This window comes from Oncorhynchus mykiss, chromosome 10, assembly GCF_057628025.1.
Source record: "Oncorhynchus mykiss isolate SJ-2025 chromosome 10, ASM5762802v1, whole genome shotgun sequence".
NCBI classification, from domain to species: domain Eukaryota; kingdom Metazoa; phylum Chordata; class Actinopteri; order Salmoniformes; family Salmonidae; genus Oncorhynchus; species Oncorhynchus mykiss.
Window position 1 is genome coordinate 13,947,790 of NC_143031.1, and position 60,948 is coordinate 14,008,737.

The following is a 60,948-nucleotide window of genomic DNA, read 5'->3' on the forward strand; positions in this document are numbered from 1 at the left end:
AAATATGTGTATGTGACCAATACAATTTGATTTGATGTACAGGCCAGACAGCTTCCAAAGGGGATTAACCCCCCTACCCCTTATAGCCCCTACCCCCCCGGGCCAAGCCCCTACCCCATTACCACCAGACAGGAATTTCATGGATGCAGGGGGCGTGTGGAGAGAAAGTCCTTCCCAGCTGGGGCGTACCCAGATGAGCAGAGGACAAAGAGAGAGAGACCCTCCCCTGTTCTGGCCACCTCCCTGAATCTAAGGCAGGGTAGAGCAGGGCTACTGGTTGTTTCTATGGAGAAGTACATACCGTATCACTGAGGCACAACCTTAGCGGTTGTTGTTGCTGCACAAATCAGTGTTTTTAATGGAGGAGAGAGAGGGGATACATTCCCAGTGTGCTGATGTAAAGCTGAGGCATGTCACAGGAGACTGCTGAAAAACATCAACTTGAATGAAGATGGGAGCACATGGTTTTACATTCTGAAATAGGCTATCTTCATAAGTATTGTATTGTGAGGCTTCATAACCTGGCCTCGTGGTAGGGATTGATTCAACTAGTGACCTGCAGCGTTGGTCATTATACCCTGATGAATACAGCTTGTCTGTCCAAACATTGGTTATTCAACTATTGTATCTGAGCTCCTAGAGTGTGAGGCTTTCCTTTTCTTTTTCAAGGGCATGATTATAACCTTATCATTAAACACTAACTACACACAGTGCTGATAGAAGTGCACATTTGTGTGAAACAGAACTTGCATTAGCTAGATGTTTCAGCCAGAGCTATGTTTGGCATTCGCTTGCATAAGAGGACACAACAGAGGGATGCTCCCAGGCATAATTGGGCTGACATTAGGTGTCAGTCTGATATGTCACCACCACAAGATTGGGGCAACACAGACAGAACACAACAACAGACTCCTTCCATGTTTCGCTGAGTCAGATCAGGGCTGCAGCACTGCAGTCCCACAGCTGTCCACATGGGGACCCTGGCTGCCACAAGAGCTATAGTACCTTTTTTAAAAACCTTTATTTAACTAGGCAAGTCAGTTAAGAACAAATTCTTATTTTCAATGATGGCCTAGGAACAGTGGGTTAACTGCCTTGTTCAGGGGCAGAACGACACAATTTTACCTTGTCAGCTCGGGGATTCCATCTTGCAACCTTTCGGTTACTAGTCCAACGCTCTAACCACTAGGCTACCTGCCGCCCCAGCTACATCGGCCCATGATGTCACACCACAGGTTCCTGTGATTCCTGGATGGAAATGTCCCCTTTATTTATTACGCATCAAGAGACAATCTGCCCTCACAGCACAAACGGACAGAGAGCGAGGACTCTTCACTGCGGTGAATCTTTGTTGCGTGGAGTGTAGTGACCTCTTTTTTGCTTGGCCTGTCCCTTTACTTGTGTACCATCCAGACTGTGCTTAGTTTGGTTGTGTATCTGGGAATGACCGGGACAGCTATGACTAAACAGTAATCATCCTCATTCAACCAAATGGACTTTCTCATCTCTGAGACAGAGGGATCACTATATAGCAGGGCAGGACACAGTGTCTCTGTCCCAAACAGTAATCATCCTCATTCAACCAAATGGACTCTGTCATCTCTGAGACAGAGGGATTACAGTATAGCAGGCCAGGAGACAGTGTCTCTGTCCCAAACAGTAATCATCCTCACTCAACCTAATGGACTTTCTCATCTCTGAGACAGAGGGATTACAGTATAGCAGGGCAGGACACAGTGTCTCTGTCCCAAACAGTAATCATCCTCATTCAACCAAATGGACTCTGTCATCTCTGAGACAGAGGGATTACAGTATAGCAGGGCAGGAGACAGTGTCTCTGTTCCAAACAGTAATCATCCTCACTCAACCTAATGGACTCTGTCATCTCTGAGAGAGAGGGATTGCAGTATAGCAGGGCAGGAGACAGTGTCTCTGTCCCAAACAGTAATCATCCTCACTCAACCTAATGGACTTTCTCATCTCTGAGACAGAGGGATTACAGTATAGCAGGGCAGGACACAGTGTCTCTTTCCCAAACAGTAATCATCCTCATTCAACCAAATGGACTCTGTCATCTCTGAGACAGAGGGATTGCAGTATAGCAGGGCAGGAGACAGTGTCTCTGTCCCAAACAGTAATCATCCTCACTCAACCTAATGGACTCTGTCATCTCTGAGACAGAGGGATTACAGTATAGCAGTGCAGGAGACAGTGTCTCTGTCCCAAACAGTAATCATCCTCACTCAACCTAATGGACTCTGTCATCTCTGAGACAGAGGGATTACAGTATAGCAGTGCAGGACACAGTGTCTCTGTCCCAAATGGTAGCTTATTCCCTTTGTAGTGCACTACTTTTTGAGCCCTAAAGGCTCTGGTCAAAATTAGTGCACTACAAAGGGGATGGCCCCTGGTCAAAAGTAGTGTACTACAGTGGGAATAGGGGGCCATTTGGAATAGTGAATCATCGCTTTGTTGCCCACAAGCTTAGCTGAGGTCAGTTCCAAATTGAGACATTCAGAAGCTATATATATGACAGAACCCACAAACCTCAATTCAACCATGGTCTAAAGGACAAATCAAATTGTATTCATCACATGCACCGAATACAACAGGTTTAGACCTTACAGTGAAATGCTTCCTTACAAACCCTTAACCAATAATGATTTAATATGTTTTAAGAAAAAAAGTGTTAAGTAAAAAACAGATAATAAAAGTAATAAATAATGAAACAGCAGCAGTAAAATAACAATAGTGAGTCTGTATACAGGGGGTACCGGTACAGAGTCAATGTGGGGGGGGGGGGGGGGGGCACCGGTTAGTTGAGGTGATATGTACATGTACGTAGAGTTAAAGTGACTATGCATGGATAATAAACAGAGAGTAGCAGTAGCGTAAAAGAGGGGTCTGGGTAGCCCTTTGATTAGCTGTTCAGGAGTCTTATGGCCTGGGGGTAGAAGCTGTTAAGAAGCCTTTTGGTCCTAGACTTGGCGCTCCAGTACCGTTTGCCCTGCGGTAGCAGAGAGAACAGTCCATGGCTAGGGTGGCTGGAGTCTTTGACAACAGTCATAAACTGTATTATTCAGAGACAGGATGGATTCTATTATAACTCACATCACCAAATGGAATGTCTCTCAGGTGATCCAGAGCCACAGTCCAATCTAATCAAACGCAATCAAATGTATAATGCAGCCTGCATCATTCAGATACCTCTGCATCCCAAACCAGTTTCATTGGTCGAAAAGGGGATTTTATTCCTGAATTTTTTTGTCTATATTTGTTGTTTTATAAAGTACAGGTGGATACTGTATAAGTTCCCCATTTTTTTGATAACTTTCCACAAGCCTGTTGAGAGGCAACACACACACACACACAATTGTAACAGTACAACATTACCATCATGCCACTTATGGATGAGAAATGGAAGATTGTTTACATGATGTGATGTACAGTTTAAGCTTTCTTCATTTAAGTGGATGACAACAAATCATTGAAGAAAGATTATTAGATAGGCAATTGATAGTCAAGCCCAAACAAGAGGGAGGAACATTTGATTGAATCTTTTGAAATGAATTGGATTGTCTTTTGTGCTGTATTGAGGTGTTTAGGGTGTCAGGCTGCAGCTCCATCTGATCCACTCAGACTCTTCCTTACATAATTCATGGATGCACTTACCATGTGGTTGGCACAAACCCTAGACTCTCAGGAAGGCAAGTTTCTCAAGGACCCCTTTAATATGTACAGAATAGCATTTGTCAAATTGTAGTTGCCATGACACACTTTCATCTGTATGCCCCTCTGAATATAGGTTGTGAGAGTCGTTTCTGAGTGCCAACTGTGCATGTTTTGTGGTAATATTCGATTCAGATCACCATTATTAAAACTGTCAGGTACTGTGAGGTGCAGTTGATTACTGCAGACATCTGTAGCATGCACGCAAGAGGAGAATTTACCTTCTCATCACCTAGATTTTGTAGGACTTCCTTGCCTTTGGTAGTTTTTATCTCTATGCCAGAATATTTCTTGTCGTAACAAGTGTCACTTTCTTTACATTGAGAGCTCTGATTTATAGGGTTCCTCGCCTCCTGCGCGGTCTCCCGTTTAGCAGTCCTAGGGGTTTGGTTCCCCCTCTGACCGACACTCAGAGCATCGAAATCAATTGTTTTGCTCTCGTATGCTCCCTCGACGTTGCAGAACATACCTCCGTATTTTTGCCGGGGTACCTGATCGGCCGTTTCGGGATTTGCGAGATACACTGGTAAGTCATCATTCTCCTCCTTGTCCCAATTCCGTTTACGCTCTCCCATAGTGGTAGTAATGAGAGGAAAGAGGGCGAAAGTAGTCCTGCAACTGTTCTAGTGTGTAGTTGCGCCGTGCAAGGCAGATGAAGTAAACTAGAGTTTCAAGACCAGAGGTGGCAGTGTTGCCCTGGGTCGGATGACAACAAAGTGATACCTACGCAGCACAAGCCCTTTTTACGCAATCCAGCTGTTCAGTCACACGTTTTAGAGTTTCATCATTTCACAGCATAAAATGTAATTGTAAAACATGGCTTAACACGAATGCACCGACCATATTGAATGTTTCAATTATTAAAAAACTGCACCTGAAATTATGGTGTTAGAGGCTAACTGTCATATCATCTAAATAGGCCTAAAAAGTATTATTGTTTTGTAAGGGATAAACAAATGTATACATGTAAACTTTATTGTGGCTCTCTATGCACGTGTTTCGGCCACGCCCATCTTCGGCGCTGTCCTTTCAGTGACACACATGTTGTGAAAGTACCTGTGGTTGTCCTCGTCGCCAGGGGCGAAAAAATTACATTTGTTTTGAGGGGGTGCCTGTTTTGCACGTTATTTTGGCATTAATCCATGTCTCATAACAGTTTGCAAACAATGTAATATATATATATATATATATATATATATATATATATATATATATATTTGTTCAGCACTTTTGAAATGTACACCCACAGAATTCATTGAGTTAATAAAGCTGCATACAAACATGGCCTCTTTTTTGTTTTCTTGAGTAAGGCAGCTCCAAAATGCAGGGTGTTTCAGCCTAGCTCAGCACGTTCTATAATAGTGAGACAAGCCAACAGAAAATACAGTGTTGGCTCAGTGTTCTGTCACTCATGGGGACACTACGTCATCGCACAGTCTAAGAGTAGAGCTGGAAAATTGAAGCCCCTTGGGTGCTGTCAAAGAGTTACATTAGAAGTTTTATTTATTTTTACCTTAATTTAACTAGGCAAGTCAGTTAAGAACAAATTCTTATTTTCAATGACGGCCTTTGAACAGTGGGTTAACCCACTGTTCAGAAGTGACCATCCAAGAAGGCTCGTCATTGGCCACAGATAAAATGACGTCAAATCACATTAAATCTACAGTAGCTTTGATTGGACTGATCATGTCAAAATTATACTTTCAAAATCTTAGCTAGCAGTCATCATCATGAATAAAGTTGACAATCTACTGGCAAATCCTTTTTAATCGTTGTCATATGAAGAGAAATTATAGATAAATTGTATCGGTGCTCATCGGCCATTGGACATAAACATTACACAACAAGTTGGAAATCGCAAATTCAACAATGAGTGGTTTGGAAGGAATCAGTGGCTAACTGCAAGCATTGCAAATCAATCATTAGTCTGCTATTCAATGGAGTGGCTGAGTGGTCCCAAGTCTTAGATCAAGAGTCTCTTTTCCTAGTTTAAAATAAACATTCAACATTGTCCATGCTGTCAATGAAGCAAGATTTTTGCGTGCTCAAAACAACTGTTAACTTGGAACTGCAAAATATGACTTCAGTGAGTTCAAGACAACTGGGAAATTGGGAAAATGAGCTACGACTGGCATAATACATTTTGAACTTTCATCCAAATCGGAATTGTAAATCGGGAACTCTGACCTCTTTCTAGAGCTACGACCTGAAGATCACTGACGTCATCATGAGTCAACCTTTTATCAGAGTTCCCAGTTGTCTTGAAAGCACCATAAATCCAGAGAATGCCAGACTTTGATGACAAAGTTTGATGACAAAATTTGCCCACCAAGGCCTGCCTCGCCACCTTCCTGTTCAAGTGTGCACAGCAGAACAAGATGAGTCCAAAAATGTCTTGTATGCTGCTGCATTAATTATGTAATATGCCAGGGAGATATGTATACTGTAGCTAAGAAAGTAATACTAATAATACTAAGTGTATGTTGTGTAGTAAGCTGTTAGTAGCCCATGTGCCTCACATGAATAATTTGGTCTATTTTCACCTCTTCATTTCTCCTACTGTTCTGACTTGGTGGTGCACCTATAACCTGTTTTTGAGAAATGAGCTTTCATTGTCTGCTTATATGCCCCCTTTATTCATCCTATGGTTCTGACTTGGTTCTGTACATGGAGAACACTTTAAGAATGGCCCATTATCTGAATTATGTGGCTGTACATTTCAAAAGTGCTGAACAAATAGTTATATTGACTATGTCCGTCTTAGCTCGCTCATTAATGGTCTTAATTGAAATGACGGATTGCCTCTTATCCACTTGTCGTCCCCTTATGCCATAGTCAGTATATCTCAATTGTCAGTAGAAACCACATTTGTTTAAGCAAGTCAGCCATATCAGCTATGTTTTTTTTAAAGGCAGTAAATGAGGCTGAAGGAACTGTTTCTCTGCCAGACAAGGTTCCGCTGATAGCCAGGTGTAGCAGTGGTAAGGTGTTGGGACAGCTTTATGTAGGTCCTAACAGTTTGGTCACCGTTATAGTATAATTCATGTATTGTTTAGTGTTGTGTAGTGGGTTTGCTGGCATGCATCCCACATTTTTTTAATGTAATTTTTGCCCCACCAAGATTTACATGCTAAAATCACCACTGCTCGTCTCTCATATCTACTGGACAGTGGTAATGGCAGTTTAAACACACAATTTCCCTCGTATCACTCAGAAAAGCTATATCTTTAAGCACGTGTCTGAGCCTGCAGACGACAGCATCACTGTTCTCTGACACTGGCCTGATTAGCAGAATTATACAGGCGGGTCCAGTCAGCAGGAAGAAAGACGTTCACGTCTAAAAGTGCTAGAGACAAGCAGCCAGCAACTGAGGGATGAAACCTCATTCGACTGGCTAAGGAGAACCACGCAAATGTTTTAAAGGCCCAATGCAGACGTTTTTACATCAATATTACATTTATTATTGGGTAACAATTAAGTACCTTACTGTAATAGATTCCCATTATAATGGGAAAAGAGCTTTTTAGTAACCTCTACGGGATTGCTTAGTGTTTCGCTTCTTCTCAGCTGCATCCGACACATTAACAACTGTGACAAAGGTTTTGATCCCTTGTGGATGTGCTGGGTGTCTGAGAGATTATAGTCTATCCATGAATGTGCACTAAAATGAAGTGTATCTTGAGAGGTACTTACTTGTAACTAATGTGTGCTCATACAGTACATTGCCCATCCTGACAACCTGGCCCTCATTTTAAACCATGTGGAAGTGAAAAGCAAGTGGGAGAATAAACACACTAGTACACCACAGAGTACATGTAATACGTGTAATATAAGTACAATGTGCTGTAGGTGTTACACAGGATTTGGCTAGTTATAGTGAAGTTTATCTTGAGGGGCACTTACTTGTAATTATAGTGTACCGATAGCCAGTGGTGGAAAAAGTACCCAATTGTCATATTTGAGTAAAGGTAAAGATACCTTAATAGAAAATGACTAAAATAAAAGTGTAAGTCACCCAGTAAAATACTCATTGAGTAAAAGTCTGAAAGTACTTGGTTTTATTAAGTATAAATCATTTCAAATTCTTTATATTAAGCAAACTAGACGCCACAAATAAAAAACATGAAACATATTATGGATAACCTCAGGCACGCTCAGACATCATTTACAAACAAAGCATTTGTGTTTAGTGTGTCCGTCAGACAAGAGGCAGTTGGGGATGACCAGGGATGTTCTCTTGATAAGTGTGAATTGGACCATTTTCCTGTCCTGCTAAGCATTCGAAATGTAATGAGTACTTAGTGGCTTATTCCTCATCTGGGATGACACTTGTATTAGACCTGTTTTTGTAAACTCAACCAAGTTAACCCAGATGGTACGCTTTATTTTGGGGGCAAGTTCTAGCAACAACATTGGTAGGAGATATATTTTGAACAGTGCACATTCATGGTTAAGTAATTCAAGCCTATTCAGCATAGGCTATTATCTCTCAGACACCCAGCGCATTCACAACACAACCTTTGTCACAGTTAATGAATGAGATACAGCTGAGAAGTAACAACAAAAATAAGTTGGTGAATTTTGTGGAAACCTACCCATTTGTAACAAGCATTCGTTGTTACTTCTGTAATTACAAACTGCAATTGCTATCAGTTACATGTTATTACACTGTAACTATGAGTTATTACAGTTAATTACAATACTTGCTACAGTATAATTACACATGTAACTATTACTGCAATCAATCAAACTACTGACTTATCTTTGCCAGAATAGGGTACCTGGTCATTTGATGAATCATCTTCATATTTCAGATAGGCCTAGTTTGGATGGCTACTGGATATACAGTATGTCTAAAGATAAGCCGCTGTAACATCACACCGCCTTCAATATTATGGGAAGAAGATGTAACATATTCTGGCAAATTTATTACAATATTTATGAGAAAGAACAGGGCTACTCGGCTGGCATCTAGCACAACTAACATGCTTTCCAGGCAGGCTGCCCTCCAGAGTGATGACATGGTGCAGACAGAACATGCTTTCCAGGCAGGCTGCCCTCCAGAGTGATGACATGGTGCAGACAGAACATGCTTTCCAGGCAGGCTGCCCTCCAGAGTGATGACATGGTGCAGACAGAACATGCTTTCCAGGCAGGCTGTCCTCCAGAGTGATGACATGGTGCAGACAGAACATGCTTTCCAGGCAGGCTGTCCTCCAGAGTGATGACATGGTGCAGACAGAACATGCTTTCCAGGCAGGCTGCCCTCCAGAGTGATGACATGGTGCAGACAGAACATGCTTTCCAGGCAGGCTGTCCTCCAGAGTGATGACATGGTGCAGACAGAACATGCTTTCCAGGCAGGCTGCCCTCCAGAGTGATGACATGGTGCAGACAGAACATGATTTGGGTGGGCATTCTATGTTCCTTTTTCTATGTTTTTGTATTTCTTTGTTTTGACCAGGTATGGTTCTCAGTCAGGGACAGCTGTCTATCGTTGTCTCTGATTGGGAACCATACTTAGGTAGCTTTTTCCCACATGGTTTTTGTGGGTAGTTATTTTTTGTTTAGTGTTTTCTGCACCTGACAGGACTGTTTCGGTTTCGTTTATTCTCTTTGTTATTTTGTTATAGTGTTCAGTTTCAATAAAAAGCATGAAAACTTACCACGCTGCGCTTTGGTCCGATTCCTCTTCTTCAGACAACGAAAACCGTTACAGTTTTCACAATTCCTGACATTTAATCCTAGTAAAAAATCCCTGTTTTAGGTCAGTTAAGATCATCACTTTATTTTAAGAATGTGAAATGTCAGAATAATAGTAGAGAGAATGATTTATTTCAGCTTTTATTTATTTAATCACATTCCCAGTGGGCCAGAAGTTTACATACACTCAATTAGTATTTGGTAGCATTGCCTTTAAATTGTTTAACTTGAGTCAAACGTTTCGGGTAGCCTTCCACAAGCTTCCCACAATAAGTTGGGTGACTTTTGGCCCATTCCTCCTGACAGAGCTGGTGTAACTGAGTCAGGTTTGTAGGCCTCCTTGCTCGCACACGCTTTTTCAGTTCTACCCACAAATGTTCTATAGGATTGAGGTCAGGGCTTTGTGAAGGCCACTCCAATACCATGACTTTGTCCTTAAGCCATTTTGCCACAACTTTGGAAGTATGCTTGGGGTCATTGTCCATTTGGAAGACCCATTTGCAACCAAGCTTTAACTTCCTTACTGATTGATGTCTTGAGATGTTGCTTCAATATATCCACATAATTCTATTTAGTTCTATTTTTATTTCATCAGACCAGAGGACATTTATCCAAAAAGTACAATCTTTGTCCCCATGGGTAGTTGTAAACCGTAGTCTGGCTTTTTTTGTGGCGGTTTTGGAGCAGTGACTTCTTCCTTGCTGAGCGGCCTTTCAGGTTATGTCGATATAGTACTCGTCCCATGGTGTTTATACTTGCGTACTATTGTTTGTACACATGAACGTGGTAACTTCAGGCGTTTGGAAATTGCTCCCAAGGATGAACCAGACTTGTTGAGGTCTACAATTCTTTTTCTGAGGTCTTGGCTGATTTCTTTTGATTTTCCCATGATGTCAAGCGAAGAGGCACTTTTGAAGGTAGGCCTTGAAATACATCCACAGGTACACCTCCAATTGACTCAAATGATGTCAAATAGCCTATCAGAATTTCTGGTATTTCTGGAATTTTCAAAGCTGTTTAAAGGCACAGTCAACTTAGTGTATGTAAACTTCTGACCCACTGGAATGGTGATACAGTGAATTATAAGTGAAATAATCTGTATGTAAACAATTGTTGGAAAAATGACTTGTGTCATGCTCAAAGTAGATGTCCTAACCGACTTGCCAAAACTATAGTTCGTTGACAAGAAATTTGTGAAGTGGTTGAAAAACGAGTTTTAATGACTCCAACCTAAGTGTATGTAAACTTCCGACTTCAATTGTATGTGCGTTGCACACTAACGCCCTGGGACACATCGCAAGTTCAGGTTGTGCGCGCACATACCAACTGAGTCACAAAAATACCATCTGCGATGCATGCGCTTTGTGATTCGCAGACCAGGCGGCTTCAGCGAGCATAGTCTCCAGCTGGATACTTCTCAAGAATTTTGCTAGAACTGTCTGGGAGTGGTCTGAGTGGGAGGGGAAAACTCAAAACTCGCTGTTATTGGCAGAGAGGTATAGAACTCTCTTTGTTATCGGTCTATTAACCAATTTACCGCATGGTGATGTGACCATGGGAAGCTGAAACTTCCGTCCATGCAAACCTGCTGATTAGAAGGTCCTGTGTAGATAGTATTTACATCCAGGAACTATCAGGAAATAACACTGATAAAAAAACACAGCTAGTTTCATCAGCTGTTGTACAATATGATATAAAAAACAGGCTTTTTTTTTTTTTGATTGCACTGTGCCTTTAACAAACAAACAGCTCCTTCTCATAAAGTCTGTTTGGGTGCCGTCAATTGGAATTGACCTACTTAGAAATAAACTTGGTTTAATGTCCAGCCTCATCAGGCTTATTATCTGACACTAAGCAGTCAAACAAATAAGGCCTGGCTGCTCTTCAAGGGACGGACCACTCTCTCATGTCCTAATAGTTACAGTGTAAACACACTTGGATTTTAGGATCAAAAGATGATCCACTGAATGAAGCCCAGTTGAGTGGTTCCCATGGCATATCAAGTTATCTGACTACCGAGCAGCAACCAATGTAACCAGCGACATTCAACCACATTCATGACATGAGAATGCTAAACAACACAAGACAACAGATGAAATGCTTTACAGCCTTGGATCATGTCCATCCTTTCAAATGAATGCCACATGTTTCTTCTTATTCAACTTGCAAATGTTCCCCAGCTCAGTTGCAAATTTGCCCACAATTGTTGGAAGTCTATTTTCAAACATTCTTCAAGGAAAATGACAAAATCCGCTGGCTATCACAGTAAGTCTAGCTAAAAGATGACATTTAGCACATCGACGTGTAAGAATGACAGTGTATTGCTCTCACATGCATGTGACTAAGGAATGAAGCTTATAGAGATGCCAAATATACAATTATCCTCCTATTTTGATTGCACTCTTCTCTCATACTGCCTGAGAGGCTGATTTCTAGGCCTGACTGGTGCACCAAGTATAAGCTATTAGGTCATTTTGTTTCTGGGAGGTATAGTATGATGTTAGTTATAGTATAGTTAATGTGATCTCATGGCTGCAGTGCAAGCAGATCAAAATAAATGGTACTGGACATTACAGGCACATCAGAATGAATTATAAAAAATGGTTCTGATTATGTGCAGTACACATAACCCTGAAGCATATAGGATGCTGAAGCCCCATTGCAATGGATATTTTATTTTACCTGGAAAGTTAGTTAAGAACAAATTCTTATTTACCATGATGGCCTACCCCGGCCAAACCCTGACGACGCTGGACCAATAGTACGCTGCCCTACCGAATTCCCAATCACGGCCGGATGTGATGCAGCCTGGATTCTAACCAGGTTTATATTGTACTTTTAAGCTTTAAACTAAACCTTGTGACGCGCAGAATTCCGTTTGGATTCAAGGACACGGTGATTATGCCTACAGGATGCTATTCTATACTTAATTTTGTTTTTAAGCATGAACACTGACCCACATCGGAGCACAGGGAGCATTATCAGACATACTATTAAAAAAAAATCAATGGAGGACTTTGAAATGAATGCCCCTAAAAAGACAACAGGTCTCAGTCAGGCATGATACAACAATCCCTTATAATGCCTAGACACAATACACAGTCTATCCTCTTCATGCCTCTTGGCACATAAGGCCTCAGAAACCGTCACACTTAGAAAACATATAAGTAACAAATTATCATTCCTGCAGGATAAAATGGTTGATTATTTTTCGCAAACAAATCCATTAAAAAAGGGCCCCCCCTTTACAGAAATTTATCAAAGTGTCTATCCATCAGCTTCTTCCATCCTATCTAAGCCACAGCTCCTCCCTCACCTGGTGAATTGGTTGGGGTGGGGAAGACTGATGGATTTGCTGACACACCGTTATAACCTGGGTGGAGAACAACAAATACAGGCCATTGATTTATATTTATTTATATGATGCTGCAGTTAGATCAGGCCAGCTGCCCAGCTGCATCCATTTGTAATGGGAGAGCCTCCCGAGCTGCTGGGACAGAAATCCAGTTAGTAATAGTAATGACATACTGTAAGAGACTCCCAGACGCTGTCACTGGACAGTCTGGTCTGGAGATGGCTTTTCTATGAAACACATCCTTGTTGATTCATAGCATGAGCTGTAGCTCAGAAGACATTTGTGTCAGAGTACGAGTGCTGATTGAAAAGGTTATATTTTCCCAAGTGAGCAGCTGACAAAAACGTGTTTACACACAGCAATATGTCACCTAAGATGTTGTTTTGATTAGACCACAACTGTGCAGAATTAAGCCATGCTATTTTCTCTACTGTCACTCTTCATTTTATCTCGAAAATAAAGTACATTTGTAGACAGGCATTTTAGAAAAACAGATTGTTTAACTGTACCAGCTCTGTCTCCTTGGGAATGACCTTTCTGTCATTAGAGTACATGGTGAAAGGTGGATGGATTGAGAGATGAAAGCCTACTCATGGCAGATACCCACTGGCAGAGGTGTACCAGAGTTCTCAATGGGTCCATTCTATTCTGACAGAGCTTGGGACAGAGAGGATAAGTGAAAAGACAGACTCTTAGCCTGGATTGACTTTGTTCTAAAACATCTCCTTTTTCTATTAGTCAGAGAACAGGGACCTTTAGCTCTGCCTGGGTGAAATGCCAAAAAGCACTTACTGTAGGATTCCCAAAATGTAGAAGAGCTTTCAGCGACCAGGTCAACTGGGTTCCATAACACAAACATGCAGTATTATGTCAATGGATTACCTATTGGACAAAGAAAATGGTCAGAATACAAAAAGAACATCATTCAAACCAGTGTATGATAGGTAATGTACAGCAAAAAAGAAAACATAATTCATGTCCCTAACTTGCTGGTACAGATGTAGCATCTTAATTTGAGCCAGTTTGTTACAGCAGGACAATAATCCTGCAGCAACAAGGAATGTGAATTATTATGTGGATTATAATTAATTCACATGTTTAAGAGGGTTGATACATTTTTCATTGGCAAAATTGTCTGAATTTTCAAAGTGGAAATTACAAACTTTTGAAGCCTTTCAAAAACTGAAATACACTACAAGTTTGCATTGCCTGCTGCGCAGGAAAATTCTCAGCAACAAAAGAGTGATCAAATTACGATCCTACATAGGTAGGTAATGGCTACAGTATGAGTACTGTTTTGGATGTCGTTTCCAATTGATGGCCAAGTAGAACATCACACACAGTAATATCCCTTAACAACCATGACCAGACCCTATTTCCCTTCCCCACCTCACACAGTAATATCCCTTAACCACGACCAGACCCTATTTCCCTTCCCCACCTCACACAGTAATATCCATAAACAACCATGACCAGACCCTATTTCCCTTCCCCACCTCACACAGTCATATCCCATAACAACCATGACCTAACCCTATTTCCCTTCCCCACCTCAGTCAGCAGAGCACAGTGTGATTCCATTAGTTCCATTAGTGGAGCTGTAGCAACTGAGACGTGCTGTAACAACAGGTTCTGGAGCAACTGAGACGTGCTGTAACAACAGGCTCTGGAGCAACTGAGACGTGCTGTAACAACAGGTTCTGGAGGAACTGAGACACGCTGTAACAACAGGTTCTGGAGCAACTGAGACGTGCTGTAACAACAGGCTCTGGAGCAACTGAGACGTGCTGTAACAACAGGTTCTGGAGCAACTGAAACACGCTGTAACAACAGGTTCTGGAGGAACTGAGACACGCTGTAACAACAGGTTCTGGAGCAACTGAGACGTGCTGTAACAACAGGTTCTGGAGCAACTGAGACGTGCTGTAACAACAGGTTCTGGAGGAACTGAGACGTGCTGTAACAACAGGTTCTGGAGCAACTGAGAGACGCTGTAACAACAGGTTCTGGAGCAATTGAGACGTGCTGTAACAACAGGTTCTGGAGCAACTGAGACGTGCTGTAACAACAGGTTCTGGAGCAACTGAGACGTGCTATAACAACAGGCTCTGGAGCAACTGAGACGTGCTGTAACAACAGGTTCTGGAGCAACTGAAACACGCTGTAACAACAGGTTCTGGAGCAACTGAAACACGCTGTAACAACAGGTTCTGGAGCAACTGAGAGACGCTGTAACAACAGGTTCTGGAGCAACTGAGACGCTGTAACAACTGGTCCTGGAGCAACTGAGACGTGCTGTAACAACAGGTTCTGGAGGAACTGAGACGTGCTGTAACAACAGGTTCTGGAGGAACTGAGACACGCTGTAACAACAGGTTCTGGAGCAACTGAGACACTCTGTAACAACAGGTTTTGGAGCAACTGAGACGTGCTGTAACAACAGGTTCTGGAGCAACTGAGACGTGCTGTAACAACAGGTTCTGGAGCAACTGAAACACGCTGTAACAACAGGTTCTGGAGCAACTGAGAGACGCTGTAACAACAGGTTCTGGAGCAATTGAGACGTGCTGTAACAACAGGTTCTGGAGCAACTGAGACGTGCTGTAACAACAGGTTCTGGAGCAACTGAGACGTGCTGTAACAACAGGTTCTGGAGCAACTGAGACGTGCTGTAACAACAGGTTCTGGAGCAACTGAGACGTGCTGTAACAACAGGTTCTGGAGCAACTGAAACACGCTGTAACAACAGGTTTTGGAGGAACGGAGACACGCTGTAACAACAGGTTCTGGAGCAACTGAGACGTGCTGTAACAACAGGCTCTGGAGCAACTGAGACGTGCTGTAACAACAGGTTCTGGAGCAACTGAAACACGCTGTAACAACAGGTTCTGGAGCAACTGAAACACGCTGTAACAACAGGTTCTGGAGCAACTGAGAGACGCTGTAACAACAGGTTCTGGAGCAACTGAGACGTGCTGTAACAACAGGTTCTGGAGGAACTGAGACGTGCTGTAACAACAGGTTCTGGAGGAACTGAGACACGCTGTAACAACAGGTTCTGGAGCAACTGAGACACTCTGTAACAACAGGTTTTGGAGCAACTGAGACGCTGTAACAACAGGTTCTGGAGCAACTGAGACGTGCTGTAACAACAGGTTCTGGAGCAACTGAAACACGCTGTAACAACAGGTTTTGGAGGAACTGAGACACGTTGTAACAACAGGTTCTGGAGCAACTGAGACGTGCTGTAATAACAGGTTCTGGAGCAACTGAGAGACGCTGTAACAACAGGTTCTGGAGCAACTGAGATGCTGTAACAACTGGTTCTGGAGCAACTGAGACGTGCTGTAACAACAGGTTCTGGAGGAACTGAGACGTGCTGTAACAACAGGTTCTGGAGCAACTGAGACGTGCTGTAACAACAGGTTCTGGAGGAACTGAGACGTGCTGTAACAACAGGTTCTGGAGTAACTGAGACGTGCTGTAACAACAGGTTCTGGAGGAACTGAGACGTGCTGTAACAACTGGTTCTGGAGCAACTGAGACGTGCTGTAACAACAGGTTCTGGAGGAACTGAGACGTGCTGTAACAACAGGTTCTGGAGCAACTGAGACACGCTGTAACAACAGGTTCTGGAGGAACTGAGACACGCTGTAACAACAGGTTCTGGAGGAACTGAGACACGCTGTAACAACAGGTTCTGGAGCAACTGAGACACTCTGTAACAACAGGTTCTGGAGGAACTGAGACACGCTGTAACAACAGGTTCTGGAGGAACTGAGACACGCTGTAACAACAGGTTCTGGAGGAACTGAGACGTGCTGTAACAACAGGTTCTGGAGCAACTGAGACACGCTGTAACAACAGGTTCTGGAGGAACTGAGACACGCTGTAACAACAGGTTCTGGAGGAACTGAGACACGCTGTAACAACAGGTTCTGGAAAAGTCCGTCACAACCACAAATGAGATTTGGAAATAAGATGTCACAAAAATACTGACACTTAAAACTGCAAGCCATGAACTTTTATTTTCATCATTATCCCTTTTTGTTTTGTTTAATATACTTGAAAGAAGAGGAGGGGGTTAAATTCTCGTTGGAAGACAGGAGGGTAAAGATATACAAATCAATGTCCTCGGTGAAAAGAAATGTACAACTTTACATAATCATACTAACTGATCAAAAACATAATCATTAAAAATAACTTACAAATTGATGGGGAAAGCGCATTTAAGGCAATCGCTAGTTGGCTGAGTTTGTTCCAAAATAGTGTTAATCATTCTCCTACAGTGTAATGTAAGAGAAGTGGGACATGTACAGGTATGTAATGGGATGCTTTGGGTTCCTAGGCCGCTAAATAGGGCCGGGTGGGGGAGCTAGCGTGGGTGGGTGAGGGTTTGGACAGGGACATGTAGTTAATATTGCAAGACCAGGACATAGTCAGGGTGAAAGGAGAGAAGCAGAACCAGCAGGTAGACATTTCGTCAACTTTCTCCTATTTCAGTTGGGAGATGGGGATGGTGGGTTAGGAAGGTTAGAACCAACCCCTGTGGTGTCCATGGTGCTGAAAGAGGTGTTAGTCAAATACAGTAGAGCAAAAAGGCATGTCATTGCTGAAAGAGGTACAGTATTCCTTTTCGTTTTACAGTATTCCTGATCGATTTGCTGAGAAGACAATGACCAGAATCAGCCAAAGCTGTTAAGGATGCAGGTAGGTAGCTGGGACGTAGTGTTTACTGTTCATTTAAAGGGAGTGGTAATCGTCATTCAGTATAAACCATGAAACTCCTGCTGGTAGGCTACAATTGACCATCTTGAAAGAGTACAAAAGAGAGGGAATGTGAAAGGAAAAAGAGTGGAGGAGAATATCGATATTCCAATTATTTTAAGTTCAGTACAATTGAGGAAGTAAAGTTCATTTGCAGCTGTCACCACAATAAACAGTGTTTCATACGTTGGAGTATTTAGAAACGGCTGAGTAGTTCTACTGTTCAAGCTGCAGAGGAGAAAGAGGTCATATTCACAGAAAGAAGAAAAGAGACTACAGAAATCATCAAGACACATGTACATATCAACAAATCTATATATTACACAGCCATATAGAGGGTCTTCTTTTTTCTCTGTGGAAATCTTGGTACATGGGGATCGACTGGGACTTTTGGTTTATTAAAAAAGGAAAGGAAGTAGAACCAGAGACCTAATTCCATTCTGTCTGCTGGTTTAAAAAATGACAGTTAAAGTCTACAAACAGAAACCTTGGTCTTCTGTTGAAAAGGATATCTGGTGGGTCAGTGTGTGAGCACATAGTGGATCCTCTCTCCCGTACTTCTCTATCTCTGCCATCACCTGAGCTGGGTGTCCCATGTCCTGTGTCTCCTGGTCACAGAACAGGCAGTCAGTAACCATCAGATCAGTCAGTCACAATCAGAACAGTCAGTCACAATTTGAACATTCAGTCACAAGTAGAACAGTCCATCCCAATCAGAACAGTCAGTCAGTCACCATCAGATCAGACAGTCACCATCAGAACAGTCAGTCAGTCACCATCAGAACAGTCAGTCAGTCCCAATCAGAACAGTCACCATCAGAACAGTCAGTCTGTCACCATCAGAACAGTCAGTCAGTCACCATCAGATCAGTCATTCAGTCACCATCAGATCAGTCAGTCACCACACTCACAGGCCCTGATCATGTCTCGTCACTCCTGTGAAGGGGTGCATTCACACATAAGAGCGTCCGATCAGGTTTATAAGAGAGAGAGGAGAGGGAGAGAGTTGGAAGGACTGTGGTCTGGTGAGGCCTGTTGATGTAGCCTACAGCAGTCATTCCTGTCCTCTTCTGTGTGTAGTCGGGGGGTACTCTGGGGGTAGTCAAGGGGGGTAGTCTGGGGGTAGGCTGGGGTAGTCAAGGGTACTCTGGAGGTAGGCTAGGGTAGTCGGGGGGTACTCTGGGGGGTAGTCTGGGGTTAGTCTGGGGGGTACTCTGGGGGTAGTCGGGGGGTACTCTGGGGGTAGCCGGTATGTAGCCAGGGTGTAGTCTTGGAGTAGATGGATGGTGTAGCGTTCCCCTGCATGGCAGAGATAAGATCTCCTAGACTTTGGTTTCCTTTGTCTTTAAAAGTGGGTTGATGTGTGTGTGTGCATGCGTGTGTGTGTGTGTGTTTCCAGTATGTTCGTGTACAGTGTATATGACTGTTTACACGTGTGTGTGAGTGTGTGTGTTTTCCGACTGAGGGTTCTGTTCCAGTTATCCCACTGAGTTGAAGTTCCATGGTCCAAGGATCAGTCCAGTGCAGTGCAGCATTATGTATATCCCCAGAGTGAGGTCCCAAATCAAACAGGTGTGAATTCCCAGCCATGTCCAACACACAACAGTTCCATATCCACTCACTGTTACAATATGAGTCACAAAGTCGACTCTCTTCTCCCCAAAATAAAAGCCACTGCAGTCACAAACACAATCTCCAGGTTTCCACGCTGTCTGCAAACAGAGAAGAAAGAGACAACGATAGAAGAGTATGAGATCAATTCAACAATGGTTGTGTGTACATTACAGCATTATCCATACGGAGGACTAAGAAGAAAGAGACAACGATAGAAGAGTATGAGATCAATCCAACAATGGTTGTGTGTACATTACAGCATTATCCATACGGAGGACTAAGAAGAAAGAGACAACGATAGAAGAGTATGAGATCAATCCAACAATGGTTGTGTGTACATTACAGCATTATCCATACGGAGGACTAAGAAGCGGCCGAGCAGCCGGCAGACCAAACAAAGCTTACATGCCAAGAACACAACGTCCCAGTCTGACAAAGGTTAGCACTAAATAATGCTCTTCTTCATAACTGTGAAGGAAAAATGGGTTGGCTTCAATGAAAAGGAAAAGTATTAGTTACATATAGCATGATTCCCTAAACAATGGAACTTCATGAATCACAACTGTGGAAAGACACGTTGGCTACACTACAAAGACGATTTCACTTATGACGATCACAGGTCCTGATGGTCGCTAGGGAGACGAAGAACAACAGGGGAAACAGATGAGTGTAGAAAGGAAGATGAGAAAATTCTCTTGAGTTTATTGACCAGGCCAGACTCACCTCTGCTGCAGGAGATGTCACAGACATCAAGGCCAAAGGATAAAGGCAAGAGAAAAGAATAAGAACAGAAACAAAAACTACAGAGAGTGAGAGAGAGAGTGAGTGAGACAGCGAGAGAAAGAGAGAGAAAAAGAGAGAGCGAGAGAGAAAAAAAGAGAGAGAAAAAGAGAGGAGAGAGTCAGAAAAACAGAAGACATGTTAGTTACAAGCAGAAACAGAGGATGGTTAAGAAACACTGTTCTACTAGGTGGGGAACTATCAATGAATCAATGAATTGAACTTTATTTAAATACAGAGAAATCTAGTCCTGATATGGCTAGCCTCTATGGTGTCAAACAGACCATAGCCATTACAGAACTACAGCAAAAAGCCATTCTGAGTCATGTACAACTTGGTTCATATACAACTTTTAATTTATATTTAACCTTTATTTAACTAGGCAAGTCAGTTAAGAACAAATTCTTATTCTCAATGACAGCCTGCCCCAGCCAAACCCTAACAACACTGGGCCAATTGTGCGTTGGTATGGGACTCCCAATCACAGCCGGATGTGATACCTGGAATCGAACCAGAGTCTGTAGTGACGCCTTTAGCACTGAGAGACCACTGCACTACTCGGGAGCCACTCAGGACTTTAACTCTAACAGGGCCGAGGTCCTGACTATATGCGCTGACCTGACCAAACCGCACATCCCCCTCTGTATCGTGCAACAATGGAAGCAGAACTACTGGCCACGCCTCATTATGTTTGGTTCATTAACTAGTCAGTGATGTGGAGTTCAGTGGGACAAAGGTCTGCCTGATGCTTGACTGTAAGGATACTATAAGGAGAAGACAGACTGAATGTCAGTCAAGTGGAAAGCCTTAGGGATAACAACACATTATATTTCATATTTTAACAGGCCCCTTCAGGTCACAGAAGCATCACAGGGGCTGAGTTCCTATTTCCTATATAGTGCACTACTTTTAACTAAGGTCCATAGGACTAGATAGGAAATAGGATGGCATTTGGGACACAGTCATAGTCAGTTTATAGCCAACAGGGAGGAGAGAGAAAAACCTGTGTGAAGGTAAATAACTTGGCCATCTTACCTTCTCCTCCAGATCCTTAATTTGTCTCCTCTGAATGTCTGTCTTATCCTCCAGGTCTCGGATTCTCTGAAAACATTGTTGTTCCCTTAGTGAGTATATCCAATCTATTCAACAGTAACATTGCATGCTACAGCTGAATTAACTTTATGCCAAGCCAACACAAATATGCTCCATAAATCTATATTTTACATACACTTTTGAATCACTGCTGGAAATATAAATAAACTTCACAACAAACGTTAAGAAAACATATATGTATTGTACAGTTAGGTAAACATCAGTATTACAGTTTTGGTGTATCAGTACAAATGATTTAGATGCATTTGGGGTTTCATTGGAGCATCTGCCTATGGCATGGTTTATTGAAACATTAAATGCTTTCTGTAAAACCATGGGTGAGACAGGTATGCTGACAGCTCTGCCCTTGGAGTAGCCTGGTAAGGGGTTCAGCAGCTGCTTGTGTGTGAGAGGCTGCCACACGATGCTGCTACCCTCTGGAGTGGATCAGCCAGTGTAAACTGTAAATCAATGGAACATCGCCCTCTACAGTAGCATTTAGGAACTGCAGCAGCTGCATCATCTTTGTTCCACGTTATAGTAAATTACAATTCGGGTTGAACAATCTCTTGTTCATTCCAGAAAACATATGCTGTTCTGTTAAATGTTGTAACTGCTTAGAGTAACAATATAAAGTTGATGTCAGGTGTAAGTGTTGCATACTAAGTATTGAACTGATGTTAGGACTGAGGATCTGTGAAAGCTATCCTTCTGTTCTTTCTAGACATACTGTATTTTATTGATCTTTCTTTCAGAAATTAGACATTAGAATACCTTGGTGTAACCACCATAGAATTAGACATTAGAATACCTTGGTGTAACCACCATAGAATTAGACATTAGAATACCTTGGTGTAACCAACAGGTATCGACCCTGGGTTGTCTGTGTGACTAAGACATGTGTCCACTAACACAAAGCTTCAGGTCTAAAGTCTCAGACAAGGCGACTCATAGAGAAAACATAGTTTCAGCTGCAATTCCAACAGACAGTCCTCATCTGTTGAGTCATGTCTCATGTTGAGTCATCAAAGGGAGTGTACTTATAATACATTTTAATGGATAAAGGTTTGATTTCCACTGGGGCCACCCATGAAAATGTACATGTATGAATACACTGTAAGTGGCTTTGGACAAAAGCGTCAGCTGAATGGAATATATTGTGTGACTGTATATTGTACCTGATGGGCCTGGTGGAGCAGCTCCATCCTCTCAGCCAGAACCTGACAGTCGAACTCTCTGCTCTTCCTCAGCATCTGTCTGCGTAGCTTCTCCACAGACGTACGTAGCTCGTCCTTCTGCATGTCACTCAGAGGCTCGCCGTACCCGATCACCTTGTCCTGCTGCAGCGCGTTGTAGAGAGTAGCTTCCAGCTCCTGGATTTGCTGTGGGTGGAGGTTGAGGGGGTAGTTAGCCAAAGTGACGATAATATAATGTATGTAGATAGCCATCATCTACAAGTCAGTACTGGCTAGGGGAGAGGTGTATGCATTGCACACAATAATCGATGTTACACTTACAGTATGTTCAAAGTTCACTTGAAATGGAACACGTTTGTGGCCAATGAAAAAGCAATTGTGTATTTAAAGGCAGGAGGTTGAATGAGGGGGAATGCAACAGTTACCGTGTAGGCCTGATCCAGGGCTGACTTCCTGTAGTCCAGCTCCTCCTCCAGATAGCCTTTCTGCTTACAGAACATCTCCTGTGGGGGACAGTGCTCTCGGGTCAGTGTTTTGATCTCAATACTGTGACTAGGTTTTGGCCTTCCTAGGTTTTGGCCTTTCTAGGGAGTTTTTCCTAGCCACCGTGCTTCTACACCTGTATTGCTTGCTGTTTGGGGTTTTAGGCTGGGTTTCTGTACAGCACTTTGAGATATCAGCTGATGTACGAAGGGCTATATAAATACATTTGATTTGATTTTGACTGAAGAAGTCAGTACCATCCTCAACAGTTCCTAACATCACATCAACAGGTAGTGAGTGATACAGGTAGTGTTGTCTTTACACCTTATAGTCATTTGAGCATCTCTTCCACACAAACATGATATATTACACAACATGTGCCAAGCTTATAATACTGTAGGCAATATTCAGAGACACACTCGTCTGCTTCTGCGAGATAACAACATACAACAAACGTCCTGCTTATGTCACAGTTACAAACCTGGAATAGTGGAAACAGCCTCAGCGATATTGACAAGACTGGGAGGAAACCAGGAACACAGGAGAGTAAATATCTTGTGCACATACACTCTTCATTTACGTCATTGAGCAGAGGCTCTTATCCAGAGCGACATACAGAAGCAATTAGTGTCAAGTGCCTTGCCCAAGGGCACATCGGCAGATTTTTCACCTAGTTGGCTCGGGGATTCGAACCAGCGACCTTTCAGTTAGTTACTGGCCCAACTCTCTTAACCACTAGGCTACCTGCCGCCCATAAACCATATAAGCAGCAATATGACATTTTAATTCCATGAAACGCAGTAAAAACTACTCAAGTCAAGCCGAGCTAGCGTGATGTGACAGTGAGTGAGGGATGTGAATGGAGAAGGAACTCACCATCTCGAGCTCCAGGTCAATCATCTTCTGGTGCAGCGCTGCCTCTGTTCCCTCAATCTGTTGTATCCACTAGGGGGAGACAAGGACAGCACAATGCACAACAATGACTTTGATAAGTAACAATGCTATATGAATGGCTATGACATTGCTTACAAGTAACTTTGAACTAAGCAACAATATTTGTTTTGTATTGGCATACCTTTTCAGCAAGAGAGAGGACAGTGCTAGCTTGAATAATGGCCACTTGCTCCTCATTTCGCAAGTTCTGTATAAATAAAATAAAAATAAGGTAAAACAATCTTTATTTTTAATAATTTGGCAAAGAAGGAGTGATTGGATAACATTGGCAAAACATCAGTAACAACATATTATAGAGCCCATTCCAACAGACTTACCCCATTATCACCCAGAATGTCTAGGAGCTTGATCAGGTCAGGTACACAGACATCCTGGGAAAGGATTGAAATAAACAATCAGCATCCTATTTCGCCTGACATTGTTTAGCAGGAAGACAAAATATCACGTATTATAAAAAAAAAAGAACCGACTTTGCTGAAAAAATACTTTGCTGAGGAAAAATGTACTTGGTACGATTGTGATGTGTTGTTGTCTCACCTAGCTATCTTAAGATGAAGGCACTAACTGTAAGTAGCTCTTGATAAGAGCGTCTGCTAAATGACTAAAATGTCAAATGTTACAACGCAATCAGATATTATTGAGATGGGTTATACCTTCACTCCTTCCTTCATACAGTAGATCTGTAGGGCGCTGACACCCTCGGAGAACGGATGCATGCGGAGATGATTAAACGGAGGGGACTTTCGCTCACGCTCCTACAGGAGGAAAATTACATTTATTTAATCAGTTAAAAGCATTGGTTAAAAGGATGGAACCGACGAGGTGAAAAATCTGTCGATGTGCCCTTGAGCAAGGCACTTCACCCTAATTTGCTCCAGGGGCGCCATACTACAATGACTGACCCTGTAAAACAACACATTTCCCTGCATATATCTGTTGTATGTGACAATAAAACATATATACGGTACCAGTTAAAAGTTTGGACACCCCTACTCATTAAAGGGTTTTTCTTTATTTTGAAAAGAAGAAAACAAATGCTCAGCATATGTGGGAACTCCTTCAAGACTGTTGGAAAAGCATTCCTCGTGAAGCTGTTATACAGAATGCCAAGAGTGTGCAGAACTGTCATCAAGGCAAAGGGTGGCTACTTTGAAGAATCTCAAAAATAACATGATTTGATTTGGTTAATACTTTTTTGGTTACTACATGATTCCATATGTGTTATTTCATAGTTTTGATGTCTTCACTATTATTTTACAATGTAGAAAATAGCAAAAATAAAGACAAATCCTGGAATGAGTAGGTATGTCCACACTTTTGACTGGTACTGTATATATATTTTTATGATTGGACAAAGAAGACTGTGGAGGGATTCAGTGCAGGGGTATTTTCTGTTGTTCTATTCTTTATCCAGTAGATGGAAGCACCATCCTTTTGGGGGCTTATTGCAGTATCTGCACTGCAGCACAGAATGCACAAAGCCCTGTGTTCTGAGCCTGTCTCAGCCTGGCCATGAAAAAAAACTGCAATTGATTAGCATGTTGGCAGAAGCAGCAAGCAGTGCTGGGCTGGGCTGTAGGTCTTGGGGCAGGAATTATCATGCTCTGCACGGCCAGGGCCTAGATGTGCTCGGAACAGAGAAAATAGCCTGCCAAGTGTTTGTGTGTGTGTGTGTGTGTGTGTGTGTGTGTGTGTGTGTGTGTGTTGGGGCTGAGAAACACTGAGCTGAGAGACTGTAACACTAAATACAAAGGTTCCCCAAACAAGCCTGAAGTAAAGTGTTTAATGTGTCCCTCTCTGTTCTTGTCAATTTAGTAAAACATCTATTGATGGGAATATTACAAACCCATTATATATATTTATCTAGTCCATTACTGATCTTAGACAATTTTATTTAAGTAAACAGCTGTGATTCCATTCAAATGTACAGTAGCATCATTAACCTGTCATAACCAGGCCCACCTCTAGTTCCAGTATTCTGAATTCCAAGAGCTCATTCTGGTCCTTGGAGTCTTGCAGCTCCTGTTGCTGTCGACCACATTTTGCATCTAACTTCTCCACCTGCAGAAGACCAGATGTATAGCATGAAGGTCAGAGCCTGCCAGTTGCATGGACTTCCATACCTCTGCAATATCAAGTGGTGCATAGTGAATGTTCAGATCCAAAATGGCTACCATGCATCACCCTTCTCAGAAGTGGACATTAGTGGAGGGCGAGGTGAGTTGACTTTACTGCAGAAAGTAAAGTGCTTCCATGTGATGATGAATGGTGTAAATGCAATACTATTATAACATCAATGATATCATAGAAGGACAGACCTTTTCCAGCAGCTCCTGATTCCTCCTGAAGAACAGCTGTTTCTCCTCTACCCACTTGGAGTCCTGCCAGAAGAGAACCCAGTTTCAATGAGGGAAACATTGTCTTCTGTTACTTATAACCATGGAATTAGAGTGAGTGTACCAATGAATTTACCAGTCTATTTCTCTGGTTACAACGTACTGATGAGGCTTGTCTTATGAAATATCTAACATCTATATATAATAACAATATATTATAACATTATATAATGTATATATGCTCCCGTAGATCGATATAATACATTGAGTGTACAAAACATTAGAAACATCTTCCTAATATTAAGTTGCACCCCCACCCTTTCGCCCTCAGAACAGCCTCAATTCGTCAGGGCATGGACTATACAAGGTGTCAAAAGCGTTCCACAGGAATGCTGGTTCATGTTGAGTCTAATGCCTCCCACAGTTGTGTCAAGTTGGCTGAATGCCCTTTGGGTGGTGGACCATTCTTGGTACACACAGGAAACTGTGTGTACCAAGGATGCAGCGTTGCAGTTCTTGACACGACTGGGACATTGTGTATAGCCTTTCTCTATGTCGTAGGACCCATCCCAAATGACAGCCATGTCCTTTTATAGCGTTCTACGCTGACCAAACAGAGCCCTGGACCCTGGTCAAGAGTAGTACACGATATAGGAAACAAGGGTTCCATTTGGGAAGCAGCCCATGTCTTAGTGTTGGTCTGTATTGGGGGTAATGTCATTGGTCTGTATTGGGAGTAATGTCATTGGTCTGTATTGGCAGTAATGTCATTGGTCTGTATTGGGAATAATGTCATTGGTCTGTATTGGGAGTAATGTCATTGGTCTGTATTGGGGGTAATGTCATTGGTCTGTATTGGGGGTAATGTCATTGGTCTGTATTGGGAGTAATGTCATTGGTCTGTATTGGGAGTAATGTCATTGGTCTGTATTGGGGTAATGTCATTGGTCTGTATTGGGGGTAATGTCATTGGTCTGTATTGGGAGTAATGTCATTGGTCTGTATTGGGAGTAATGTCATTGGTCTGTATTGGGGGTAATGTCATTGGTCTGTATTGGGGGTAATGTCATTTACCTGTCCTTTGTGGGCGAGCTCCTTCTCCAGGTCTTCTATCTTGGCCTTGTACCTGAGAATGTCTGCATGTAGCTGCTCCTGAGCCTGGGACACACAACATTATTCACATTAACATCATCCACTGGATACAGCTGAATGTGACTGGTTGGTGTTGTTTTAGAACGCATGAGCAGTGCTGTAGTTGTATTGGGGTATATGTTCTTAATATTTTGTACACTTAGTCTAGAATGCATATGCAGTCTTATCAGCATTTTACTGAATACAGAAACCAATCTGGCATGACCCCATCCCTATTGTCGCAGAGGATGGCCAAATACAATCTTATGTGGGTGATATTTTACTGAACATTAAAGCCACTGTTCACCCCAGCTCATTTTTAATTGTCTTTGTTTTGTTGATGAAACGGAGGAGAGGAGCATCCAGCATCGTGGTAAAATAATAATCTGCAGTAGATAGTCTGCTGTTCTGGCGCTCGAGGGGAAAACAGTGTTCGCTGTTTGAAGTACCTACTTTGTTGTTGTAATATCACAACCGGACGAGGCAGTTTCACCAAGACCACATTCCAGCTTTAATGGCACTGATATTTAACTGAATATTAATGGCAGTGATATTTATGTAAAAAAATATATTTAATTTAGCCTTTATTTAACTAGGCAAGTTAGTTAAGAACAAATTCTTATTTACAATGACAGCCTACACAGGTAACATTAATGGCTGTGATATTTAAGTTAACATTAATGGCAGTGGTATTTAAGGTAACATTAATGACAGTGATATTTAAGGTAACATTAATGACAGTGATATTTAAGGTAACATTAATGGCAGTGATATTTAAGGTAACATTAATGGCAGTGATATTTAAGTTAACATTAATGGCAGTGATATTTAAGGTAACATTAATGGCAGTGATATTTAAGTTAACATTAATGGCAGTGATATTTAAGGTAACATTAATGGCAGTGATATTTAAGTTAACATTAATGGCAGTGATATTTAAGGTAACATTAATGGCAGTGATATTTAAGTTAACATTAATGACAGTGATATTTAAGGTAACATTAATGGCAGTGATATTTAAGGTAACATTAATGGCAGTGATATTTAAGGTAACATTAATGGCAGTGACATTTAAGTTAACACTAATGGCAGTGATATTTAAGTTAACATTAATGACAGTGATATTTAAGGTAACATTAATGACAGTGATATTTAAGGTAACATTAATGGCAGTGATATTTAAGGTAACATTAATGGCAGTGACATTTAAGTTAACACTAATGGCAGTGATATTTAAGTTAACATTAATGACAGTGATATTTAAGGTAACATTAATGACAGTGATATTTAAGGTAACATTAATGGCAGTGATATTTAAGTTAACATTAATGGCAGTGGCACTGTACCTTAGCTTCTATCTCAGCGTCCAGAAGGCCCCCTTGATGTTCCTGCAGCAGGGCGTATGCCCTCTGTAAGGCCTGGTACTCTCTGGTCAGCTGCCTGAAGCGCAGCTCCGACTCCTCATTGACCAGTCCCTGTGACCATGAACAGACACCAGGGTTAGAGAGAAGACATTGGGAGGAAAGCCAGGAAGTGTCACACCTGCTCCCATAGAGAGATTAGAAACACATTGGTTCAGGGAAAGTAGATGCTGATGTGCTGCTGGTGCTTGTGCAAAGGTTATTGATCACTTATCATAAATAAAGTTCCTTCCCCACCCAGGGACTGTGTCGACTGCCTGTGACGTGAACAGGTCTCACCTCATCCAGGTCTTCATCAGGAGTGGCTGGAGTGCGGTCCATGCGAAACGAAGCCACGGAGGACGTCTCTGAGTCCATGGATTCCTCATCGTATCCAAAGAAGGTGTCCACTACAATGTGTCTCTGTGTAGAGAGAGATCACAGGATTGTGGGGAAGTAAATATTTCCCAAGGCAGATGAATGTATTATTGTACTGATGTTTTTTATTGTGTTGTCACGGCAAGAAAAAACTCTACCTTTATTGGTCTGTTGTTTCGTTTATGCCTCTTCTTCCGCAATAGTTTTTCCCTATCCTGAAACATATCAAGCATGTCAGAACAGTTAGAGCTATCCGGGAATCCTTGGGACCTCGCTACCATAAACCCTTAACCCCTACCCTAAACCTAACTCTAACTATTCCCCTTACCTAACCTTAACCCTAACCTTAACCCTTACCTTTCTAAATGTAAACTTCAATGGGGTGACGTCAGAGTGTCCCAAGGACACCATTTAGACTTTTCCATTTATGAACTACCAACAAACAAACATACAACCATGGATACATTTCCTGAGATCAGCCAATTGTACCTGTCAAAGAGCAAAAGAGTCAGATACTGTGTGTCCACCAGTTCTCCAGATACTGTGTGTCCACCAGTTCTCCAGATACTGTGTGTCCACCAGTTCTCCAGATACTGTGTGTCCACCAGTTCTCCAGATACTGTGTGTCAACCAGTTCTCCAGATACTGTGTGTCCACCAGTTCTCCAGATACTGGGTGTCAACCAGTTCTCCAGATACTGTGTGTCCACCAGTTCTCCAGATACTGTGTGTCAACCAGTTCTCCAGATACTGTGTCCACCAGTTCTCCAGATACTGTGTGTCCACCAGTTCTCCAGATACTGTGTGTCCACCAGTTCTCCAGATACTGTGTGTCCACCAGTTCTCCAGATACTGTGTGTCAACCAGTTCTCCAGATACTGGGTGTCAACCAGTTCTCCAGATACTGTGTGTCCACCAGTTCTCCAGATACTGTGTGTCAACCAGTTCTCCAGATACTGTGTCCACCAGTTCTCCAGATAATGTGTGTCAACCAGTTCTCCAGATACTGTGTGTCAACCAGTTCTCCAGATACTGTGTCCACCAGTTCTCCAGATAATGTGTCAACTAGTTCTCCAGATACTGTGTGTCAACCAGTTCTCCAGATACTGTGTCCACCAGTTCTCCAGATACTGTGTGTCAACCAGTTCTCCAGATACTGTGTGTCAACCAGTTCTCCAGATACTGTATCCACTAGTTCTCCAGATACTGTGTGTCCACAAGTTCTCTTGTGTTTTGTTTAGTCAGTAAGTCAATTGTCTCTTGTGACATACTATTAACACAAAGTAAATGCTAGATGGTCAGTGTACACAAGATTTGGTTCTGGGCTCCACAGAGATTAGTAAGTAAATCAACACCTTGGATCATTTTAGAAGTGGATGCCTATTTGTAAAATGTACTCTTTGACTAAATGTATTTGTATGTTATTTACATTGTAAATAAAACCTTGAATATCCCAAAATAAACTTTGGGTTTGTGCCCTCCCTTTGGGTTGTGACGTGGCGAAGGTCTTTGTGGGCTATACTCGGCCTTGTCTCAGGATGGTAAGTTGGTGGTTGAAGATATTCCTCTAGTGGTGTGGGGGCTGTGCTTTGGCAAAGTGGGTGGGGTTATATCCTGCCTGTTTGGCCCTGTCAGGGGTTGTCATCGGATGGGGCCACAGTGTCTCCTGACCCCTCCTGTCTCAACCTCCAGTGTTTATGCTGCAGTAGTTTATGTGTCGGGGGCTAGGGTCAGTCTGTTATATCTGGAGTATTTCTCCTGTCTTATCCAGTGTCCTGTGTGAATGTAAGTATGCTCTCTCTAATTCTCTCTCTCTCTCTCTCTCTCTTTCTTTCTTTCTTTCTTTCTTTCTTTCTTTCTTTCTTTCTTTATTTCTTTCTTTCTTTCTTTCTTTCTTTCTCTCGGAGGGCCTGAGCCGTAGGACCATGCCTCAGGACTACCTGGCATGATGACTCCTTGCTGTCCCCAGTCCACCTGGCCGTGCTGCTGCTCCAGTTTCAACTGTTCTACCTGCGGCTATGGAACCCTGACCTGTTCACCGGACGTGCTACCTGTCCCATACCTGCTGTTTTCAACTCTCTAGAGACAGCAGGAGCGGTAGAGATACTCTCAATGATTGGCTATGAAAAGCCAACTGACATTTACTCGTGAGGTGATGTTGCACCCTCGACAACAACTGTGATTATTATTATTTGACTCTGCTGGTCATTTATGAACATTTGAACATCTTGGCCATGTTCTGTTATAATCTCCACCTGGCACAGCCAGAAGAGGACTGGCCACGCCTCATTGCCTGGTTCCTCTTTAGGTTTATTCCAAGGTTTTGGCCTTTCTAGGGAGTTTTTCCTAGCCACCATGCTTCTACATCTGCATTGCTTGCTGTTTGGGGTTTTAGGCTGGGTTTCTGTACAGCACTTTGATATATAAGCTGATGTAAGAAGGGCTATATAAATACATTTGATTTGATTTGATTAAAAAAATATATACATTGGGGAATTCAAATTTGTAAAAGGAGAACTCACTCTTGTCAGCTCGTCGATCATGCTTTGTTGCTCCAGCACCTGCAGCTTGAGGAACTCAATCTCCTGGTCATCATGCGCCTGGTCCAGATCATTCAGAGACTTACAGTTGGCTTTCTTCAGTGGCAGGTGGGAGCTGATCTTCTCCTTCTACAGAAACAGAAAAGACCTTTGTGAGTGGAGCGAGTTGTAGTTGAGTTAAACAACCCTCTATATATATTATCCACAAGACTAATGCAGACTGTACTTTGATAAGGACTGTAATCATAGCCAATGTGTTGCAGACAGTCTTCATAAACACTGAGCTATTGTGGCATGCTTGTATTATTATTATTATTATTGTCATTTACAAAATAGCCCCCAACACTCTACTTGGCAAACTGGATGTAGTCTATCACAGTGCCATCTGTTTTGTCACCAAAGCCCCATATACGACCCACCACTGCGACCTGTACGCACTCGTTGGCTGGCCCTCGCTACATATCTGTCGCCAAACCCACTGGCTCCAGGTCATCTATAAGTCCTTGCTAGGTAAAGCCCCATCTTATTCCAGCTCACTGGTCACAATAGAAACACCCACCCATAGCACGCGCTCCAGCAGGTATATTGCACTGGTCATCCCCAAAGCCAACACTTACTTTGGCCGCCTTTCCTTCCAGTTCTCTGCTGCCAATGACTGGAACTAATTGCAAAAATCTCTGAAGCTGGAGTCTTATATCTCCCTCTCTAGCTTTAAGCATCAGCTATCAGAGCAGCTTACCGATCACTGTACCTGTACACAGCCAATCTGTAAATAGCACACCCAACTACCTCATCCCCATATTATTACTTACCCTCTTGCTCTTTTGCACCCCAGTATCTCTACTTGCACATCATCATCTGCACATCTATCACTCCAGTTTTAATGCTAAATTGTAATTATTTTTGCCTCTAGTGCCTATTTATTGCCTACCTCCCTACTCTTCTACATTTACACACACTGTACATAGATTTTTCTATTTACCTTTTCTTTTGTTTTATTGACTGTACGTTTGTTTGTGTAACTCTGTGTTGTTGTTTTTGTCGCATTGCTTTGCTTTATCTTGGCCAGGTCGCAGTTTTAAATGAGAACTCAACTGGCCTACCTGGTTAAATAAAGGTAAAATGTAAAACATTTTACTAAACTATTGGAGCCCTAATTGTGTTGAGATCTGTGCGATGATTCCACTCACCATATAAATAGAATTACTAGAATGGGGATTCCCAATTTAAGACAATGGTCTGTAGTTCTATTTCTATGCCACTCACCATCTCCAGGTTCTCCTTGGCCAGGCCTTTGAGTTTCTCTTCCATGCGCTGCAGGGTCTGGCTGAGGTCATCATTCCTCTTATTCAGCACCTTGTTCTTTTCCAGCATGGGCTTACACTGCTTCTCAGACTCCCGCACACGCTTCAGCTGAGAGGATGAGAGAGAGAGAAAAGAGAAAGAGATAGAGAAAATAGAGAGAGAGAGGAGACAGAAAGACAGACAGAGAGAAAGACAAAAGAGAGAGCAAAAGCAAGAGAGAGGAGATGGAGAGAGAGGAGACAGACAGACAGAGACAGACAGAGTGAGATAGCGACAGGGAGCGATAGATGCAAATGAAGATAGAATAGAAGGGGAACAAAGGGAGATGGAGGGATGGAGAGTTTCACTCAGTCCAGTGTGTCAACATGGCAGGGGTCTAGACTAGGTACTGTATTTATAAATTATTTACAGGTGTTTTGCCGGGTGCATTCATTGTATGTTTAATGAATCCAGATTAAAGAGGACTGTTATCCTTCAGTGACAGAGGACCAAGGCTGCATTCCAAATGGAAGCCTATTGCCTACACCCTCTGGGCCCTGGTCAGAACTAAATAGGGAGCCATTTGGAATGCCCCAAGATGTGATTCATTGCTAGGCTCTCTGCCAGGTAGGGGGAATTCAGAGTGACCAGATCATACCAGTTCATTTCTCTCATCCACCAGCAGTGAGTTGCGGTCCTCCAGCTTGCGGATCGTGGAGTTGAGGTCAGCCATGCGCCTCTGGTTCCTGCGCATGTCCTGGGTTGTTGAAACAGAACGCATGGCGTGTTACGACACACTACATTCACTATACGACAAAAATTATATGGATTATTGTGAATTATACACAAATGCATTATTGTGAATAGTTGTATAATATAAATTATTTCAATGACATACATGTTGGGGACAGATTTGTTAGGAAAATACAAATGTATAGGACATTTATTTCTGGAGTTTTCTTATAAGGTAATTATTTAGACGTATCAGTGACACATCTCTTTAGAAAAAAAAAAGCCAAAGACAAATAGTTTTCTGTCATGTGGTGATTTTCAAGCAGACCATGACTAATCCAGAATGTGAGACTGCATTAAAACCTCACAGACGTTTTAACTGACTAGCAGTCTTCTTGACTGACCAGCAGTCTTCTTGACTGACCAGCTATCTTCAGATACAACGGCCTTCAGATCCCTTCATTTTTCTGTTCAACACCAGGTAGGAGCTTGATTTATTGTGTAGTAAATTGGCAGGTACTTTTTTAGCAGATAGGAGTATTTATCTAAATACTTGTTTTTTTGTGTTTTTCATTTGACATATTACCTAGTACTACTTTGTCATGTTTAAAAAGTAATATTACCATCATAGCAAGTAATTCATTGAGCATAAAAAGTGATATTTGCATTTGAAGATACTGTATGATGGGATGCACTTGCCCTATTACTAACATTTTGTTGGTGGGGCACTATGGAGTGGGGCTTTAAAAACGTTTGGATATTTTTGGTCTTAAAATGGTGGTATTATGTGGTATTATCTGAGTCACAAAATCTCCATATAAAGAATGGCCACACCCAAACTGTGTTTGTTTGAAAGCAGCTTGATAATTGTCCTGTATTGAGCAAAGACCATGTTTCCGCATGTGGATGATGGTATTACAATTCCAGACTTATTTCATATTTTTTATGACCACTTGTTTATGTAATTTGTCTCTGTTTTTTTCCGCATTAACTACACAGGCTGCTTCTATACATAGCCTGTACAGTAGGCAATAGGTAATTGGAGTGTGGCAATTGGCTATACTGTACATAAACTAGTGTAGGCCTATTTTACCTCTCATTATGGGTTAATTGTCAGATTAATTTCAAAGTAATTTATTTTGGACTGGCTTCATTATTACATTTCTATAATCTACAGACTGCATTTGTACCATTTCCAAGTTCCCCTCTGCCTTTCTATGTCGTACCGGGCTGCCACAGTGTTCTGCCCCGTCCCCAGCCCGTCCAGGGATCTCTCTCTTGGGGCTGCCCAGGTTACACTCTGCCTCCTTGACCAGGAACAGCTGGTCGTCCAGGGCATCCTTCTGCATCTGCAGCTTCTGCAGCAAGCCAATGGCATTCTCCAACTCCTTCTCCAGTGAGAAGATGGTGCGCTCTTTAGACTTGATCTCATCCACCTGAAGGAAGGAATAGGAAACAGGAAACACGGTGACACAGAGAGACGGACAGGACAGACGGAACGACAGATATGTGCACAGTTCTAAAAGTATAATTTGAAGGTATGCTGTATCATACTGTATGTGTCACACCCTGATCTGTTTCACCTGTCTTTTTGATTGTCTCCACCCCTCTCCAGGTGTCGCTCATATTACCCATTATCCCCAGTGTATTTATACCTGTGTTCTCTGTTTGTATGTTGCCAGTTCGTTTTGTTCGTCATGCCTACCAGCGTTTTTCCTCTTGCTCCTGTCTTTTTCTAGTTCCCGTTTCCTAGTTTTCCTGGTTTTGAGCATTCTGCCTGCCCAGACCCTGAGCCTGCCTGCCGTTCTGTACTTTGTCACACCACCCTGGATTATTGACCTCTGCCTGAACTTGACTTGTTGTGTTCCCTGCCCCCTGTTCTAGTAATAAACTTGTGTTACTTTGACACTGTCTGCATCTGAGTCTTCCCTGAAACATGATAATATATATCAAATTGTATCATGTGAAAGTCTGCCTGGAAAGAACGTGACAGAGTCTGACCTTTGCCAAGGTAAAAGGGCTACTCCTTGCTAATTGATTGCTTCGGAACAAAGTCATAACCTTGGCAAAATTTGATTCGATACCAACTAGCTTTGATAAGGATCATGATAATTAGCTACAAATGTAGGATCTTAATTTGATCACCTTGTTGCAGGAGAACCTTCATGCAATGCAGAAAATATCAAACTTGTAGTGTATCTGAGGTTTAAAAAGGCTTCGGAAGTTTGTAATTTCCACTTAGAAATTTCAGACTTGATTTTTCCTTATGAAAAATCAGCACCTCTCCCCACAGGTGTGATTACTACCTCTGAGGGTTTAGAGCTTGAGGTTGTTACCTCATACAAGTACTTGGGAGTATGGCTAGACGGTACACTGTCCTTCTCTCAGCACATATCAAAGCTGCAGGCTAAAGTTAAATCTAGACTTGGTTTTGTCTATCGTAATCGCTCCTCTTTCACCCCAGCTGCCAAACTAACCCTGATTCAGATGACCATCCTACCCATGCTAGATTACGGAGACATAATTTATAGAAAAGGCAGGTAAGGGTTGTCACACCCTGACCGTAGAGATCCTTTTTATTCTCGATGTTTGGTTAGGTCAGGGTGTGACTCGGGTGGGAAAGTCTATGTTTTCTATTTCTTTGTTTTTGGCCGTGTGTGGTTCCCAATCAGAGGCTGTCTATCGTTGTCTCTGATTGGGGATCACATATAAGTTGTCATTTTCCTTTTGGGTTTTGCGGGATCTTGATTTCTGTTTAGTGTCTGTACCTGACAAAACTGTGCGCTTTCGTTTTCACGTTTATTATTTTGTTTGAGTGTTTTTGAATAAAATATCATGAACACTTTCCACGCTGCGCTTTGGTCCACTCCTTTCGACGAGAGCCATGACATGGGTGCTCTCGAGCAGCTAGATGTTCTTTACCATTCGGCCATCAGATTTGCCATCAATGCTACATATAGGACACATCACTGCACACTATAGTCCTCTGTAAACTGGTCCTCCCTGTATACCCGTCACAAGACCCACTGGTTGATGCTTATTTATAAAACCTTCTTATGCCACACTCCCCCCTATCTGAGATACCTACTGCAGCCCTCATCCTCCACATAAAACACCCGTTCTGCCAGTCACATTCTGTTAAAGGTCCCCAATGCACACACATTCCTGGGTCGCTCGTCTTTTCAGTTCGCTGCAGCGATTGGAACGAGCTGCAACAAACACTCAAACTGGACCGTTTTATCTCAATCTCTTCATTCAAAGACTCAATCATGGACACTCTTACTGACAGTTGTGGCTGCTTTGCGTGATGTATTGTTGTCTCTACCTTCTTGCCCTTGGTGCTGTTGTCTGTGCCCAATAATGTTTGTACCATGTTTTGTGCTGCTACTATATTGTGTTGCTACCATGTTGTTGTCATGTTATGTTGCTACCATGCTGTGTTGCTGCCTTGCTATGTTGTTGTCTTAGGTCTCTCTTTATGTAGTGTTGTGTTGTCACTCTTGTCGTGATGTGTGTTTTGTCCTATATTTATATATATTTTATATTTTTATTTTTAATCCCCGCCCCCGTACCCACAGGAGGCCTTTTGCCTTTTGGTAGGCCCTCACTGTAAATAAGAATTTGTTCTTAACTGATTTGCCTAGTTAAATAAATAAAAATGAATGGAGCAATGAGAAAGAACAGCTAAGGCTACATCTAGTGTTCAGCCAGACATGCATTCTGGAGATCAGACCGTCTGCAGACCCTCAGCCAGTATTCACCAGTCTGCGGATGTCCCTCTCGCTGTCCCACTTGATCTTGGAAATCTGCTCTTGGTGAATCTGGTGCTCGGAGCGCAGGTCCCCAGCCTTCATCTTATCTGCTTGGATCATGGTGCTGAGCGCCTCGTCTGTCTGCTTCTTGGTCTGCTTGAGCTCGGAGATCTCCTGCAGCAGCTTGACCCTCTCCACGTCGAAGAAGCGCCGCGCCTCTTCTTTGGCCTCCAGGGTCAATGCTGTGCGCACCTTCTCTCCGCTGCCGTCCCGCATGGCGCTCAGCGCCGCCTTGAGCCGCTGGTTCTCCTGGTCCTTGATCTTGGCGGTGCGGGCCTGCTCCTGCTCGTGCTGGCGGACCAGGTTCTCTCTGAGCGCCTGGAGCTCCTTCTGCTTCTCCTCGTGCCATTTGGCTCGCTGCTCTGTCAGCGTGGCCGTGTGCCGGTGCTGCTCCTGCTCCCGGGTACGCTTGCACTCCTGCACCTTCTCACGCTCCAATTTACTCACCTAGCCCCCAGGGAGAGAGGAATAGGAGACAAAGAGAACTGGGTTACACTACAAAGGCATGTCAGAGAGAGGACTACAGACAGTCCGGAGGCAATTCTCTTGATCTAGCACCGGTTAAGTTGATAAAGTGATTAACCCTAAAATCACAGACAGGGGACCATTTTTGATATACACGGGAAACTGTTGAGTGTGAAAAACCCAGCAGCATTGCAGTTCTTGACACAAACTGGTGCGCCTGGCACCTACTACCAAACCCCATTCAAAGGCACTTAAATATTTTGCTTTGGCCATTTACCCTCTGAAAGGCACACATACACAATCAATGTCTCAACTGTCTCAAGGCTTAAAAATCCTTCTTTAACCTGTCTCTTCCCCTTTATCTACACTGATTGAAGTGGATATAACAACTGACATCAATAAAGGATCATAGCTTTCACCTGGATTCACCTGGTCAGTTTATCTCATGGGAAGAGCAGGAATATATCATGTTTTGTACACTCAGTGTAGGTGTATTTAAGAAGGGAAGATTTACATGTAATGTAGTGTTCCAATGTGGCCTACCTTGCATTTCTCTTGATGAAGCTCTATTTGAATGTCAGTCAGTTTGGACCTGAGATCTTCGTTAGCTGCCTGTAAAGCAGAGATGAGCGCTTCGGGCTTCTCGCCCTTGGTGCGTCCCTTCTTTGCCATTGAGTCAAATATTACAGCTGCTCCAATGCTTTCATTGAGACTTCATAGAAACGAACAGAGGCCCTCCTGTTGTTTCCAGTTCTTCCTCTTCCTCATGATCTTAGTAGACAGAAGAGCTAAGTGTGGAGAGGAATAAGAAACATTTTAGACAACTGTCATTGAAGGATCAGGAAGATAACCTCAACTTAAGTGTTAACATACAGTGGCAAGAAAAAGTATGTGAACCCTTTGGAATTATCTGGATTTCTGTATAAATTAGATCCGAGCTTCATCCAAGTCACAACAACAGACAAACACAGTCTGCTTAAACTAATAACACACAAATCATTGTATTTTTCTTGTCTATATCGAATGCATCATTTAAACATTCACAGTTGGAAAAAGTATGTGAACCCCTAATGACTACTCCAAAAGCTAGTCGGAGTCAGCTAACCTGGAGTCCAATCAATGAGACGAGATTCGAGATGTTGGTTAAAGCTGCCTTGCCCTATACAAAACACACTGCATTGCCTGATGCCTTGAACAAAAGAGATCTCAGAAAACTTACATTTAAGAATTGTTGACTTGCATAAAGCTGGAAAGGGTTACAAAAATATCTCTAAAAGCCTTGATATTCATCAGTCCGTGCATGGTAAGATAAAGTGTCTATAAATGGAGAAAGTTCAGCACTGTTGCTACTCTCCCTAGGAGTGGCCGTCCTGCAAAGATGACTGCAAGATCACAGTGCAGAATGCTCAATGAGGTTAAGAAGAATCTAAGAGTGTCAGCCAAAGACTTACAGAAATCTCTGGAAGTTGCTAACATCTCTGTTGACGACTCTACAACACGTAAAACACTAAACAAGAATGATGTTCATGGGAGGGCACAACAGAAGAAGCCACTGGTATAAAAAAAAAAACATTGCTGCACGTCTAAAGTTCGCAAAAGATCTTCCACAGCGCTACTGGCAAAATATTCTGTGGACAGATGAAACTAAAGTTGAGTAGTTTGCAAGGAACACACAACTCTATGTGTGGTGAAAAAAAAGGCACAGCACACCAACATCAAAACCTCATCCCAACTATAAAGTATGGTGAAGGGAGCTACTTTGCTACCTCAGGGCCTGGACAGCTTGCAATTAACAACATAAAAATGAGTTTCCAAGTTTATCAAGACATTTTGCAGAAGAATGGGAGGCTATCTCTGCCAGTTGAAGCTCAACAGAAGTTGGGTGATGCAACAGGACAACGACCCAAAACATAGAAGTAAATCAACAACAAAATGGCTTCTACAGAAGAAAATATGCCTTCTGGAGTCCTAACCTCAACCCGATTGAGATGCTGTTGTGGCATGACCTCAAGAAAGCGGTTCACACCAGATATACCAAGAATATTGCAGAACTAAAACAGTTCTGTAAAGAGGAATGGTCCAATATTCCTCCTGACCGTTGTGCAGGTCTGATCCTCAACCTGGGTTGCACATTTGGATAATATTCAGAAGTGGAAACTTGTCGTGGGAATTAACGGGAACATATGGGAATTAACGGGAATATATGGGGATTAACCGAAATATATGCAAATAAATATTAATACCATTTAAATGTAGATGTTTTTTGCATTGTATATACAGTTGAAGTCGGAAATTTACATACACTTATGTTGGAGTCATTAAAACTCATTTTTCAACCACTTCACAAATGTCTTGTTAACAAACTATAATTTTGGCAAGTCGGTTAGGACATATTTTTCAAACAATTGTTTACAGACAGATTATTCCACTTATAATTCACTGTATCACAATTCCAGTGGGTCAGAAGTTTACATGCACTAAGTTGACTGTGCCTTTAAACAGCTTGGACAATTCCAGAAAAGTATGTCAGGGCTTTAGAAGCTTCTGATAGGCTAATTGACATCATTTGAGTCAATTGGAGGTGTACCTGTGGATGTATTTCAAGGCCTACCTTCAAACTCAGTGCCTCTTTGCTTGACATCATGGGAAAATAAAAAGAAATCAGCCAAGAAAAAAAATTGTAGACTTCCACAAGTCTGGTTCACCCTTGGGAGCAATTTCAAAACGCTTGAAGGTACCACGTTCATCTGTACAAACAATAGTACGCAAGTATAAACACCATAGAACCATGCAGCCGTCATACCACTCAGGAAGGAGACACGTTCTGTCTCCTAGAGATGAACGTACTTTGGTGCAAAAAGTGCAAATCAATCCCAGAACAACAGCAAAGGACCTTGTGAAGATCCTGGAGGAAACAGGTACAAAAGTATCTATATCCACAGTAAAACGAGTCCACCATCGACATACCCTGAAAGGACGCTCAGCAAGGAAGAAGCCACTGGTCAAAAACCACAATAAAAAAGCCATACTATGGTTTGCAACTGCACATGGGGATAAAGATTGTACTTTTTGGAGAAATGTCCTCTGGTCTGATGAAACAAAAATAGAACTGTTTGGCCATAATGACCATCGTTATGTTTGGATGTCAAAAGGGGGATGCTTGCAAGCCGAGGAAACACCATCCCAACCGTGAAGCATGGGGTGGCAGCATCATGGTGTGGGGGTATTTTGCTGCAGGAGGGACTGGTGCACTTCACAAAATAGATGGCATCATGAGGGGGGGAAATTATCTGCATATATTGAAGCAACATCTCAAGACATCAGTCAGGAAGCTAAAGCTTGGGCGCAAATGGGTCTTCTAAATGGACAATGACCCCAAGCATACTTCCAAAGTTGTGGCAAAATGGCTTAAGGACAACAAAGTCAAGGTATTGGAGTGGCCATTGTGAGCAGAACTGAAAAAGCGTGTGCGAGCAAGGAGGATGACAGATTTTACTCAGTTACACCAGCTCTGTCAGTAGGAATGGGCCAAAATTCACCCAACTTATTGTGGGAAGCTTGTGGAAGGCTACACGAAACATTTGACCCAAGTTAAACAATTTAAAGGCAATGCTACCAAATACTAATTGATTGTATGTAAACCTCTGACCCACTGGGAATGTGATGAAAGAAATAAAAGCTAAAATAATCAATCATAATGTTGACATAATTGCAAATGATTAAATCCTTCCAATAGAAAAAAAACAACAATTTAGTTATGAATTTAACTTGAATTAAATGAGTTGATTCTTCACATGGGATGATTTCACTGAACACCAAAAGAAAAGGAATATTGAATGATCCCCAATGATCCATCGCATCTCCTAAAAATGTTTTCTACATACATCTGTAAAATGATAGTCTTGAAACTAAAGATTTGGTTGTCTTCCTCTCAGGCTTCCCTGTCTTCTCCCTGGACCTCCTCAATTAGCTACTTTTTATTATGTTGGGAATCCTGATCAACAGCGCTACTTAGGGGACATTTTTGGGAATCCTCCAAACAGAGCGCCGATATTGATCATGTGATCAGTGTGCTGTTCCAAAATATTTTGGAAAACATGGCAACCATTTTTGAGCTGAAGCAAGAGAAAATCAACTCCCATGTAGGAGTTAAATTGGACAAGCATGCTAATTTGATAGCTAGCTAGCAATGTATATTTTACATTTAGTTTTTTCGTTTTAGATAGTGTTTTGAATGCTAACTAGCTGGCTAGCTGGATGAATACCATTTAAACGTCCTAGCTTAGAATTGGGAAGTGAAAAGTTATCTGAATCTAGTTATCCTTATGTCTGCATTGACTTGACAGGCACTAAGGTTGAGTGGATGCCCAGGGCAGGGGCAACATCTCTTTGTTGATTGTTTGTAAGCTGATAGATTCCAGTAGCCTGCAGATGTGGCACCCAACATGCAACAACAAGCTATAGGAGATGAGTAAATAAATGGGGGAAATAGAGTTTTGAGTGTTGGGGAAGCTATGAAAACATAGTTTACTAAGCTACCAATTATACTTATCATTGGAAGAAATTAAGCTACACTAAAGCTACCTTTATGAAAAATATTGTTCAAGCCTCCCGAGTGGCGCAGCAGTCTAAGGTACTGCATGGCAACCGGCTGTGATCTGGAGTCCCATAGGGGAGTGCACAATTGGCCCAGCATTGTCCGGGTTATTGGAGGGTTTGGCGGGTGGGGGGGTTACTTGGCTTATCGTGCTCTAGCGACTCCTTGTGCCTGACCCAGGCCGTCAGTTGAACAATGTTTCCTCTGACACATCAGCACAGGTGGATTCCGGGTTAAGCAGGCAGGTGTTAAGAGGCACGGTTTGGCGTTTCAGAAGTTTGGCATTTCAAAGGACATACCTTCGCCTACCGAACCTGTTGAGGAGTTGCAGCGATGAGACAGGATCAAAATTGTGGAGAAAAAGGGGTTAAATATAGTTTATATAGTTTATTTATATATAAAAATAAACACAGCAAAAAAAGAAACGTCCTCTCACTGTCAACTGTGTTTATTTTCAGCAAATTTAACATGTGTAAATATTTGAGTGAACATAACAAGATTCAACAACTGAGACATAAACTGAACAAGTTCCACAGACATGTGTTCAACAGAAATTGAATAATGTGTCCCTGAACAAAGGAGGGGTCAAAATCTAAAGTAACAGTCAGTTTCTGGTGTGGCCACCAGCTGCATTAAGTACTGCAGTGCATCTCCTCCTTATGGACTGCATCAGATTTGCCACTTCTCGCTGTGAGATGCTACCCCACTCTTCCACCAAGGCACCTGCTCCGATCCAACAGGTCCCAGACGTGCTCAATGGGGATTGAGTTCCGGGCTCTTTGCTGGCCATGGCAGAACACTGACATTCCTGTCTTGCAGGAAATCACGCACAGAACGAGCAGTATGGCTGGTGGCATTGTCATGCTGGAGGGTCAAGTCAGGATGAGCCTGCAGGAAGGGTAACACATGAGGGGGGAGGATGTCTTCCCTGTAACACACAGGGTTGAGATTGCCTGCAATGACAACAAGCTCAGTCCAATGATGCTGTGACACACCGCCCCAGACAATGACGGACCCTCTACCTCCAAATCGATCCCGCTCCAGAGTACATGCCTCGGTGTATCCCTCATTCCTTCAACGATAAATGCAAATCCAACCATCACCCCTGGTGAGACAAAACCGCGACTCGTCAGTGAAGAGCACTTACAACAGGCCTACAAGCCCTCAGTCCAGCCTCTCTCAGCCTATTGCGGACAGTCTGAGCACTGATGGAGGGATTGTGCGATACTGGTTAATCGGCCGATTTTTATTTATTTATTTGTAATAATGACAATTACAACAATACTGAATTAACACTTATTTTAATATAATATAATACATCAATAAAATCAATTTATCCTCAAGTAAATAATGAAACATTATCAATTTGTTTTAAATAATGCAAAAACAAAGTGTTCGAGAAGAAAGTAAAAGTGCAATATGTGCTATGTAAGAAGTAAGAAAGCTAACGTTTCAGTTCCTTGCTCAGAACATGAGAACATAAGAAAGCTGGTGGTTCCTTTTAACATGAGTCTTCAATATTCCCAGGTAAGAAGTTTTAGGTTGTAGTTATTATAGGAATTATAGGACTATTTCCCTCTATACCATTTGTATTTCATTAACCTTTTGACTATTGGATAGGCACTTTAGTATTGCCAGTGTAACAGTATAGCTTCCGTCCCTTTCCTCGCTCCTCCCTGGGCTCGAACCAGCAACACAACAACAACAGCCACCATCGAAGCAGCGTTACCCATGCAGAGCAAGGGGAACAACCTCTAGAAGGCTCAGAGCGAGTGACGTTTGAAACGCTATTAGCGCACGCTAACTAGCTAGCCATTTCACTTTGGTTACACCAGCCTCATCTCGGGAGTTGATAGGCTTGAAGTCATAAACAGCGCAATGCTTGATGCACAATGAAGAGCTGCTGGCAAAACGCCGAAAGTGCTGTTTGAATGAATGTTTAGGTGCCTGCTTCTGCCTACCACCACTCAGTCAGATACTTAGATACTTGTATGCTCAGTCTGATTATATGCAACGCAGGACACGCTAGATAATATCTAGTAATATCATCAACCATGTGTAGTTAACTAGTGACTATGATTGATTGTTTTTTATAAGATAAGTTTAATGCTAGCTAGCAACTTACCTTGGCTAACTGTATTCGCGTAACAGGCAGTCTCCTTGTGGAGTGCAACGAGAGAGAGGCAGGTCGTTATTGCATTGGACGAGTTAACTGTAAGGTTGCAAGATTGGATCCCCCGAGCTGATAAGGTGAAAATCTGTAGTCCTGCCCGTGAACGAGGCAGTTAACCCACCGTTCCTAGGCCGTCATTGAAAATAAGAATGTTTTCTTAACTGACTTTCCTAGTTAAATAAAGGTATAAAAATAATAATAATAATACAATTTAAAAAAAGGCAAATCGGCACCCAAAAATACTGATTTCCGATTGTTATGAAAACTTGAAATCGGCCCTAATTAATCGGCCATTCCGATTAATCGGTCGACCTCTAATCCTGTACCTGTCCCACAGGTGTGATGTTCGGACGTACCGATCCTGTTCAGGTGTTACACGATGTCTGCCACTGCGAGGATGATCAGCTGTCCGTCCTGTCTCCATGTAGCGCTGTCTTAGGTGTCTCACAGTATGCACATTGCAATTTATTGCCCTGGCCACATCTGCAGTCTTCATGCCTCCTTGCAGCATGCCTAAGGCACATTCACGCAGATGAGTAGAGATCCTGGGCATCTTTCTTTTGGTGATTTTCAGAGTCAGTAGAAAGGCCTCTTTAGTGTCCTAAGTTTTCATAACTGTGGCCTTAATTGCCTACTGTCTGTAAGCTGTTAGTGTCTTAATGACCGTTCCACAGGTGCATGTTCATTAATTGTTTATGGTTCATTGGGAAACAGTGTTTAAACCCTTTACAATGAATATCTGTGAAGTTATTTGGATATTTACAAATTATCTTTGAAAGACAGTGTCCTGAAAAAGGGACATTTCTTTTTTTGCTGAGTTTATATATATATATTGTTCACTTAACTCAAGGTACTTTGAAAAAGTAGATCATTACATCCTAACTACTTTGTGAAAAATTATCATATGTAAATCGACAAATTGCAAGAACTTCGGAGTCATGTATTAACAGAAAGTGTAATTTAGCCTATTAAAAACAAAAATGAAGGTTTAAGTGAGAATAAGGCAGCTCTTTAAGTGAGAATTCGGCAGGATTGCCCCTCCCCCCAAAAAATAAATGATTGGCTACTTGTGTAGTTCCTGTAGTTAGCTACACCACCACATGGTAATCAAGTAATTAACTACTGAAAGCACTACCTAGATTAGAATTTAATTCAACCAAAAAAGCTACTGCAAAATGGAGTTAAATTACTAGTTGAACTACATGTAGTTCACTACTCCCCAACACTGTACTTCATATGAAATATATTACTCATGTCCATGTTGCTCAATGCTCATCATTGCTCCAGCGTCTCATACCCCACTTAGTTGGCAGCTAAATTGCTTGGGCAATATGGCCTTTTTTTTTGTTACAGTGTATCATCAAATCAAATCAAATGTATTTATATAGCCCTTCTTACATCAGCTGATATCTCAAAGTGCTGTACAGAAACCCAGCCTAAAACCCCAGACAGCAAGCAATGCAGGTGTAGAAGCACGGTGGCTAGGAAAAACTCCCTAGAAAGGCCAAAACATAGGAAAATACCTAGAGAGGAACCAGGCTATGAAGGGTGGCCAGTCCTCTTCTGGCTGTGCCAGGTGAAGATTATAACAGAACATGGCCAAGATTTTCAAATGTTCATAAATGACCAGCATGGTCAAATAATAATAATCACAGTGGTTGTACAACAGGTCAGCACCTCATTAGCTTTAGAGGGTAATGTTATGAACAATCACTGCTGAAACAAACTGTTTTTCTAACTGTACTAATGTCCTACTCATCCCAATTTAAAGTACTGTGCACATGTTACTGTATACATGTTGTTAGGTAAGAGAAAGGGTTTTGTTGGCGGGTGTTAGAGTAGAGCGTGGGGAGGCATAGCCACCCCCTGAAAAATCAGACATAATATAATTTTAAAAAGTATCATTTTGTTTTTTTCTTCACAAAAGTAGTGCAGTGGGCCTTTACTAATCCTGTACTAGTGGGCCGATATAGCTGTCTGTAGCGCGGACCAAAAAATCATTGCAGCACCCCCACCCCCAAACATTTTCCTATGGGTATAGGGGGAAGGGCAGAATACAGTGGGGCACAGCATTGTGCTGCTGTGTGTTTGCATAAGGAGATATGACAGTGATCTGATATGATTGGCTGAGACTAAAGACCATGACAGAGGGAGATGTTGGAGTTTGGAGGCAGTCCTGGGCGTCCATTGAAAGAATGGCCAGGCGTAACCTAGCAACATGTTTGTGAACTACAGCAATCTCCTACGCACATCAAGCCAAAGAGAGGAGACAGAAGAACCTCCCCCACACCAGGAGAAATATTAAAGACTAGCCTCTGACTCACTAGCAGCAGTCTCTCTTTGTTAAGGAAGTGGAGAATCCCTCTCATATTTTTTGGGACGCTTCATGGACAGATAAGAAATAGTGAGCGAGAGGTGAAGAGACACAGGGATTGAATCCCACTCTCCAACGGGGAGTCACAAATGTTACCACTAGACCACGGCCCCGAACTTAGCAGCAGTCTCTTACGAAGACTGTAGAACCCATGCTCTGTAATTTCAGCCACTGTTCACACACTGCAATAGCCTCCTTGAATAAAATATCCTCATTATCAGAGGCAGGTTGACATATAATGATGATAAAAACATCACACTAAGATTTCAGATGAAGATAGTAGTCATGTTTCTTCCACCTGCGCTTATCAGTCGCTAGGCTTTTTAAGTGCTTTCACTCAGTGAAGTGTTGCTTGTGGTCGCTGTCCATGGACCATGGCTGCTTTGTAGAAATAGGCTACAGTTCATATCTTCGTGTGAATATGCAGACGAAATCGCAAGAGAATATGGCTCATCCACCATTCAAAAGAAAAGCAACCTAAACCACTCTCTGGAGTCTTTATGACCTTTCTCAGAGCAAGTTAGTCTGGTATGGCTCTTTCTGGTCTGGACTAGAGGTCGACCGATTATGATTTTTCAATGCCGATACCGATTATTGGAGGACAAAAAACGTCGATACCGATTAATTGGACGATTTTTAAAAATCTATTTGTAATAATGACAATTACAACAATACTGAATGAACCCTTATTTTAACTTAATATAATACATCAATAAAATCAATTTAGCCTCAAATAAATAATGAAACATGTTCAATTTGGTTTAAATAATGCAAAAACAAAGTGTTGGAGAAGAAAGTAAAAGTGCAATATGTGCCATGTAAGAAAGCTAACATTTAAGTTCCTTGCTCAAAACATGAGAACATATGAAAGCTGGTGGTTCCTTTTAACATGAGTCTTCAATATTCCCAGGTAAGAAGTTTTAGGTTGTAGTTATTATAGGAATTATAGGACTATTTCTCTCTATACCATTTGTATTTCATTAACCTGTTGACTAGTGAATGTTCTTATAGGCTCTTTAGTATTGCCAGTGTAACAGTATAGCTTCCGTCCCTCTCTTCGCCGCTACCTGGGCTCGAACCAGGAACACATCGACAACAATCATCCTTGAAGCAGCGTTACCCATGCAGAGCAAGGAGAACAACCACTCCAAGTCTCAGAGCAAGTGACGTTTGAAACGCTATTAGCACGCACTCCGCTAACTAGCTAGCCATTTCACATCGGTTACACCAGCCTAATCTCGGGAGTTGATAGGCTTGAAGTCATAAACAGTGCAATGCTTGAAGCATTACGAAGAGCTGCTGGCAAAACGCACGAAAGTGCTGTTTGAATGAATGCTTACGAGCTTGCTGGTGCCTATGTAACAGTATAACTTTAGACCGTCCCCTCGCCCATACTCGGGCGCGAACCAGGGACCCTCTGCACACATTAACAACAGTCACCCACGAAGTATCTCTACCCATCGCTCCACAAAAGCCTCTGCAAGGGGAACCACTACTTCAAGGTCTCAGAGCAAGTGACGTCACCGATTGAATCGCTATTTAGCGCGCACCACCGCTAACTAGCTAGTTCACATCCGTTACACCTACTATCACTCAGTCAGACTGCTCTATCAAATCATAGACTTAATTATAACATAATAACACACAGAAATACGAGCCTTAGTTCATTAATATGGTAGAATCCGGAAACTATCATTTCGAAAACAAAACGTTTATTCTTTCAGTGAAATACGGAACTGTTCCATATTTTATCTAACGGGTGGCAGTCCTAAGTCTAAATATTGCTGTTACATTGCACAACCTTCAATGTTATGTCATAATGAAGTAAAATTCTGCCAAATTAGTTTGCAATGAGCCAGGCGGCCCAAACTTTTGCATATACACTGACTCAATGAACGAAAGAGAAGTGACACAATTTCACCTGGTTAATATTGCCTGCTAACCTTTCTTTTAGCTAAATATACAGGTTTAAAAATATATACTTCTGTGTATTGATTTTAAGAAAGGCATTGATGTTTATGGTTAGGTACACGTTGGAGCAACGACAGTCCTTTTTCGCGAATGCGCACCGCATCGATTATATTCAAAGCAGGACACGCTAGATAAACTAGTAATCTCATCAACCATGTGTAGTTAACTAGTGATTATGATTGATTGATTGTTTTTTATAAGATAAGTTTAATGCTAGCTAGCAACTTACTTTGGCTTCTTACTGCATTCGCGTAACAGGCAGGCTCCTCGTGAGGCAAGTGGATAGAGCGTTGGACTAGTTAACCGTAAGGTTACAAGATTGAATCCCTGAGCTGACTATGGAAAAATCTGTTGTTCTGCCTATGAACAAGGCAGTTAAACCACCGTGAAGAAGTGAAGAAGTAAATTCAGAGCATTTGGCTCTTGGAACGTTTAGAGCGCACACTGGATGCTCTGGCCAAGGAGTAGGGTCGATCCAAGGATTCTGACATCACAACGACAGTCAAGCACCCAAGATAACTGGCTAAAGTTGGCTAGCTTGCTATCTACTTCCAGATACAAATGAGAGACCATCTCACTCTGACCATTTTACTCACCCTAGCAGGGGTGGTTCGGCTGTTTTCATATTGTCTAGAGCGTTGGTGATTGTAACTGTGCTGCTGGCAAGGATTTAATTACGTTTTATTTGTCTTTCATTTCTTGCTTGTTTTTTTGCTGTTGAATATGACACCGGTCATATTCAACAGTGTTCAATTGTGTTCGTAAATTAATCAGTTATTCTGTGCTCTGGCACACTCAGACAAAAATACTCTGAAATCAGAGTAGATAGCCAGAATGAATTTATGAACGCATCCATAGAATCATGGGCACTGTTTCTTCATAGCACTTCTGGATGAGGGCATGAAAGCAATGGAAATGAGTGATGAACAGGTTACTCACAGAGCATAGTGACACTGAATGGACCACTCCTACCTAACAAACTCATGATAGTGGAAAATCACAGAGAACTGGTCTCATTCAATACTGAAATGCAAAACTAATGCAATGACGCTCAACGAAATGGTATTGAAATGAATGCTGACAGACACTACAATGACCAATTGTACTGTGGCTGGATAAATACATATAGACAGTCTGTCTGTGAAGGGCTGTCTGGCTTCAATGCCATCAGTGACACTCTTATACAAACTCCAGATTTAAATGTATTTTAAAGTTTTTAAATGTTGTATTTAACCTTTATTTAACTATATTTAACACATCAACATTTGTAACATTTGCATAATACACATTTGGTGTAATTAAATAACATGGTTTTGGTCACATCGACTGAATTGAAAACGATTTATAGGTTTTTAGGTAACAATCAATATCACACCAATGTGTAAAAATGTGTTAGCCTAAGGTAATCCACAATCAAACACTAAAAACTAAGGAAAGGATTTAAATCTTAGAGACCGTGTTTTGTGCTCGTCAAAAGCCTGCTCGACTCTTGGGACTGGTCGTCTTTGAATCTGACAGATTCCTTCAGTATTGCTGGTCCTGTGGTGTTATGTGTTGTGATTATGGGGATGGTGGTCATGGTGTGTGTGCTTGTGTTCGTTGGCGTGTACGCCTAAGAATGTGTGTGTGTTACATGGTGAACTGGTAATGGGAACAGTGGTGGTGGTGGTGGGAGTAGCATGAGGTTTGATCAGGGGTGTTCCTAAATGCTCTAAATCCCACAATACTCCTCTGGAGCTTGCACAAGTACCCCTTCGTGTCGTCACGCCAATTGAGATGTAAGGGCCAGGCTTGTCAGGCAGTGCCCAGAGGGCCTGCTGCTGTCTGTGATGCACCAGAAGACATGGAACATGGTTCAGGCAGACACTCCCCCCTTCACCAAGTCCCAATACCCTCGTCCTCCTTCTCACCCTTCCTCAAAAAGCCCAATGAACCCATGCAGGGGGTGGGGGGAGTGCTTTCATGGCAGTCTGTGATAAGGAAAGGTCATTAGGATTGGACGGGAGGGTAGAGGGGTTAAATCCACTCAAAGGACCCTCAGATCACAGTAGCACAGGGCAACCAGGCCTTACTAAAAGATGTTGAGTGTCTGCCGTATCCTCGTCTGGAACCTCTCTAGAGGAATCAACACTTTGTGTTTACTAGAAATAGACACCGACACATCAAGCACCAATTCAATTTGATAAGCGCTGGTTTGAAGAATAGAATGGAATCTAATTTTATAAGAGCTATTAGAGCAGTTAACTGAAGTGCAGTTTTCGTAATTTTTGTGCAAAAATAGTTTTTTATCGTGATTAGTCTGAAATTGTTCAAAATTCACTGAAAACATCCAAAATAAATAATCTATACGGCTAAAAACAACAACGCGATGTCAAAACAAATTGACATTGAGGTTAAAGTAAGTTTGCTTTACCTGATTTTGCTATCCATTACTGATTTTGCTATCCATTAGTGATTTTGCTATCCATTACTGATTTAGCTATCCTTTACTGATTCTCCTATCCATGACTGATTTTGCTATTCATTTTGCTATCCATTACTGATTTTGCTATCCATTACTGATTTAGCTATTTATTACTGATTTTGCTATCCATTACTGATTTTGCTATCCATTACTGATTTTGCTATCCATTACTGATTTTGCTAACCATTATGTCAATATTCTTGTTGCTTTTTGTATAGTTTTTTTGTAAATTACAGCTCAATTTGAGCAAATTCTGAATTAATCGTGATTAATCACAGCAATCCTGCAATTAACACGATAATTTGTTTTTATTGTTTGACAGGCAAATTGTATACAGTACTGCACAAAAGTCTACTTTGTTTAGGCCTACTTGGCAGATAGACGATAAAGTGACATCAATTCCTATTATGTCATTGTGGCAATGGTAGTGCTATTAGAGTGTTTTGTGTAACATGATTTGTTATTAGAGTGTTTTGTGTAACATGATTTGTTATTAGAGTGTTTTGTGTAACATAATTTGTTATTAGAGTGTTTTGTGTAACATCATTTGTTATTAGAGTGTTTTGTGTAACATAATTTGTTATTAGAGTGCTTTGTGTAACATAATTTGTTATAAGAGTGTTTTGTGTAACATGATTTGTTATTAGAGTGCTTTGTGTAACATAATTTGTTATAAGAGTGTTTTGTGTAACATAATTTGTTATTAGAGTGTTTTGTGTAACATAATTTGTTATTAGAGTGTTTTGTGTAACATCATTTGTTATTAGAATGTTTTGTGTAACATAATTTGTTATTAGAGTGTTTTGTGTAACATAATTTGTTATTAGTGTTTTGTGTAACATAATTTGTTATTAGAGTGTTTTGTGTAACATCATTTGTTATTAGTGTTTTGTGTAACATTTGTTATTAGAGTGTTTTGTGTAACATAATTTGTTATTAGAGTGTTTTGTGTAACATAATTTGATATTAGAGTGTTTTGTGTAACATAATTTGTTATTAGAGTGTTTTGTGTAACATCATTTGATATTAGAGTGTTTTGTGTAACATAATTTGATATTAGAGTGTTTTGTTTAGCTGTGCTGTTTTGTTTGGATGACATCCAGGCTCTTAGGTAACAATACCGGGCTATGTATCAACAGGCAACATTGTGTAATCTACAGAAGGTCAGAGATCACAGAAACCTTCAACAAACCAACTCAAACATAGCAGCAAACCATCCCTCATATGAAACTGCCCATCCTTTGTAAAAATGTCAAAACACAGAGTAAAAAAAAAAAAACTTGTAGTACACACACTGAGCAGGTACAGTATATCCTTCAGCCTGTCCACTGCTCCAAATGTACCCCCTTCCTCCTGTCCCTCTCTCCTTGCCTCCCAGTCCTCCTACCTCCCTCCCTGCCTCCCAGTACTCTTACTTCCCTCCCGCCCTCTCAGAACTTCTCCCTCTCTCCCTGTCTCCCAGCCCGCCTACCTCCTTCCTCCCTCCCTCCCTCCCTGCCTCCCAGTACTCTTACTTCCCTCCTGCCCTCTCAGTCCTTCTCCCTCTCTCCTTGTCTCCCAGCCCTCCTACCTCCTCCCTCCCTCCCTCCCTGCCTTACAAAGCCAGTTGTGTGGAGGATAGCCTTAATAAGTCATCTGGAAGGAGGAGTTATGGCATCAGAGTTATCCTGTTCTCACCAACACAACAATGAGCTGTACAGTACCGCTGTTAAATACGCCACAGTGGCAGCGCTCTTCACTATGGATTAATTGAGGATGAGACATGATAATAAGGCCTAAACCTCAACTTGCCCTAGGTATCAAATACAATTGTACAATATTTACTTTATGGTATTGGAAAATGACTGGAATGCTGAAGAGTAGATTATATATACTGCAATTGTCCTGTACAGCAAAGCTATTATTATTTCTTAGAATACACCTGTTGTCTCACCAACCTGAAGATATAATATAATAGCATTATATGTCCCGTTAAAGTATTTGAATGATTACAGGAAACAGTACTGGTCAGGTACATTTTCAGGTGAATCACTGTAGATGTTGAACATAATATAACGTTCCTAGAAGCCAATTTATATGTATTAATTTAAACTGAGTTCATCTTTCATACTTAATTAAAGAACAGTCATACATCATTACTTATTGTTGATATCATTTCAAGGGATTGATAGCAGTTCATATGACGTTGGTTCTGGAATTTAGCTGGCAAGAAGCTGTCTTTGGAAATTGCTAGTTAACTTCAATCAACTATTTAGTCAGCCTTTTTTTTGTTGCCAAGGTTATATTCAATGTTTTCCCTGCACCAGAGTCAAAATCAAGGCCACTGGCTTCAAATTGTACTGGGGGATTGGACATTCAACATTATTTTCAGTGGACCTCATGGAAATCAATCTATATAGTTGTTAATCCATAAATATTCCCCATGGACTGGTCCATGCTGTGACCAAGACCTGGCACATGTTGGGATGATGGTGGGTACTACTACAGCCCATGCACTAGCAGACTACAACTGGACACAGCTGTCGCTCCTGTTACACTACACTATACGTGAGCACTAATGCGGTATTAACCCAGAAACTGCCCATGTTAGAGGGATGCTGCGGTAGACTGCAATCGGCCAGAACCAGGGGCGGGGTTACATTAAGCTGTAGGCTACATATAAATCTGATTATTGACCCGTTCCACATTTGGTGCTGGGACATAATCCAAAGGCGTTTTTTTCATATACATGGAGTTTGTCCCAATTATTTATCCTTCCTCGCAAAGTGTGCACTTGTTCACATTTCATCTCTGACTTCAAAGGAATGACTGGTAAAATAAATATGGTGGAAACTCCCAGTTGCCCATGCCTCCACCAAACCAATGTTTTTAGATTTGTGGAAAGAAGTGAATGAGTGCACACTTCAGGATAAATGAGATATTATTGGGACACACAGTATAACTCTTATACATTGAGTGTACAAAACATTAGGAACACCTTCCTAATATTGAGTTGCACCCTCTTTTGCACTCAGAACAGCCTCAATTCGCCGGAGAATGGACTCTACAAGGTGTTGAAAGCATTCCACAGGGATGCTGGCCCATGTTGACTCCAATGCTTCCCACAGTAGGTAATGCTTCCCCAAGGCTAATGGACACTGAGAAAGTGGAGAAGGCAGTGAGGTTCCCGAGACCAGAGTGGCCCGTTTCCCAGCCGCTCTGATGCATGGATTCCTATGCTGTTGAAGTAGAGGGGTCATACAAAGCACACTGGCATCATGGCCCACTTTATAGTCTCCACGGAGACATCAAACTTGTGTTGCTACCGGATTCTCCAGACGCTGCTTAGCCGCTGCCCGCCAATCATAAATAAAGATGTTCTGTGATAGCATGCCCTTTTACTGATTTCCATCTCTAGTGGAAATTATTGCCAGTGTGTTACATTGTGTTGGGTACTAATGTCATGTTTGTTTATGGTAGATTTCTAAGCACCAATGCTGTTTGGTGCCACTTCATTTGTGGCAATAATTAGTAAATGCTGCTGCTAGCCTCAGGACTACCGTTTAGCAAATTGCTACAAATGTCTTTCTGTCTATTCGCAAGGCTTTGGCACCAATTTCATCTTCCGCTCAAAACAAATAAAATGACTTTATTGCCATTCTGGCAGAAACAACGACAAGTAATAAAAAGAGATACATGCTACATAGTCCATACATCATATTAATGTAACCAAGCTATTCACATACAATTCATATCATACAACATATTCAATTCCAGCTTGTTTTGCAAGTCTCGCTGTATTTGCCAATGCATAACTTTTTCAGATTGCATGCTGCTGGAATGTAATACACTCCTAATGCCAGGCCTCGACAGATCGGATTTTGGTTTGCTCCAAATTGCCCGTCGTGCTATGCCCATGTAATTTCCAGACAGGGAGGGAATACAACATTTTGCGTCACATTTCTTAAGAGAATCAGGGTTATGCAATCTTTGCAGATGGTGCAGTTGGGCCACTTCTGCATCCCAAATGGCACTGGCATCCTATTCCCCACGAGCCCTGGTCAAAAGTAGTGCACTTTATAGGGAATATGGTGCCTTTTGGGATGCGGCCTCTGATTCCAGTGCTGGCTATGCCAGAGGACCTGGGGTTTAATCACTCTGCATGGCAGTGAACGTTATCCTTCCTGACTGTACATAGATCTTTCTATTTACCTTTTCTTTTGTGTTATTGACTACGTTTGTTTATGTGTAACTCTGTGTTGTTGTTTTTGTCGCACTGCTATGCTTTATCTTGGCCAGGTTGCAGTTGTAAATGAGAACTTGTTCTCAACTGGCCTACCTGGTTAAATAAAGGTGAAATAAAAAAATAATAATAATAAAGAGCAAAAACCAAGCCATTAGGTCGAAGGAATTGTGTCTAGGCACAATCCCCATCATGGTGTGGGGATGTTTTTCAATGGCAGGGACTGGGAGACTAGTCAAGATCAAGAGAAAGATGAACAGTGCAAAGTCCAGAGCGATCCTTGATGAAAACCTGCTCCAGAGCGCTCAGGACCTCAGACTGGGGCAAAGTTTCACCTCCAACAGGAGAACGACCCTAAGCACACAGCCAAGACAATGCAGGCTTGAGGAAAAGCCTCTGAATGTCCTTGAGTGGCCCAGCCAGAGCCCGGACTTGAACCCAATCGAACATCTCTGGAGAGACCTGAAAATAGCTGTGTCGCAACGCTCCCCATTCAACCTGACAGAGCTTGAGAGGATCTGCAGAGAAGAATGGGAGAAACTCCCCAAACACAGGTGTGCCAAGCTTGTAGCGTCATACCCAAGAAGACTTGAGGCTGTAATCGCTGCCAAAGGTGCTTCAACAAAGTACTGAGTAAAGGGTCTGAATACTTACAGTACCAGTCAAAAGTTTGGACAGACCTACCCATTCCAGGGTTTTTCTTTATTTTTGCTATTTTCTACATTGTAGAATAATAGTGAAGACATCACAACTATGAAATAATACATATGGAATCATGTAGTAACCAAAAAAGTGTTAAACAAATCTAAATATATTTTAGATTTTAGATTCTTCAAAGTATCCACCCTTTGCCTTGATGACAGCTTTGCACACTCTTGGCATTCTCTCAACCAGCTTCATGAGGTAGTCACCTGGAATGCATTTCAATTAACAGGTGTGCCTTGTTAAAAGTTAATTTGACAAATTACCAAAGTATTTGACAGTCAGAAAACCAAAGCTTTTAGTTGTTTTAACTTCCCAAAGTTTGTAACCTGGATGCCTTAATATTTTAAATTCTAAAAACTACATTGACAATTACACATTTCAGAACTGAGTAAGTCCTTGAAATGATATAATAGAGATTTCATTATGCTCCCCTCTCTCTCTTGCTCATGTTTTAGCTTTTACACCAGTTTCAAAACTGGCAGTGAACTCAGCAACCAACCAACAGACCACTTTAACTACAACTAAATTCTCGCTAACGGTTACAGAAACACTTTGCTTTTTACATTTGGTTGTTCATCTATCTTCATTGAGTGCACTAACTGAAGTCACTCTGGAGAAAATTGTATGCTAAATTACCAAAATGTAAATGTAAAAAATGTATGGTTGTAACACATGATATTATTCCAATGAGTTTCACCCCCAAAATAAATTGAAATCATCTGAATTTGACATTTTCAGTTGCTTTAGTTTGTTTGACTTCTTGGTTGTGAATTTCTTGAGTTGAGTAACCATGTAGATCTTAGCTGATTCAACTTGATTTCATAAGTTAAGACAATTTGATATGTTGTAGTTATCTAAAGCGATTTTTTTGTCAACACAACTGATATGTTGCTTCAGTTGATCTGATTTTATTGTTGTGAATTTCTAAGTTGAGAAAACACATCGTTTTTTGCTAAATCAACTTGATTTAATATGTTTTGATATTTTGAGTGAGTTGAAGTCAATTCAACTTAAAACATTTTGTTAACTCAACAAATTTAGTTGACATGGGCAAGTAAAATGACTGATTTTGACCGAATCTCAATAAATGTTTTAAAGTGCAGGCAATGGCATCTAACATTTAATACCAGCACCCCTCTGGTTGAAAGTTCACTTCCCAATAACCCAATTGATGGTTTGTAATACATCTAGGCCTCCATGCATGCCCTCTGGTAGGCCTACCATGTCATATTGGTGTGTTGTGTGTAAATAGTGGACACAGTTACTATAAACGTCTTCAATCAGATTAGAGAAATAAGCAAGACAAATGTTTGGTTTCAGTTTTGCTGTTAGATGGTGTTTTTTTATTGTAACTAATTGTTCTTATGGCTATTATACACTATGTTAACACTATGTTGAATATGGGCCTATGTGCTGGCCTATGAATATCAAACACAACAATAAGCATACCAGATGGCCCGGGACAGGTAAATGATGGCGACAACAGCACTAACAGTTAGCACTATGCTATTGCTAGTGAAAAATAGCAATTCACAGCTGGTTTTTCAACAACCGATGAGGATTTATCTAACATATGTCCATTGGCAGATATCAGTTACAGTAGCTAACAGAAAGACAGGTGTTGCCAACGCATCGTCTATATTCATCTTTTAAAATGGCCCTGACCATAACATGCCAGCCAGCAGCAATTTCCTCGTAATATTTGAAGGGCTGTATCTGTATGCGTCCTAATGCACAGGCCAAGATTGTTACTTCCCGACCATACAGTTCCTTCCGACCGTCACAAACCTCAGTGCTTCCGACAGATACGTTTAAATACTTAACAATTATTCAATACATTCATTGTGAAAAGCATAAGATGACATATGCCTAATAATACATTGACGCAATGCAATGTCCTGACATACGCTTGACGATTACGACAGTAATAACACAAACATGACGCTTGCTCTTCCTGAGGATTCCCATCAACCTGCTGTAAAAACATATCTCTCTCCTATCGCTCTCTCTTATTTATAGCTGGTCCAACATTTAAAATAACAACTTAACATTTCAATAGAAACCAAGCGTTCTTACCGTGTAATTAATCTCCACAATGTATTAAGGCCTAAGGTTTTTATACCCGTCTCCATGGCCCTTGGTTTTTCCTCTGCTGCTGATCAGCATCAGCAGCCTTACAATGAATCGAGAGCGATGATGCTACGAGACCCCGCCCTCCTTCCCGTGCAGCGAGAACGAGCTCACGGACTTCAGCACCCGGGAACTGCAGTGTCTGTAACTCCACCATTTCTAAACCCCCGTTCTGTGGGTTACTTGCCATACCCGAAGAGGAAGCTTGTACGCAAGATATACACGGACTTAGTCTCAGTTTTTTTCTTCTTTACCTCCTCTCTATCCCCCGTTCACGGAAACGATGTCAACCGCTCATAGACAAAAGGATGACAAGCAGCCAGAAGCCCTTTCGTCGCAGTGGAGTCGGCCATCACTGTCGCTTTCAGATAGGGCGTTAGGCAAATAAACAATATAAATGGCAAGGCTAGGCCATTTATTGAGGATGAAGACACAGCCTTCCGTTCACTACATAGATAGCCTAATAGGCCTGCTTGGCCATACAATATAAATATCCTACCTACCTGTAAAATATAATATGCTAAAAGTGGCTCAAAGTTACTTTAAAAAAAATGTAACAACATAAATCAGTCAGTGTCAGAGTTACATGTCGATGCCCAACTGGCCACACACTGGTTGAGTCCAAGTTGTTTCCACGTCATTGTTGAACCAAGGTGGAACAGACATTGAATTAAAGTCTGTGCCCAGTGGGTGGTATGCTGCTATTCTGCTAAAAACCTAACATTCTGGGAACATGTGAGAGTTTCCCCCTACAACGATGAACTAAATATGACATTGATTTAGTAATGATTCACAAGAAGTCATGATGGGTTATGTAGCCTAGTCAAGACACAGATGTAGCCTACTGTACTGTATGCTCCTCAACATCCCACTGGGCACAGACATCAATTCAACGTCTATTCCACGTTGGTTCAGTTATTTAATTCAAAATTCAACAGGCAGTCGCACATTTGAGCTATCTTTTTTTGCAGGTGCATGGTAACAGTTGAATAAAATGAGAGAAAAAATGAACCAGCACACTGGTCACTGCTTTTCAAGCTCTGACGAAGGCCGTGACGCCGATACGTAAACCTTATTAAAGAGCAGTGATACTATCAAGAGCAGTGTGCTGGTTCCTTCTTTTTTGTCATTTTATTCAGTTATTTAATTAAAATGATGTGTAAACAACATTGAAAAATGTAAATATGTCCAAAAAATGTAAACATAGTAAAGCACTGTCAATACCACCAATCAGTATCTGTAATAATGAGGATATGGGTTTATTCATCAGTGACTGTAACACTACAGAGGGAGAGTTCAACAGACCCCCAATGACAACGGACTGCCACCCCATGGCAGCTTTCTGAACAGCTGATAGTCCACTCCAATTAGGCTGCAGGAAATCTGAAATCTCACATATTACCAGTGCTTGACTTGGGATGAAAGAGGCACAGGAGTCTTTTTTCAAGTCAGTCCATTGGACTATGTTCACAGCAAATCCCAAATGACATTATGCTATAGAGACTTCTTATTATTCACTGTTAATGGTTCATACACATTTTGACAGATGGAATTTCATGACTTTTCCATGACTTTTAAACAAATTTCCATTACCAATAATTGGTGGTGTCTATGTAGCCTACATGAAAATGCCCAGATAAATGTGGTATTGATGCGAGAAGGCTGCTGGTCTACTATCTCCTGCCATTGTGCCCTTGATCAAGGCACTTAACCCCCTACAAAGTAAAATAACTGCACTGTTAGGCTACTGCATAAAACACGTGGTCAATCCTCCATCTGGAGAGCTACTGGGAGTGCAGGCTTTTGATCCAACCCTGAAAGGCCTATCAAGGTCCTGCTGAGCAGCTACTGTTTAGGCTATAATGTTGTGTGTATGAGCGGGAACCCAATTACAAATATTGGGTTCTATGTGCATGTATATAGCCTACTATAATTTATATTCCCTGCGTTATAGACAGGATACCCCTCCCCCATCTTTATGTTTTTATTTCCTTTGCCATTTTTCTTTTGTTGGGAGGGGGGTTACAAGTACAATTTTCATGACAATTTACACACTTAGTTTATACTCTTCCCTTTTCATTGTTTTGTCCTGCATCAAATAAGTGTCTTCATTTGCTTTAATTAATTCTTAATTATAATTATTTTCAATTTACATTGTGGATGTTGCTGCAAGGGCCTTTGCCTCCTATGATAAGTGAATAAACAAACACAAGATTCAATGTACAAATGCATATATTATATCAAGAAGAGACAAAAAAAAAGAGCAAATGGAACACATAAATGTGATGATGTGAAACAATGTTACAAATCAAACAACTGAACCCACCATGCAAGTGATCCATAAACTGATTCCCACCCTTGTGCAAAAGTTTGTGGGTTTCTTGGGGTTTGGAGTGGATTTCCGGGACTGCAGCTTCATACAGTGCCTTCACAGCCCTTGACTTTTTCCACATTCAGTTGTGTTAAAGCCTGAATTTAAAATTGCTTAAATACAGTGCCTTGCGAAAGTATTCGGCCCCCTTGAACTTTGCGACCTTTTGCCACATTTCAGGCTTCAAACAT

At 41.7% G+C, this 60,948-nt stretch overlaps 1 protein-coding gene across 4 annotated transcripts; it reads right to left on the reverse strand.

Annotated features, from left to right (window-relative positions):
- Positions 1–16,796: 16,796 nt before the first annotated feature.
- Positions 16,797–58,638, reverse strand: jakmip2 (janus kinase and microtubule interacting protein 2). 4 transcript variants are annotated; one of them, XM_036989724.2, is made up of 22 exons: positions 58,333–58,638; positions 38,294–38,538; positions 37,235–37,732; positions 34,664–34,909; positions 33,400–33,498; positions 32,724–32,870; positions 31,440–31,586; positions 29,077–29,133; positions 28,841–28,963; positions 28,487–28,615; positions 27,084–27,167; positions 25,992–26,054; positions 25,636–25,734; positions 24,327–24,428; positions 23,991–24,044; positions 23,795–23,860; positions 23,596–23,664; positions 22,662–22,739; positions 22,219–22,422; positions 20,984–21,049; positions 19,892–19,968; positions 16,797–19,266 (listed from the first exon to the last, which is right to left on the reverse strand). In XM_036989724.2, the coding sequence occupies exons 2-21, from the start codon at positions 38,420–38,422 to the stop codon at positions 19,918–19,920; spliced, it is 2,511 nt and encodes an 836-aa protein (XP_036845619.2). In that variant the 5' UTR covers positions 38,423–38,538; positions 58,333–58,638; the 3' UTR covers positions 16,797–19,266; positions 19,892–19,917. The 4 variants fall into 4 exon arrangements, with proteins under 4 accessions (XP_036845619.2, XP_036845620.2, XP_036845617.2 ...); XM_036989725.2 differs by having other exon boundaries at positions 34,700–34,909; positions 58,333–58,467; XM_036989722.2 differs by lacking the exon at positions 19,892–19,968.
- Between the last annotated feature and the right edge of the window lie 2,310 nt (positions 58,639–60,948).

Bases quoted from the DNA above. Each gene is read 5' to 3' on its own strand.
- jakmip2 (XM_036989722.2), bottom strand. From the start codon at position 38,422: ATGGCAAAGAAGGGACGCACCAAGGGCGAGAAGCCCGAAGCGCTCATC. The intron at 24,045-24,326 runs GTATAACCCATC...ATCCTTTCCCAG, and splicing joins GTATGAAGGAAGGAGTGAAG to GATGTCTGTGTACCTGACCT. The intron at 22,423-22,661 runs GTAACTGTTGCA...CTCCACCCACAG, and splicing joins CCCTGGATCAGGCCTACACG to CAAATCCAGGAGCTGGAAGC.